The 70520-nt window shown below is 47.2% G+C and overlaps 1 protein-coding gene across 7 annotated transcripts; it reads left to right on the top strand.

The window, feature by feature from the left end:
* Positions 1–19969: 19969 nt before the first annotated feature.
* Positions 19970–58518, top strand: ALG9 (ALG9 alpha-1,2-mannosyltransferase). 7 transcript variants are annotated; one of them, XM_042800467.1, is made up of 18 exons: positions 19970–20589; positions 20751–20874; positions 20976–22214; positions 22864–23002; positions 23192–23326; positions 24226–24296; positions 25207–25295; positions 26307–26442; positions 26812–26899; positions 27034–27139; positions 32319–32441; positions 34355–34509; positions 36715–36844; positions 37415–37562; positions 37883–38012; positions 45744–45874; positions 50585–50663; positions 56263–58518. In XM_042800467.1, exons 3-18 carry the CDS (start codon positions 21673–21675, stop codon positions 56305–56307), a joined length of 2247 nt encoding a protein of 748 aa, XP_042656401.1. In that variant the 5' UTR covers positions 19970–20589; positions 20751–20874; positions 20976–21672; the 3' UTR covers positions 56308–58518. The 7 variants fall into 7 exon arrangements, with proteins under 7 accessions (XP_042656401.1, XP_042656399.1, XP_042656400.1 ...); XM_042800465.1 differs by lacking the exon at positions 50585–50663; XM_042800466.1 differs by lacking the exon at positions 50585–50663 and having other exon boundaries at positions 20754–20874.
* Positions 58519–70520: the final 12002 nt, after the last annotated feature.

A 70520-nucleotide genomic window follows, 5' to 3' on the forward strand; every position in this document is an offset into this window, starting at 1 on the left:
TTTCTTGCTATGTCTCCCAGGAGACACTGACCATTCTGGCAAGCTCTGTACTCTATTTTTAATAAATTAGCCCTCAACTCCATTTGTGTGGATAAATATAGCATCAACCACTCTGCCAAGCCATTTTTCTCTTGGTTAACACATTCATCCAAGCTGCTCTATTTGTCTTTCCTCCACAGACTCATATTCTTCTGGATTCATTTTGTCAAGCAAATTGCACAAGCTGGACTGCCCATTTACCCAGTGCTGTTTGATTACAGGGGTTATTTATGAAACAGCAAGACATATGGCATTAAGCTTCTTAATAATAATAATAATGAGAGAAGGGAAGGGGGAAAGCACTAGAAGAGAGGAGGGAGAAAATGTTTTTTATTACAGACAAAAACTCCTGCCACAGTTGATAAATTCCAGACACTTTTTCCAGTTGCTCTTGTACTGCTGGCATGATGAATGGTGCAGGCATCAGCATGCAGCTCAGCTGCAGGAACGTGGCCACAGGCTGCAAGGAAAGGAGGGAAACTCCAGAGCATACGCACGTGGTGAGGCTGGCTGAGGTGTGCAGGGGCCACTAGCCAGCAGCCACCAGGCAGTTCACTTCTCAGGAGGGAATCACACTGGTTGCAGCGATACACCCAAGCAGACCACAGCCTGCAGCCCTGCCTGTCATCAGCACCATGCCTGGAGTCCCTCACATCACAGGCTCAGAGGAGCCTCAGAGTCAGTGCAAGGGCAGGTGGCATGGCCACCCAGCATCTTGCCAGCCTTCTGTCAGCATTGCTCATCCCAAAGCCCAGCTGTTACAATCAAGTGATTACTGGAGAATCCTGTGTTTGGAAAGCAAGTTATCCTCTAACTCTGTGGTTGCAAAGCAGAGCCTGAAGAAAGAACATAGCATAGATAAGTAAAAGCCTCAAACTACTTATTACTGAGCATTCAAATCTTGTAAAAACTGCACTCAGTCAGAATCTAGGCCAGGTCCTCTCCTTCTCCTACATTGTTCCCATGCTGAATACCATCCATATATGCAGCTAGTTTTTCTACTGCAATCTGTATAATTTCCAGATTGTACTCAGACTGCCCAAGATAGTTAATTTCTGTATAACTAGACTGCCATTGAATCTGTTTCCCCCTCTTCTCTCTGATTTAGTCACTTATTCCGCAAGAAGTCTGGGACCACTCTGTTTACCACAAGTAGAGCCCAGTTAGGTCTCTGAACTCATCCCCCTCTGACCTGGCCATCCTGGCTGTAATGACAGAATACTGCAATTAAATCAAAACTTATTCCAAAGGAAAGTGCTTGATTAAGGGCCTGGGAAACCTTGAAAGCAGAGTCATTCCTGCAAAAGGAAAGTAATTAACTTTTTTAACAAGTGGGCACTGATCTCAAGGTCTAGAGAACAGTCAGCAGCAAACTCACTCCCACAGATACATAGTAGAATCCTGCCACATTACTGGAGACCCCAGGGAAAGTGCTGAAAACTGGACTTGGTACACATTAACCTGCAGAGCTGCTGCATCATCTCATCCTTCTCCCTGGAGGAAGCAGTCTGGGCCATTCCCCTGTTGCAGAGGCACCTTGTGCTTTACCCCCTCACCTCTAAGGTGAGCAAAGCTCCTGGTCATCTCTTCTGACCCTGACCCAGAAAAGGAAAACACACCAAGCTTGCAATCAGAGACAGCATCAGTCTCTGGAGATAATTTCTTAACAGCCCAGACTCCCCTCACTGTCTTACAGGGAAGACCCTGGCAATGGGATAAACAAGCTCAAACACTGAGACTAAAGGCTTTCCCCTGACAGATGCAAATGGCTCTGCAGTATGAGCCTCAGCTTCTGTTTTCTTGTTCATCAGCTGGCATAGACCTGGGGATGCCGGGCAGGCAGAGTTAATCAGGTCTCGTTTGTGATTACAATGAACTCTTGCATTTCATGGCCTGCATTCTAAACCTGCTTTATAATTCCTCAAGGGAGAGGGATTTACACTTTCAATTTTATGTCTAGTTAATTAATGGTCCATTACTGTCAAAAGGATCAGTAGCTAGAAGTTAAATCCTACAGGATTAACAATAAGGAAGGACCAAAGGCTGCAGAAGAAAACATGCCAGACAAAGGGCGCAGGAACAGAGAGGTGTTTGCAGCTCTTCAGCACTGTGACACTAGTGACTGGACACTAGCCGGGTGGCAGCTCTAGAACAAGGTTCACTCCATCACTCCCTGTTGGCTGTTTTCCCTTATATACTGTACCAGGATTTTGCTTCAAGTATCTCCTTGGAGAAAGTTTACCAGCAGGCTGCCAGGAGCAAAGGAATTCAATTAAATTCCCCAGCTTCCAGCAAGCAGAGATCTGAATTGTCAGCCACAGAGAAAGGTCCCACTCTTCACGTTGAGCCAGTTACCAGACCCCCATCCTCCAGCAGCATTCACCACTAAGAGTTCAGCTGGGAGAAATAGGCACCATGCTGGCTCTGCTTATCTCCTCCCTGCCCCCATCTTGCATACTCGAGGCAATCCCAAGTCTGCAGAAGACAGTGTGACCTTACTTGAATATGGTCTGTTAGGGACTCCACTTCTCTACCATTTGAACTGGAGTAATGGTACTCTAATACTGCTGGAAACTAGAAGGGCTGAGAAAGGCAATGCCATAGTACACATACAGTACAAAATAGATTTTGATGGGATCTCCAGAGTCCAAGCTATCTCTCAGACAGGATTCTGCTTGTTCCCAACATAGTTCGTCCTTAGTCTCCCTCAAGGGAAAAGACATAACTTGAGCATGGCATACTGCAATCCCCACCTTCCCAAAACAATTCTCCAGAGCCCTTGCAGGGGGAAGTCAGGTCCTGTTTCCCCCATCCCAGGGCCACTGGTCCATATTGCTGAGTGACCTTGAAAGCTACTGTATTTCTACAATTCCTCAAGTAGAAGGCAAAATTAGAAGGTGTTAACAACACTCCAGCATCATTTTGATGAAGGTCAGCCACTGCATCTCATTAAACTGCATGGGAAATCAGATGTCCAAGATTTTGTTAAGCTCTCACCTACTTTTCATTAATGCCATTCACAGAAGGATCCCAAGCTCTGCTGTAGGTAGAAAATTATGCAACTACCTCTGAAGCAGGGCAACGTCACTACCCCACAGCACAGAGAAGCAGTCCTTGCTGCAGGCAACCAGAGGCTCAGAGCAAAACAGCAGCTTTGACAGGACCAGAATGGGTTTGCCTTGTTCATGTTGAATTCCTCTCCCCTCCTCATCAAGAGGCACTGAAAGGTCTCCACTTCCTTAGCAAGATAAAGGCTTCTGTGAAGTATACACAAGCCTGCCAATAGCCGAAAATGTCTGTCTGCTTCTGATCCCATCCCTTGAGATCCATGGTGTTGCTGCTGTCAGAGCAGAGGTATTAAAGCAGCTACACTGAAAGGTCTGTCAACATTACAGTGCTTGCTGTGCAGGGGTTTATAACCTGTCCATAAAAACTCACTCCAGGCTGAAGCAGGGCAAACAAGGTCTCCATGCCCCTCAAGAACAAAAGTGTTATTTTCTCTTTACTTTGCAAACAAGAAAACAATTTTTTCTGCTGCCTGAAGTCTTTCTGAGCTATAAACGGTGCCAAAGAGACAGTGTTTGGCTAGATGGGGGACAGGAAAATACTGAAGTGATTAAAGAACAGTTACTGATTGTGTTTAGCAAGAGCCTGGAAATTATTTTATATGTCAAGGTAACTTGAGCTCCAGCCAGCACAGTGCAACTCTGAGGTCTACGGCCATCAACGCAGGTTCAGAGTCCTTCCTCAACCTGGTTATACCTACAGAAGAAAGACATATTAGGCCTGGAAAGACAATCCAGGAAAGCCCCCAGTTTTAAGCCCCTTACTCCCTCACCACCAGACACAGGTATGCCAGCAATGTTGCTGGCCCTAGAAAGCTTGGGACTGAAAAGGTAGACTTTAACACTGTTTAGAGACACTACCAGTTTGGCTTTCCACCAGTTCTCTCCCTGCCAGGACTCCCCACTGAAGTTTGCCTTCCTCCTTTAATGCAACCACACAGCTTTGTGGAACCCTTTACATAGACCATACACATCATTGCCAGCATTCAGAAGTTGTACTGTTATTACTTTTAACCATTTCATCTAGTAAGCTTCTAAAAGATCAGCATTTAACTTCTCACCACCACCCCCACCCCCCTTTCTGTACAGCTAGGAATACTCCTCCCCACTGAAATCTGTGCTTCCCCACTAAATCCCTGCCTCAGTAACAGAGGCCTGATAGTATATACACAAAATAGAACTGTATGAGTCATGACAAAATGAGTCCATAAAGCTCACTTTCATCCCTCCCATCTACCCTACCAGGGTAAGCAAGACTAAACCCTGAAAAGCCAAGGATCCTTAAAAAAATATCAAAACACACCCTACCGAGGGACCACAGTCCATAAACAAAACAGAGGACTTTGGGCTTCTACAATGCACTTCTTTCCACATGTAAGAACAGAGCACTGCAAGACTTTAGGATCCAGCCTACTCCATCCTAAAAAGCCTCATAATAGTCAGCAAAAACAGCATCACTGTACTGGTTCCCACAGACTCCAACAAAAGGCAATACTACCCTCTGGTGCTTCCTAGAAGAATAACCAGCCTACCCACTACTCACCAGAGCTAACACAGGGGCTGCAAGCCAGAGACGTTATCATACTGCTTCCCCCACACCCCTCACACACAGGCCAACTTACCTGTATTGTAGAGCTTCATCATCAAGAGAACGATAGCGCCCTAGGCTCCCTAAAATACTACAATAGAAAAAGCCAACCAATCATGCTGACTAGCCCACCTCCTCACCCCAGTAACAGACCATCCTTACCATGGAAGGCCATTGAATATGTGCAGCAAGGTGCAATGGCCCTGGGTTCACTCTCACTTGTGTAGGACAGGGAGCTATTTTCTCTCTCTCCCCCCCTGTTAAAGCTGTTTCTGAATCTTTTCAGCTGGTTTCAGTGTAAATTCCCTCATGTATCTCCACAGAAAAAAGCAATTAATATAGTATTAAGGGGAATGGAGGAAGAAGCTAGCTCTATTAAGCCATCGCTTTACATGAGGAGGACACGTAGAGATTTCAATGCAGTCTTTGTTGGCCCTTCACACTTGAATAATTCATATTTACAAGTCTTTGCTTCATTTGAATGGAGCTTTTTGTGATTTATTTCTAATATGTTTTCAGAAATGTAGCCCTGGCTTGCCAGCACAAGCATGAATTGCATTAAAATGGGCTGTGGTTTGGTTCCCAGCATTTATTTACTATTCTTGTAGTAAACAGCAGATTACATTGTTTGTGATACTTAATAAATCTCCTTTTTGTTAAGCGTGTGTTTGTATGTAAGTAGAGCTTTCCCCTGTGTCTGTGTGCATGCATGATTATAATAACAATGTTTTCCTCTGACAGTACACGTATTTCATCTAATTCTTCTCCTACCCTTCTCATTTTGCCCATCTCTCTGTCCCTGCCTCTGATTGTCACCAACAGAACTTTCCATTTTCCTCTGGTTGAAAATAAGTTGCTCTTTGAGGGTTTTCTGAGTTTACTAATGTGTGGCCTCAGAAATACCTATAAGTACTTCCTTCAAGGTAAGAAATAGCAGGAAACAAAATTAATCTTATTGAATAAGATGCACAGAAACACGCATATGTCCCCTGGGTAGCAGCTGAATAGATTCCAGTGATGTGTATCTTGAGGAATATGTTTTCTTTATTATTTCCTAGCCTTAGTTTAGATTGTGGTCATGATCCTAAACGTTGTTTTTTGGAGTATCTTGCCCAACACATTTTTTGCCTGAAATCTGACCCTCTTCAAAACAGAGATTCACAACATTAAAAAAATCACAACATAAAAAAAAAATCTATCCTATGGAAAGAGTAAAATGACACATTATGTTATGACTGACTCATCACAAACCCCCTCTACTGCACATATAGTAGAGAACTATGTAAATAAACATAGATTATGTTTACGTGTAATTAAGCATAGTAAAAAAAAATATAAATAAAGATAGTAAATACAGTCAAAAGATTGACTTTATCATTTCAATAAAAAGCTGAGAAACTTACTTTTTCAAAAGGTTTCTAAGACAGCATACGAATTTAAATAGCAATTTAATAATCTATTATTTATAAACTTGTTTTATAAACTTTATAATCTCATGTTTTAGAATCTTGTTTCAAGACTTTGAATATCTCAGAGGGCTCGGTTTTAGCAATCTAGGAGAATATTGTGATACTCAGACTGGCCAGTGCTTTGTATCCAGGAATTTCATGGCAACAAAAAGTACAGATTCAGTTGCAGGGAGAGGAAGGATGCAAGCTTAAGAAGCAGAGCTAGAAATAGATAGCATAAATCTTTTTTTCCATTTTTTTTTAATTATCACTGCACAAGAATGGTATAGAAGGGGGGGTTTTGATAGACTGTTTTTTTACTAAAGACCAAGAAGACCACTGGAAAAATAGCAATATCTTCCAGATCATATACGATACACTAACAGTATTTCTCCATGTAAAGAACCTAAAATACTTTGTTTATAATTCAATTCCAGAATGATATAAATGCAAGGGTTAATGGATTTGGTGTGCTGCACCTGTGTGCTGCTAATTGCCCCTCAGGTGCTGTCAGTGAGGGCTCCTGCCCCCAGCACTCCAGGAATGCAGCTGGGATCCCTATAAGTAGTTTCCCAGCAATAGGCAGAGGTTCTGCTTGTTCTGCAGTCTGCTATGAGAGGGCTGAGAGATGCTGGAAGGGTCTTCAATGTGTTTGCGGTTAAGCTTCATGAAAAAAAAAAAAAAAAAAACAAAAACATGACAGATACAGGTATTTGGCTGGAGGTTGGGTATAAATGTTTTTAGAAACAGTAAGAGTTCTGAAAATATTTTCTGCGGTTGTGGGCTTTGTAAATGAGCTTATATTTTACTTAAGTGGTTAGCTAGGGTGAGTAAGACATTCATCATGGCTTTCTCGCTCTGAGTTAACAATTATAATGCTGAGGGAGTGCTAGTGAGGCTGGGTGGTCCTACAAGTGCTGTAATGCCAGTGGGAGGTGTGCCTGGGCAGGAAAGTAAGGTAGCTCACAGAACAGGTACAAGGGAGGGGTGCTTTAGCCTTAACTTAGCCTGGGTGATGTGGTGCCTGCTGTTGTAAAACAGATGGCTTGGTGCATGGGAAAATGTGAGTGATTTAAAAAGACAATAGAGAGCTACTGTTCAAAAGTGGCTTTGGAACCACTTTGTGGAGTCCTACATCTACTCTATAGCTTGGGGGATCTTTGGGGGGCCTTGGGGAAGATGGGGGGGATAACTGAAGGGAGGCTGGTCTGCCCTATAATTTAACATAGTAACAGACCGTGGTGATAAATACTCCCTGTGCTTGGTAAGACTGAGGGGCGACAACGGCTCTGAATTTGTGTGGTATGCTGGTAGCCTGCTCCCTAGACCGTATTTGTTAGGCAATATAAAATGGTCTTGGGGGAGTCTAATCTGTGGTGGGGGGAGGCACTCTGCAGCACTGAGATGGCCCTTGGATGGTTAAGCCTTTGTTAATAGTTTGCTTTGGCCTTTATTTAGGCTAATTGCCACTATGCCTACTCTGGGATAACCACCTGTGTAACTTTCCCTAGAGGTTTGACCCTGGAGACTTGAGTGGGTGTGTGGAGGTTGAGCTGCTTCCCTTCTCAGGGACTCTCTGCTGGGTTTTGGGGCTGTGCTGCCCCTTCCAAGATGTGATGAGCTATAAGGGGCTCTTAGTGCTTGAACAGTGGGTGGGAGGTTGTTCCTGCTCCATGCAGCTTGCCTAGTTAAAGGCCTTTTCAACTGCTGCAGGCACGGGTGTCTCTTGTGGAGCACAAAATTATGCCACAAAAAACCTAGAAAAACAACTGGAGAGAGACAGCTGCTGTGCTAGACCTGGCATCATGTGTTACTGCTGATATCTGGGTATTGCCTGAGATGAAGCTGTCCCCTGCCTTGAGATTGTTCCCTTTCAACAAAACTTCAAGTGCCATTTTAGAATATAGCTGTAGCAGACTGCTGTTTTGCATTGATTAGTACTGGATCCAAATGTTGGTGGATCACTTGGTGATGAAGGCGTTACCCAGACCAATGCACAAACAGATTTTAGTCCTGTTTCCTGGCACATGCAGAGCTGTTTGTGCTGGCTGTGTCATCTGCATGAGCACAGATGATCACTTATCTGGACTAAACTTGCTGGGACAAAGCTTCCTCCTTCAAAAAAAAAAAAAAAAAAGTACTGGAAGACACCTGATCAGCAGGTTGAAATAACACAGATTTAGCATTTCATGTTGGCATAGTGTCTCCAACTCAGTAGCAGGCACCCAAGTCCTGGATGTGAGCTTTGAGTTCCATTAATTGTCAGCTCTTTAATTCAGAGTGCTAAGATCCTCTGGAGAAGATAATTCATGAATTGGCTATGGGGGTCCTGCTTTGCCTTGCTCAGGAGTTCTTCCTGAGGCTCCTGAATATTGGAAAATTAAGTCTTCTGGAGCTGAGATGGCTAGATGGCTTACTGCCTCACCCGTGAGGCTGTAATATAATCCTGGCCTGCCTCTTGCCTGCTGTTCTCAGTCTGTTCTTCAAACCTCTGTGCAATCCCTTTTCCCACCTGCTGTACCAAGAGAGATGATGGAGTAGGGGGACTTGAATGCCACCCTGGTATTCAAAGTACTGTGACTCAATGCTCAAAGCTTTACCTGCTGTAGCTGCCTGAACAAACTGAAGGGTATGGCCTGAGGAAGTTTTATAGTCAGAGATCACTTAGCCCTGGTGCTTCTGCTGACTCAAGGCTGGTGGTGTTTGGCAGTTTTCCTCACCCCTTAAAATGCCTGCAGTAGTTGTCCAGTCCTGTAGGATCCCTGGGGGATTACCCACAGGGTTGCAATCTGACCGAGGACTTTGTTTAAAGGAAAATGTACATTTTCCTGCTAACCACAAGAACCTCTTTGCAGGTGGAAAGATCAGAGATCTCTTTTATAGATCTCTCTAAGAGGAATGCTTAAAAATGTGTAAGAAACTAGCCTTATTTCCTAAACTTTTATAGCTGTTTCTGACCACGTGTTCCAGTGCAAATAACATACTCCCTTTGGAATTATTACTGGCAGAGGAATGATACTGCAGAAGCATTTGTTCTGGGAAAACAGCAGCACAAATGTGGAAAACATTAAAATGGATGTGTTCATGTAAAAATCATCTTAAGTGGACACATATGGTTGAAAAAATAGGGAAATCATATGAAAGTACATAAAGCTTATTTTGAGTTGGTTGTTGTTTTCTTTTTTTTTTTTTTTTTAATAAAGTAAATGAGAGGGCCTCTTGTGTTAAGCTGAGCTCTAGAGTAGCCCATGGGCTGGCTGGAGGGAGGGAGAGGGGCCCCAAGGGGGTCTGGCTAGGAAGGGCAGGTGGGAAGGAGCTGAGAGGTGATGGGGACAGGATCCTGGTGGTGGAAGAGATCACACAGGCGTGATGACAGTCAGGGGCAGAGCAGTGACAGACTATGTGCCACAATGCAGGGGAGCAGGGTGGGATTTGGGTGAGAAGTTGATATGTGCATAGAGCAGTCCTGGGCAGAAGAAACAGAGGGGTGCCCCACATGTTGCTGTGGGGCTGTGAGTGTTCCAAGGGTCACAGAGGGGGTGGCAGGTGCCCTGTGTATCACTGAGGGTTCTGTGAGCATCCCAGGGGTGGCAGAGGGGGTGGTGGGTGCCCCGCATATGTCGCTGAGGGGGCTGTGGGCATTGTGGGAGTTGCAGAAGGGGTGGCAGGAGCCCTGAGTGTTGTTGAGGGGGATGTGAGCATTGTGGGGGTCACAAAGGAGGTGGCAGGTGCCCTGTGTGTCACTGAATAAGCTGAAAGCATCCCAAGGGGCTCAAAGGGGTTGTTGGGTGCCCTATGTGTCACTGAGGGGGCTGTGAGTCACGGGGATCAGAAAGGGGGTGGTAGGTGCACTGAATGTCCCTGAGCGGGCTGCAAGCATCCCAAGGGTCACAAAGGGGTGGTGGGTGCCCTATGTGTTGAGGGGGCTGTGAGCGTTGCGGGGGGCTATAAGGGGGTGCTGGGTGCCCTGCATGTCCCTGAGGGGGCTGTGAGCATCATGGGAGTCACAAAGGGGGCAGTGGGTGCCCTACATGTCGCTGAAGGGACTGTAAGTGTCACAGGGGTCGTGATTTGCCAACAGGGCTGTGAGTGCCCCTTGTGTTACTGAGGGCGCTGCGAGCATCCTGAGAAGTCAGGAGGGTATGGCAACTGCCCTGTGTGTTGCCAAGGGTGCTGTGAGTGTCCCAATTGACATGGGGGGTGGTGGGTGCTGGCAGGTTGATGCTGTGGGCTCTGCAGGTATGTCACTCTCCCCAGCTGGGAGTTTGCCTCCATGGCGAGGTGGAGTGTGCCTTCTTCCCCCACCTTGGAGATGTCAGCTGCTGGAAGGGCAGGTTTGAATGGGTAATGGCTGACCTGCTTCACCCTTCATTGGGATGGACAACAGCCACCCCAGGCCAAAATGTGCGCCTGCAGCCAAGGTGTGCTTTGCCTGGTTTCATAATAGATCTTGGATTCACCCTTTGGGCTGTTGCAGAGGGAGGGAGTTCAGGACAGCTGGCTTGGAGGACAGCAAAGTGTTTCAGTGGAATTTCTGAGGGAAAATCTGAGGTAAATAAGAGGGAACAAAATGAACTTTTATATGAGGGAAAGCTGAATTAACTTAGAAGGGACAGAGGGGACATTTGGGGGGTAAAATTTGAGGTAATCTACAAGGGACAGAATGAACATTTTGAAGGGAAGAGCTGAGGTAAGTTAGGGGGAAGGGAGGTGACATTTTTGACAGAAAACCTAAGGTAATTTAGATGAAACGATGTTTTTCTGGAGGGGTGAATCTGGGGTAATGTAGAGAGGAAAAATGAGCATTTCTGAGGGAGAGTCTGGAACACAGAAGACAGGCAGCATTTTTGACAAAATCTGGGATAATTTAGACTGGACAGAGGTGGCATTTTTAGCTGAAAAGCTGGGATAATTTAGAGGGTACAAAGCATTTTTGTAAGAAAATCTGATATAATGTAGAGGAGATAGAGATGGCATTTTGGAGGGAATGACTGAGAAAGGTCGCGCGCCTGTGTGAGGGGGGGAGCGGGCGTCGCGCGCCGAGGGCGCCAAAGTCGCGCGCCTGTGTGAGGGGGGGGAGCGGGCGTCGCGCGGCTGCGTGAGGGGGGGAGCGGGCGTCGCGCGCCGAGGGCGCCAAAGTCGCGCGCCTGTGTGAGGGGGAGAGCGGGCGTCGCGCGCCTGTGTGAGGGGGAGAGCGGGCGTCGCGCGCCTGTGTGAGGGGGAGAGCGGGCGTCGCGGGGCTGTGTGAGGGGGGGAGCGGTCGCCTGAGGGGAAGGGGAGCGGGACCCGCCTGGGGAGGGGTCGGTGCCGTCGTGGGGAGGGTCCGCGATCGCCTCGGGGTCGGCCGTCGCCGTCGTGGGGAGGGTCCGCGATCGCCTCGGGGCGGGCGGGCGGGCGGGGGTCGTCCATCGCCGTCGCGGGGTTCGCCTTCGGGGAGTCGGCGAGCGCTGAGGGGGGGGCTGGCGCTCAGGTACTGACCCGGGGGGGCGCGGTCAGCCATCGCGTCAGGGGATGCGGAGGGTTCAGCTCCCGCCGGGAGCGGCCAGGAGCCCGGAGCAGCAGGGAGCACCTCGCACTCGTCCCTGCGGGAAGGACCGGATCGACAATTCGGTGAGAAAAGCCGATCCGTGAGTTTTTTTCTGGGGAGGGTGGGGGGTTAGAGTAGAGGGGGTAGGTGTGGGAGGACGGCCGGGGGTCGGGTGGTGCTGTGGAGACCTCCCTCAGGGGCTCGGCGTTCCTCACGTTCCTGACCGCATCCTCCTGCCTTTGCACCAGCTGGTGGAGCAGAGAGGAGGCATCCATCCTGTGGCACTTGGAGGCGAGAGAAGCGGAGAAAGCCCGGGAGACCAGCGGCGGAAGGAGAAAGGCACTCTGGGCAGAGGGACCTCCCTGTCACCGGGGCTGGGGTCACAGAAGAGCAGTGCCAGCGCCTTTGGAGCCCTGGCTGGCGTTACACCGGGCGACCTCCCTGTAACCAGGGCTTGGGTCTTTGCTTTTGCTGGCCTTGTGCCATGTTGCCCCGTGGTTTGGCTGCTTGGAGAGAGGGGCAACCCTGTAAGGAGGGTGAGAGCCACCATCTCCACATGCAGAGAGCAGGGGGAAGCGGGGTTCCAGAAGACATAGTGTTGTGCTGCAGCCGGGACGGCCAGCCCATAACTCGGGAGTAGGTTGAAGCCTTGAGCTCCACGGGGTTTATTGAACCTGCCGAGCCAAGGGGGACCACCCTGTAAGCAGGGCTGTGAGCATCCCCTGCGCTCAACGGGAGGTGCTGGGAGGACCCCCTGTAATCAGGCAGGAGTCCCTGCCCCCAGCCTTTCAGAGGCGTGGGGCTGGGCGTGCCCTTCCCTAGCCTTCTTTCTCTCTGCTCTCAGCCCCAGGAGCGGCTTGGGAGAAAGAGACTTGTGGGGCAAGGCGGGAGGCTGAGGGGAAGAGGCCCTCTCTGGGCATTTGGGATGTACCTGCAAGCGGATCCTGGGTCCTCCCCGGGCAGCCTTTGGCCCTGCCGGGGCAGCCCTGGCACCGAGAAGCCATTTTAGGGCCCTGAGTTGGGCCGCCACCCCGGAAGCAGGGCTGGGGTCTCTGCGGGTTTGTCTCCCTCCAGGTCGCTGGGTACCATGGCAGTGAGAAAGGTGGCTGAGCCCGGGGGGGTACGGGGTGGAGGGGGGAGGGATGGCTGTGGGTTGGGGAGCGGTGTGGGGACCTCCCTCCGGGGGTTGGCTTCACTGTCCTCCGGGTGGAGGAGCTGGTGCTTGACTGTGCCCTCCTTCCAGGCAGCAGCTGCCGGAGAAGAAAGACACGGCACGGTGTGGAACTGCGAGGCAAGAGTGAGCGAGGGGAGGACCGGCGGGCTGAAGAAAGGGAAAGAAGAGGGTGCTCTGGGCAGAGGGACTTCCCTGTCACTGGGGCTGTGGTCACACAAGAGCATTGCCAGCACCTTTAGTAGCCTGGCTGGCTTTGCACCGGGCGACCTCCCTGTAACCAGGGCTTGGGTCTTTGCTTTTGCTGGCCTTTTGCCATATTTCCCCATGGTTTGGCTGCCCGGAGAGAGGGGCAACCCTGTAAGGAGGGTGAGAGCTGCCCTCTCCACACCCGAGGGGGAAATGGAGCTCTGCGGACCCCAAGCCCACCCTGTAAGCAGGGGAGGGCCGTTCCCTCAGCCCCGGCGGCTTTCTGCCTGCTGGCGGCCTGGCCAGCGAGACAGCCCTGTACCCGGGGCATGTGTCATGTGTCACGCCGTTTGCCCCTTGGCATGTTGAGGCTCCTCTGGCCCCCATGCATCCCGGGGGGCAGGTCTCAGGCTCTCCTCTCCTGCTCGGTGGAAGGGATGGCTCCTCAGACATTGGCTGCACAGAGCTTGCTCACTCTTCTGGGAAGTTCTTTTTTTCCCTGGTCTGTGTCCATGTGTGTGTCTGCGTCCGTATGAGTGTGTGAGTGAATGAGCTTGTTTAGGCCCCCCCTTAAAATCGCTGCAGCGCACTTAGCTTAAACTTCCCAGGAGGGAAAGAGGGGCTCTGTGCAGTAACAGGGGGTCCCCTCTGAGCTCACGAGCGGAGGGAGGGTCCAGGCTTACCCCTCCTTTCTAGAGGACAGAGCGAAGCCGCTTAGTCGTAGCGAGGGCGAGGTGACCTGCCTGTAGTCCGGGCCTGGGTCTCTGCCTGTGTGGCCGCCTGTCCTGCTGGCGAGCTGCCGGTGTGACAGCCCTTTAGTGGGGGCGTGTGTCACGAGCCGTGGAGCCCTGTGTCCCCAGGAGCAGCCCGAGCCCCCTGTAAGCAGGGCTGGAGCGGCTGCTTTAGCCAGCCAACAGGAGCGAGCCCTCCCTCGCCCTTTAGAGGGTGCAGGTTGAGGAAGCGCTGTGCCCGAGGGCTCGGTCCCCCTGCCCTCGGTGCCGCATTTGGCTGGGGTGACCTCCCCACAGCTGGGGTCGAGGTCCTAAAGACGCGGTGTTGTGCTGCAGCCAGGACGGCCAGCCTGTAGCTCGGGCGCAGGTCGGAGCCTCGGGCTCTGTGGATTTTGTTGGGAGTGCTGTGCCGAGGGGGACCACCCCGTAAATGGGGCTGTGCGTGTCCCCTGCGCTTCAAGGGACCCCCTGTAAGCAGGCGGGTATCTGGCCCCAGCCTTTCAGAGGCGTGGGGCCAGGATGCATGGGGCTGAGCGTGTGCCCTCCCTGTCCTCGGGGCTGGGGCCCCAGCCCCCCAGTTCTTCACCACGAAGCTCCACTGCCTGGCTGTTGAGTCTCGTTCCTGTTACAGCCGGGGAAGGGTGAGCTCTGTGTCTCCCTGGGTGTCCCCCTGCCTGTAATCAGGCCCCAGGTCTGGGAGCCTTTGTGCTTCGGTGGCAGCCTGGGTGGGCTGACTGCCCCGTTAGTGGGGTGTGGGTCAGGGTGCCCCTGAATGGGAGAAAATAATCCTCCTTGGGCCATTGGGACCGTGGCTGCCCTGTAAGTCAGGGCCCGGCCGGTGCCCAGATTTCCCAGGCACGTTTTAGTCCACGCAGCAGCCCGAGCCCCCTGTAAGCAGGGGTGCAGCCTCTTTGGCCGCTGCTTTGCATGCCCAGCGCCATTTGCCCGGAGTGCCCGCCTCCGAGCCCAGCTCCAGCACCGGCTGGAACTCCGCAGGCGGCAGTGTTAGCGCTCGTGGGAGCACCGGAGCACCAATTTGGTGAGAAAATCCGATCCGTGAGGTTTTTTCTGGGGAGGGTGGGGGGTTAGGGTACAGGGGGTAGGTGTGGGAGGACGGCCGGGGGTCGGGTGGTGCTGTGGAGACCTCCCTCAGGGGCTCGGCGTTCCTCACGTTCCTGACCGCATCCTCCTGCCTTTGCACCAGCTGGTGGAGCAGAGAGGAGGCATCCATCCTGTGGCACTTGGAGGCGAGAGAAGCGGAGAAAGCCCGGGAGACCAGTGGCGGAAGGAGAAAGGCACTCTGGGCACAGGGACCTCCCTGTCACCGGGGCTGGGGTCACAGAAGAGCAGTGCCAGCGCCTTTGGAGCCCTGGCTGGCGTTACACCGGGCGACCTCCCTGTAACCAGGGCTTGGGTCTTTGCTTTTGCTGGCCTTGTGCCATGTTGCCCCGTGGTTTGGCTGCTGGGAGAGAGGGGCAACCCTGTAAGGAGGGTGAGAGCCACCGTCTCCACATGCAGAGAGCAGGGGGAAGCGGGGTTCCAGAAGACATAGTGTTGTGCTGCAGCCGGGACGGCCAGCCCATAACTCGGGAGTAGGTTGAAGCCTTGAGCTCCACGGGGTTTATTGAACCTGCCGAGCCAAGGGGGACCACCCTGTAAGCAGGGCTGTGAGCATCCCCTGCGCTCAACGGGAGGTGCTGGGAGGACCCCCTGTAATCAGGCGGGAGTCCCTGCCCCCAGCCTTTCAGAGGCGTGGGGCTGGGCGTGCCCTTCCCTAGCCTTCTTTCTCTCTGCTCTCAGCCCCAGGAGCGGCTTGGGAGAAAGAGACTTGTGGGGCAAGGCGGGAGGCTGAGGGGAAGAGGCCCTCTCTGGGCATTTGGGATGTACCTGCAAGCGGATCCTGGGTCCTCCCCGGGCAGCCTTTGGCCCTGCCGGGGCAGCCCTGGCACCGAGAAGCCATTTTAGGGCCCTGAGTTGGGCCGCCACCCGGGAAGCAGGGCTGGGGTCTCTGCGGGTTTGTCTCCCTCCAGGTCGCTGGGTACCATGGCAGTGAGAAAGGTGGCTGAGCCCGGGGGGGTACGGGGTGGAGGGGGGAGGGATGGCTGTGGGTTGGGGAGCGGTGTGGGGACCTCCCTCCGGGGGTCGGCTTCACTGTCCTCCGGGTGGAGGAGCTGGTGCTTGACTGCGCCCTCCTTCCAGGCAGCGGCTGCCGGAGAAGAAAGACGGCACGGTGTGGAGCTGCGAGGCAAGAGCGAGTGAGGGGAGGACCGGCGGGCTGAAGAGAGGGAAAGGGGAGGGTGCTCTGGGCAGAGGGACTTCCCTGTCACTGGGGCTGTGGTCACACAAGAGCATTGCCAGCACCTTTAGTAGCCGGGCTGGCTTTGCACCGGGCGACCTCCCTGTAACCAGGGCTTGGGTCTTTGCTTTTGCTGGCCTTTTGCCATATTTCCCCATGGTTTGGCTGCCCGGAGAGAGGGGCAACCCTGTAAGGAGGGTGAGAGCTGCCCTCTCCACACCCGAGGGGGAAATGGAGCTCTGCGGACCCCAAGCCCACCCTGTAAGCAGGGGAGGGCCGTTCCCTCGGCCCCGGCGGCTTTCTGCCTGCTGGCGGCCTGGCCAGCGAGACAGCCCTGTACCCGGGGCATGTGTCATGTGTCACGCCGTTTGCCCCTTGGCCACCCGGGAATCCCCTCGGCATGTTGAGGCCCCTCTGGCCCCCATGCATCCCGGGGGGCAGGTCTCAGGCTCTCCTCTCCTGCTCGGTGGAAGGGATGGCTCCTCAGACATTGGCTGCACAGAGCTTGCTCACTCTTCTGGGAAGTTCTGTTTGTGTGCCGTTGTCTTTGTTGGTGTGGGTGAGTGAATGAGCTTGTCCCTTAGGCTCCCCCTAAAGTCGCTGCAGCTTAGCTTAAACTTCCCAGGAGGGAAAGAGGTGTTCTGTGCAGTAACAGGGGGTCCCCTCTGAGCCCACGAGCGGAGGGAGGGTCCAGGCTTACCCCTCCTTTCTAGAGGACAGAGCGAAGCCGCTTAGTCGTAGCGAGGGCGAGGTGACCTGCCTGTAGTCCGGGCCTGGGTCTCTGCCTGTGTGGCCGCCTGTCCTGCTGGCGAGCTGCCAGCGTGACAGCCCTTTACTGGGGGCGTGTGTCACGAGCCGTGGAGCCCTGTGTCCCCAGGAGCAGCCCGAGCCCCCTGTAAGCAGGGCTGGAGCGGCTGCTTTAGCCAGCCAACAGGAGCGAGCCCTCCCTCGCCCTTTAGAGGGTGCAGGTTGAGGAAGCGCTGTGCCCGAGGGCTCGGTCCCCCTGCCCTCGGTGCCGCATTTGGCTGGGGTGACCTCCCCACAGCTGGGGTCGAGGTCCTAAAGACGCGGTGTTGTGCTGCAGCCAGGACGGCCAGCCTGTAGCTCGGGCGCAGGTCGGAGCCTCGGGCTCTGTGGATTTTGTTGGGAGTGCTGTGCCGAGGGGGACCACCCCATAAATGGGGCTGTGCGTCTCCCCTGCGCTTCAAGGGACCCCCTGTAAGCAAGCGGTGTCCCTGGCCCCAGCCTTTCCGAGGCAAAAATTGGCATGTTGTGTCCTCTTAACATTAAGAGAATTGGAATGGCGTCTAAAAAGGTAGGGACCGGCACTGAGCCAAGTACCTCCTCCCGAGTCCTAAAAACCATCCCAAAAGCGCCAAGGACGCTCTTGTATGGCAGCAGCTCTGGTGACAGGGAGGTGCCTTTGCCCAGGGCGCCCTTCTCCTTTCAGCCTGCTGCTCCTCCTCTCGCTCGCTCTTGCCTTGCAGTTCCGCAGACGATGGATGCCTCTTTTTTGTTTCTTCTCTGGGAGCTGCTGCCTGGAAGGGGGGCGCAGTCAAGCGCTAGTTCCTCTGCCTGGACAGCAGAGGGGAGCTGGCCCCTGGAGGGACCTCCCCGCAGCGTTGTTCGGCCCCTGGCCGTTTTTCCCCCCTCCGCCCTGTACCCCCCTGGGCTCAGCCATCTCAGAGCTGCTTTTTGCTCATGGTGTGGTGCCCCGCTGCCTGGAGGCTTAAAGAGCAGAGGCCCCAGCTCTGCTTCCGGGGAGGTGGCCAAGCTCAGGCAATAAAAGAGCCAGGGCAGCACCTGGGCCCCTCTTGCAGGCATGTCCCCTCAGCTTCCTGCTCTCCCCCTTGCTTCTCCCAAGCTGCTCCTGGTGCTGTGAGCAGAGGGACGGGGGACTGGGGTACGGCAGGGCAGGGCAGCAGATTCAGGGTGGCAAGCACTACTCACAGGCCCTAAATGCCAGCTGCTTCCCAACCAGCTGCTCCGCATTGATGCGGCAGCTTCTCCCAAGTGATGAGGAACCCCCCTCAGTAAGTTCTTCTGCCCAAGTCCCCAAAACCTCCCGGGAAAAGCCCTTGCCAAAGTCACCAGCCACCGCTACCCATTCCCCTGCCTCCATGGCAGAAAGTGCCCAGCACTCTCGATAGTGCTTAGCTGGCAGGTGGTGTCGGGTGGCCATGCCGTTAACGGGGTGTGGGTCAGGGTGCCCCTGAATCGGGGAGAACAGCAGTCCGTGGGCCTTTGGGACCGTGGCTGCCCTGTAAGTCAGGGCCTGGCCGGTGCCCAGATTTCCCAGGCACGTTTTAGTCCACGCAGCAGCCCGAGCCCCCTGTAAGCAGGGGTGCAGCCTCTTTGGCCGCTGCTTTGCATGCCCAGCGCCATTTGCCCGGAGTGCCCGCCTCCGAGCCCAGCTCCAGCACCGGCTGGAACTCCGCAGGCGGCAGTGTTAGCGCTCGTGGGAGCACCGGAGCACCAATTTGGTGAGAAAATCCGATCCGTGAGGTTTTTTCTGGGGAGGGTGGGGGGTTAGGGTACAGGGGGTAGGTGTGGGAGGACGGCCGGGGGTCGGGTGGTGCTGTGGAGACCTCCCTCAGGGGACAGCATCCCTTTTGGTCCACACTGCGTCCTCGTGCCTCTGCAGCAGCTGGTGGAGAAGAGAGAGGCGTCATCCATCCTGTGGCACTGCGGAGCAAGAGCGAGCAAGAGAAGCGGAGAAAGCCCGGGATACAAGCAGTGGAAGGAGAAAGGCACTCTGGGCAGAGGGACCTCCCTGTCACTGGGGCTGTGGTCACACAAGAGCATTGCCAGCACCTTTAGTAGCCAGGCTGGCTTTGCACCGGGCGACCTCCCTGTAACCAGGGCTTGGGTCTTTGCTTTTGCCGGCCTTTTGCCATCTGCTCCATGCTTTGCCAGCCCGGAGAGAGGGGCAACCCTGTAAGGAGGGTGAGAGCTGCCCTCTCCACACCCGAGGGGGAAATGGAGCTCTGCGGACCCCAAGCCCACCCTGTAAGCAGGGGAGGGCCGTTCCCTCAGCCCCGGCGGCTTTCTGCCTGCTGGCGGCCTGGCCAGCGAGACAGCCCTGTACCCGGGGCATGTGTCACGTGTCACGCCGTTTGCCCCTTGGCCACCCGGGAATCCCCTCGGCATGTCGAGGCCCCTCTGGCCCCCATGCATCCCGGGGGGCAGGTCTCAGGCTCTCCTCTCCTGCTCGGTGGAAGGGATGGCTCCCCAGACATTGGCTGCACAGAGCTTGCTCCCTCTTCTGGGAAGTTCTGTTTGTGTGCCGTTGTCTTTGTTGGTGTGGGTGAGTGAATGAGCTTGTCCCTTAGGCCCCCCCTAAAGTCGCTGCAGCTTAGCTTAAACTTCCCAGGAGGGAAAGAGGTGTTCTGTGCAGTAACAGGGGGTCCCCTCTGAGCCCACGAGCGGAGGGAGGGTCCAGGCTTACCCCTCCTTTCTAGAGGACAGAGCGAAGCCGCTTAGTCGTAGCGAGGGCGAGGTGACCTGCCTGTAGTCCGGGCCTGGGTCTCTGCCTGTGTGGCCGCCTGTCCTGCTGGCGAGCTGCCAGCGTGACAGCCCTTTACTGGGGGCGTGTGTCACGAGCCGTGGAGCCCTGTGTCCCCAGGAGCAGCCCGAGCCCCCTGTAAGCAGGGCTGGAGCGGCTGCTTTAGCCAGCCAACAGGAGCGAGCCCTCCCTCGCCCTTTAGAGGGTGCAGGTTGAGGAAGCGCTGTGCCCGAGGGCTCGGTCCCCCTGCCCTCGGTGCCGCATTTGGCTGGGGTGACCTCCCCACAGCTGGGGTCGAGGTCCTAAAGACGCGGTGTTGTGCTGCAGCCAGGACGGCCAGCCTGTAGCTCGGGCGCAGGTCGGAGCCTCGGGCTCTGTGGATTTTGTTGGGAGTGCTGTGCTGAGGGGGACCACCCCGTAAATGGGGCTGTGCGTGTCCCCTGCGCTTCAAGGGACCCCCTGTAAGCAGGCGGGTATCTGGCCCCAGCCTTTCAGAGGCGTGGGGCCAGGATGCATGGGGCTGAGCGTGTGCCCTCCCTGTCCTCGGGGCTGGGGCCCCAGCCCCCCAGTTCTTCACCACGAAGCTCCACTGCCTGGCTGTTGAGTCTCGTTCCTGTTACAGCCGGGGAAGGGTGAGCTCTGTGTCTCCCTGGGTGTCCCCCTGCCTGTAATCAGGCCCCAGGTCTGGGAGCCTTTGTGCTTCGGTGGCAGCCTGGGTGGGCTGACTGCCCCGTTAGTGGGGTGTGGGTCAGGGTGCCCCTGAATGGGAGAAAATAATCCTCCTTGGGCCATTGGGACCGTGGCTGCCCTGTAAGTCAGGGCCCGGCCGGTGCCCAGATTTCCCAGGCACGTTTTAGTCCACGCAGCAGCCCGAGCCCCCTGTAAGCAGGGGTGCAGCCTCTTTGGCCGCTGCTTTGCATGCCCAGCGCCATTTGCCCGGAGTGCCCGCCTCCGAGCCCAGCTCCAGCACCGGCTGGAACTCCGCAGGCGGCAGTGTTAGCGCTCGTGGGAGCACCGGAGCACCAATTTGGTGAGAAAATCCGATCCGTGAGGTTTTTTCTGGGGAGGGTGGGGGGTTAGGGTACAGGGGGTAGGTGTGGGAGGACGGCCGGGGGTCGGGTGGTGCTGTGGAGACCTCCCTCAGGGGACAGCATCCCTTTTGGTGCTGAGCACGTTGTCCTGCCTTTGCAGTAGGTGGTGGAGAAGAAGAAAGAGGAGGCATCCGTCGTGTGGAAGAAACTCGGAGGCAAGAGCGAAAGAGAGGAAGAGTGTTAGCAGGCTTACAAAGGAGCAGGAGAAGGGTGCTCCTGTGAAGGTGATCTCCCTGTCTTATTAGCTATGGTCACCTAAAGCATGACTGCTTCTTTATGGATGCTTTCTGTGCCTCTTGAGCAGCAAGTACTTTTCTCATTTCAGTTCTCCAGTGTTGGAGGGACCATGTATGGGGAGAAAACCCGAGACGACCTCACACCGATGCGATGAAAGTCATTCTCCTTTATTTACCCGAATATCGCCAAGATATACAGAGCCACACGGTCACGCACTCTGTGCTTTACAATCTATTGGCTAAAGGCACTTATCCCGCACCCGGAAGTGCTGTGATAGGTTTGCATCGTTAGTACGTGTATACAAACTAAATCTACTTTTCGGTTAGTGTATCCAGGCATTCAAACAGGAAGGAAGCACTCGCTTGACTTCCTCATTCCTGCCCTTCCAGGTGACCTCAAGGGCAGGATTATCACGTGGCAGTTTTCTGCTCTGAGACCCAGCCTGGATTGTCCAAACCCTGTAGGATCAGTGCGTGTCCCTGATCCCCAATAAATCTTACCACACTCCAGATTTTTAGAAACTGCTCTGATCCTTTGTTAAGATGATCCTGCTTTCCAAAGTTGCCTCAAAACTACTTTTTGTACCTTGATGTTGCTGCACCAGCTGTGGGGATTGAAAGGGCTCTGCAGGCACCCAAAGTGTCTTTTGATGCTGTGTGCATCGCAGGGGAGAAGTACACGAGAGCAAGGGTTTTGAGGTGTTTTCCCCTGTTGTGAATGCTTCTTTTCCACCACCTGCACAGGGAAGGAAGCCGCTGAACCAGAGCCCCTAGACGAACACCTTCATGTTCCTCCTCTCTGCCCCGAAGCAGTTTCTGTCACTGCCCCTTCGCCAACTCTTCAGGGCCGGGGATTACTCAATAAAATGCTTTCTCCAACTCTGTGTTCCTCATTTAGCTCCTTTCCTGCCCAACGCTACCCGGGCAGGGGCCTTGCCACGGTCGCACAGGTGTGTGAAGGAGAACGGCCGTCGCGGGTGGGCGAGAGAATCTTCTTCTGGGCCGCGTGTCTCAGGCCGCGCCGTCCCTGCACGGCGCCTGATCGGCGCTGCCGCCGGCTGCGGGCGCGCTGTCCTCGGGAAGAGCGCGTTGGCGGCCGCCCGCGCACGCGGCGTGGGGGCGAGCGCCCGTGCCCACACCCGGCATGGCGCCGGCGGCTTCGCGACCGCTCTCGTTTCGTCCGCTGGCGCTAGGGAGCGGGCGCTCGGCTTCCCGTACTCGGCATGGCCGCCAAGGGGGCCCGGCAGAGGCCGCGGGCCGGAGGCGGCGGGGAGTTGGCCCGGCCGCGGTCAGAGGCCGCGGGCGCGGAGGAGGCCCGCCTGGAGTAGGTGCCGGAGCGGGCGGCGGGGCCGCGGCGAGCCGGGGCCGCGCTGCGGTGGTCGCCGGGCGGTGCGCGGCTGTCTGGCGGGGGCGGGCTCCGCAACTGTCACTCGGTCGGGATCGCGGCGGGTCCTTCAGGGCCCAGCAGCTCCAGCGCTGGCGGGGCGGTGTCAGTTGTGAGCACCTGCCTGGGTCTTTCCTCGCTGCTGGGGTTTTACGTTTCGAACGTATGCACAGCCCCGAGTGAGACCCGCATCGGGGGGCGGGGTGTGTGCCCAGCGGCGTCGGCGTCCGTTGTGGAAACGGGTCTCCCCGGTCTCCTTTCGGTGGAGCTCCACCCGGGCCTGAAGTAGCTAGTGCGTGGCCTTGCTCTCTGTTTTGGGGAGGGGGGTGTCGTGTCGCGGGGGGCTGTCTTGCAGCCGTGGGTTAAGTACTAAATGTCGTTGCTCATGTGTGGTGAGGGGCAGTGATGGTGCTTCCATGGGAGGGGACTGGCATCCTCCAAGCAGTGAGCGAAAGACTTATTTGTACTCACATAGTGCTTAAACGACAGGGATGCAGGTATGTTTGTCAGTTATTTGCCTAGTGTCACAATGCTAGACTTGATCTTGTTACTGAGTCTTCTTGGTACATATTTGTATTTTCCCTTGGGACCAGATCATCTGGGAGCAAAGCAGGACAAGTTTGGGCCCCTGAAGGATCAACAGCTTTCAGGTGTCTCATCTCAGCTAGGTTCTGTGCAGCTCTCTTAAGCAACATCTCTGATTGTGATGAGACGTTTAACTATTGGGAGCCGGTAAGTGGCTTTCTCTCTTTGGAGATATGTGGGAATCTGTAGCTGGCCTGTGCTAATGTAGATTTATCTAGAACTTTGTGCTAATCTCTGTGTTTCAAAGTGAAATTTTTTACTCAAGAATTCAGAGATAGAAATGCAAAACCATCTAATCTGTGTGATGCATATTTATTTCTTTAATCTTCATTGTAGACACACTACCTCATTTATGGAAAGGGGTTTCAGACATGGGAATACTCTCCAGCCTATGCCATCCGCTCCTATGCTTACCTGTGGCTTCATGCCTTACCAGCCTTGTTCCATGCTAGAGTTCTACAAACCAACAAGGTAAGTCAGATGTATGAAAGCTTCTTTTGTGATGAATAAGCATGCCTTTAGTCTGTATTAAACAGATGCTCTTTTTGTTGTCAGAGGTAAGAGAATTAGTGTTTATAAAACACTACTTTGTTTACAAACACTAACCTCCCTGTGGGGATTCACACGTGTTTATGAGCTGACTCCATGGGATCCAAGGAAAAGTGATTGGGAAGTTGCAGGGAATTGTTGTCAGGCTGTGGTTTGGTTGAGAAGCTGTCCCAGAGGGGCTGGTGGCTCCTTGGCCTTTTGAGTGTGTACAGGCATGGGGACAGTTATCTGGCAGCTGTGGGCCCTCACTCACTCCTGTGAGTTTCACCCTGATGCTTTAGAAGCTCGTGTTATTTTCTATGCCAGCTGTCAACGACTGCTTTGTTTTTTCCAATAAACTATAACAAACAAACAAATATAACAAATACAGTTCCAATAAACTAAACCAATTAAACTATATTAAATATGTTTTTCCAATAAACTGTAACAAATAAATGTTTTGCAAAGGATATTGCAAACTGAAATCACAGAAGTGTTAAAGAAAAAGCACTGAATGTGCATTCTGCCTGGGTATCCATTGTCATACTGGGCATGTTTCTGCGCAACAGAAAACAAAAGAAGGGGGGTAGTTCTGTTAGGTTCAGTGGACTAAGTTCACTTTCTGTGTTGTAAAGGACTTCAGTGTTGGAGGGCTAGGCCTTGAGCTGCTGAGATCTTCAGCATCCCTTGATGAATGATTTGGGTCTGCGACAATAGGCTCATTCACCACTGCCAAACTTGCTATATTCTGTTCAGAACTTTTGTTCTTGGGACCCACTTGTTAGCAATACGTGCATAAGCTTCATTGCAAACCTTGTTCAGACTCTGAGTATGTGTCCTAGGTCCTTATCTTCTATTTCCTCCGATGCTTCCTGGCCTTCCTGAGCTGCATTTGTGAACTCTATTTCTACAAGTGAGTGTTAGAAACTGTCTACAGTGAAAATATTGGAGCAATGTGAGTAACATACTCTGTTATTGCCACAGGAAATACACTCTGAAGCTCATGTGGAGATGTGTCTGGTAAATTGGGCTGCTTCACAGTGAACCTTGAAAATATGTGTTATCATGATAACTCAATGAAATATTGATCAAAATTCCACTGTTAGGACAAAATTGTATTCTCAGGTCTGCCACCCACATCTCCACTCCAGCATTTTGTTGACTACATTCATTTTCTCACTGATACCAGCAAGCAGGGTGGGAGGGTTGTAAACTGAGCTCTGCTGGAGGAGAGACTGGTGCTGTGTTTGCTTATCATAGTGAATTTTAGTGGAATATATTGATTGTTGCTGTCTGTAATGTATCTGCAAGTGGTGCTTAGATACACTAAAAGCAGTAGCCTAGACATACAGTTATCTTGTCTAAGCTGGATTTCTGTTTTTACCTGCTGCCTCTGCATTTGTGGCTTTCAGACTATTACCTTGTATGCCTTTTCTGTTGGCAATAGCCTGGTTTTAAGAACGTGAGTTGTGGCTTTTTGCACGATGGGGTTGTGTGAAGGGTGAACATCTTGTTGATTCATGTTGCTACAACAGTGTGGACTCCCTAAGTTCCTGAGGTTTGCTTGAGCACAACTGACACTGGTAGAAGCCAAGTCTCTTCTAGGCTTTTGTGGTAGTGTAATTTACAGGCATGTGAAAACCCAGGCCAGAACCACTCATACAGCCCTTCAGGTTTCCTTCAGTGGCTGAGTAATGAGAATCACCCACCTTAAAGCTCTTAGGATGCTCCATGGGTTGTTTGTGGTTCTGCATTCATTGGGTACTGTTCTTTTATGTACTAAGGATATTTTTGTGGTGTCTAATTTTCTCTTGCTTCCTTAGAGCTGTGTGTAAGAAGTTTGGGCTACATGTGAGTCGTCTGATGTTGGCCTTCTTAGTACTCAGCACTGGGATGTTTTGCTCATCTGCAGGTAAGTTTGCTTAGCAATGACACTAACAATGACTTTGTCCATAGAAACCAAAGACAGGTACAGAGGTAAGAAAATCCACAGCACTAACGTATCTCTTCAGCAATCGTTTGTTGTATTCAGCTGCTGGTATTCCTCATGGCATGTGTGATGACAGAATAAATGTCAATTCAAATCATGTTCCCTGCATCGCTCTCTTGTATCTTTCCATTTCCAGGGCATGTTTGTTCCTATTGCTGCCTCCAGTCTCTCTGCAATGGGCCATGTTTTTTAAACAGGGTCTTGGCCTACCTTCCTTGAACATACTGTAATCCAAGGAAGCAGGGTCATATTTTGACATTGTCATGTGCCTTTGTGTCTTGTCCTCTCTGGCTGGTTGTACCCATTTGCCTAGCCAACCACTGTAAGACTTACAAAACACCTGCTGTAGGTATTGAGGAAGGTGCAAAGAGAGACATTGAGCAAAGGTTTTCTGTACTTGTGTGCATACAGAAACTTCAAGGGAAATGCAACAACTTACAAATGCTGAGATTTCCTATTTTACCCTTTTTCTTGTTCATGGTCAGTGAAGAAAGGACTTTTCCTTCATTGTTTTTGCAGTGTCATAGGTCTCCTCATTCTTTGCTTACTACTCACCAGTCTCTGCCCAGTTTTTTCAGAGGCTGTACCCAATCAGCTCACATTTTCTGCTGCCACTTGAGTAGGTTTGTTTCCTTTTCTTAGACCTAGCAGAATATAGGGGGTACAGTAAGTGTTACAGGTGGTATCCATGGATGCTGTCAGCCGGTTAACACTGCTAAGTGCCACTGAGGAAAGAGGCCTTCATACTTAAGGGAAGTATTTTTGGTCTTGGAAGAAGAAGAATCCTCTTTTCTTTTGCTTTCACTGAAATGACAGTATCTAGTATAGCATCCGAGCTCCAGTGCAACGAATGAGATTAGCCTTATCTCGGCCTCGTGCAGTTCTCCCGCTGTGGGAAAGCTGTGCTAACCCCTTGCTTTTCTTGCATTGCAGCTTTTCTCCCAAGCAGTTTCTGCATGTACACCACAGTGATTGCTATGACTGGCTGGTATATGGACAAGACCTCTGTAGCAGTCCTGGGAGTGGCTGCTGGAGCCCTTCTGGGCTGGCCCTTCAGTGCAGCTCTTGGGTAAGGAGAGGAGGGCTCAGGAGTTTTGCACTTTGTCAATTGTTTCTTGCCTGGTTGGGGATAATGTAGGGGCTGGAGAGCTGGAGGAAGAAACTAGCAGGTACTGAGCTGCCAACCTAGTCCAGGAGCGTTGCCACAGGCTTTCATAGCCTGATTTCTTTGCTTTTGAAGAACTTAGGTTGGGAAGATTTCCTGACCCTAATGTACTGAGAGTAAAACCTGAGTTGGATGCCTACAATATGGAGTAGAAGCAGAGCCCAGTGATGTGATGGGTCTCTTCCAGCTACTGCTTTGCTTGCCTCGAAGGGTCAGGAAAACCTGTAGTGGGGAGGGACAAAGTCTCCAGTTGATACCTTGTCTCTCTTTCAGGCTTCCTATTGCTTTTGATTTGTTGATACTGAAGCAGAGGTGGAAAAGTTTCCTAAACTGGTGTGTGGTGTCATTGATCCTGTTTTTGGTAAGTGCCTGTAACAGTGCAACGGGGGAATAGATTGGGCTTGCAATAGAAGGGGTGGGTTCCATTCACATGGAGCTTTTGGGCAGTCCAGCCAAAATCTTGTGTCACTTTAAAAAATAGATGCTTTCTTCCAGGTGCCCTTGGTAGTTGTGGACAGCTATTACTATGGGAAGCTGGTAGTTGCACCTCTCAACATTGTCTTATACAATGTCTTCACCTCTCACGGACCTGATCTATATGGTGAGTTTAAGATAACAAGACAGGAAAGGAGTTGGCAGTTTTCTTGCTACTGTCTTGCTACCATGACCCACCAGGTCTTCATTGCCAGTCCTTTTTCTGACAAAGCAGTCTGCAAGCTCGAAAGAGCTGTAGTTCCAGCTGTTTGACACAGGATGTCTCTCTCGAGCTGAGAATCTGCAGGCCATTGTTTGATTTCTCTGTGAGTTAAGCTGCTTTTGTTCACTTTCAAGTTCTGTAAACCGTTGTGAGATGTCTCAGTGTCACAGCCGAGAATTGTTAGTAGCAAACGTGTCTGGATACTGCACGAGTGCAGTGGGCACGAGTGATACATGTGTGTGTTTTTCAGCTTTAATTGAGTTCTTGGCTGTTGTTCCTCACAGTCCGGGTGCAGAACCTTGGGAATGTGGGCAAGAGTGCAGAAACGGGTCCCTGCAGATTTCCTGAGTCCATGCTGTGCCTTGGGAATCTCCGTGATTATTGGCAATGTATGGCTTGCACTATGCTGGCAAGCAGAATCTGAGGTTACCATTATGACATCTAATCTGCAGGCAAATCATTTGCTTGCTAGCAGTCCTCTGGTACTGGCCATTTAGGGTATTGTGTGACCCAAATCTCACCTTGGTGAACCTTGACAGCAATGCTGTATTGTTTATTTGGGAGCTGCCACTGCACTAGATTGTTCATATGTACCTCGAGAGCCAAAGAGCAGAGAAATATTGTATTTCTAGCAGGGCTTCAGAGGGACTGGCAGAAACTTCAGGGAGTTTAGGGTACAGGGTCCCTGCGTCATCTCTGTCATCTGTTTAAGCCCTGTCGAGATATTCTAGGAGGGATTCACTAGTGCTCAGCAGCAAGGCTTTCTATGGCAGTGCCCTGCAGGCCATATTTGTTGCTTCATTTGAGGCACTGTTTTGCATGGTGCTGAGTGGTGATTTGTTACTTGTGCTGTGGCACAGCAGGGCAGCAGCTGCTTTGCCCTGGTTCTTCATCTCTGCAGGAAAGCTCTGAAGTCTGTTGCTATGAATTTGCTGTAAGTAAACTCCAGGCTCTGTCTCTGATAGGTTTTGGCATGGGCTTGTGCCTGACCTTTTCCACACTGGTGCATGAGTTGTTTCCAGAAGCCTCCAGGGAGCAATCTATTCTGAAGTGTTTTATTCATAGTGACATTCATATAACATCCTCAGGCTAGTAAATGAGCCTGCTTGAAATTTCTCTTTAATGCAATGAGGCCAGGATAATGCTGTGTGTTTAGAGAGCTTCAAAACACTTGGAAAAATAACGCTACCAAGGGAGATGAAAGGCTGGCCAATCCCTTTTGGCATTGGAGCTGGGATTTCCCAACTTTCACATGATGGGAGCAGGAGCTGCTGAAGGTTGCAGAGTCATCAACCCATACCATCCTCAATATAAGCACCACAGTATTTTTCCTTTTGTCTGCAGACTGGAGTTCTGGAGAAAATGTTTGATTATTTTGTTTGGTGGGTTTTGGTTTGTTCTTTTTTTTTTTTTTTTTTTGGTCTTTAGCAGTACATTCATTCTTCATAAATACAGTCTATGCAATGAGTATTTCCCTGGGGATATTAGGTTTCCACAACTACGGGGAAGTAGTTTCTAAATGTATATCCCTAGGCTTGATTCTGAGGCTTTGGGATGTTTTTGTGTACGTATGTTCTAAGAATGCACAGTTCATGACAAAAGTTTTGTCCCAATTCCTGTGATCAGAGCCTTAGCTGTGACTTACAGTGTGATGGCACTTTGGGAAGCTTTGTTCAGCTTAGGTGGAATGTGCTGGAGCTGTTTTTATGACACCTTGCTTTGTTGAGTCCTGGTTCTTAAATAGAGTAAAAATAAATGAAATGCAGAAAGCAGACTGTTTATTATACTAGCACTGAATCAGACTTGCTTAGAATGAGGGCTGTGACTCACAATCAAATTATTGTGTCTCAGGTACTGCCTAACAGCTGAGCTACAGTTCTTGTCTGCAGGCAGGCTTGTAGCCTGTGACAAACACAGGGTGGGGCATCTTGGTTTAAGCCTCTTTTACAACTTCTCTGCTTTGTCCTGAGCTGCCCTCACCATTTCTGTGGTCAGGCTGCAGCATGGTAGGTTGTTAAGTTCTATTAACATGTGTGTGAGCTTGATTTCTAGAATTGCTCCCAGAGCCTGTCACAGAGCACAAAGTTCAAACCAGTTTCTGGCTCAGTGTCTGACAGTGCTTCCAGTTGGTTATCCCCATGGAGCCATAGTGCCACGAACTGATTGGGCCACAGTGTTCTTCCCACTGCTTTCATCAGTCTGTCTCCTACAGCCCACATCTGCTCAGCATGTGGGATGCTTGCAGGAAGTTAAATCTTCTGTCATGGTCCGAAGGCAATGCTGTGGAAGTATGTTCCCATCAATACCATGCATGGAGAGTTCTTTAGTGTCCCTGCTTGAAAGAGGTTGTTCTGGGCCAGGATTTCTTGTATGTGGTGGGGTTGTTCTTTTTTTACATTGCAGTTCTTTCTCAGATCACCTTGAGTTCTTGTGGATAACAAAAATAAAAGCATTTTGCCCTGGGAGGCATTGAGACCTAATGCCACTGAATGGATGAGTCATCACAGTGACCAAGTGTGGGAAAAGAGAGACAAAGAGTAGCTGCACAACCAAGCCTATTGCTTTTTGCCTGGTGTCTGTGAATTATTTAGCTTGCTTGTGCAGTTCACTGTTCTCCTCTCTCATTTTTTTTTTCTTTTTTTCCTTGCCCAGAGAAGAAAATCCTTCATTAGAGAAGGAGGGGAGGTTCCAGTACTTTGTTCTTGAGGGCAATTCAATTTCACACTGCAAAAAAATCTGAGAACATAACCTTTTTGTTAAAGCTGTGCTTCAGACCAGCTGATCTCTTTATTATCAGAGTCCCTCAGGACACCTCTGGGCCTTTAAGGCTGTATCTGGATTGTGGTAGAGGTACGCTTCATGAAGTGTCCTTCATTCCTGAGTCCCATGCTACCAAATGAAGAGACCAGACTAGAGAGAACCACAGTTAATTTCCTTTACTTTCCATAGCAGCCAGGGCAGGTAGAAGGGCGACAGCGTGGTTTCTGGGACTATTCTTTAAAGATTTGGAACTTGGCTGTGCTGTGCAGCGTAATTGTAGCCAGAAGACACTGCAGGGTAACAGTTTATATCAGTTCAAGAAGCTTTCTACCTCATCCTGGCATCTTCTATGATAACGAGGCTGTTGTTTATAGCAGTAGGAGTGAGGAACAGGCTATGGAACCCAGTTCCAGTTCTTTTTTATAGAAGGAATGGCCTTAGTGCTCCATGTAAGTAGTTACTAGAAAGGCCTAACCAGTGTTACCCTTGCTGTAAGCCTTTAGAAACCTGTACTATTACCTCAGAAGATAATCTGTGGAGGCAGCAGGGTTGGGAAGAAACCAAAGCCCCCTTTACACACAATTTTTCTAGATGTCCATTTGGAGATTTACAGTGTAATACTTCAGACTGCCTCACGTTTTCTCTTACAGACATATCCCAGTCGGCAGCCCTGAATTCTGGGAAGGGTAGTATGCTTCAGTTCTAAAACGATCTGCTTTCTGCACGTGTTCAAGATCTGTCATGTTGATTACTTAGAATTGCAGTCATTAAATATGGAGAGTCACCAAGAGAGTCTGGAGAAGGAGGAAGGGCTGTTGGCAATACTGCAGTGTTGCCATACAGATAACTGTCATGTCCATCGCTTGACATGATCTTTCCATCTACCGTATCACATATTCAGCCTTTCACAGGCTGAGGATTGTGCTCATATGGGGCTTGCAAGAATCATGAGGTAGGTGGAGGGAGAGAGAAGGTGAATTTCTAATAATTCACTCCCGTACTGCCCCCTACTCCCCAAAATCCAAATCTGTAATTGCTGTTTGCTTTCAGTGTTAATAGCTAAAGGTTTCCTAAATGAACCTTGGTTGCTTGGACTTGGCCTTAGTAACTCCAGTGACATGTTTCTGACATTACTAGTGCAGCTTCCAATCATATTTAGCTATAGGAGCTGCAGAGGTTTTGGGTTTTCCTTGCTGCTTTTCAGTTGTCTGATTAATTTCAACATGGACCCTATTTAAGTGGCTCTGATTGCAGGAAATTGCTGCGGCATGTGACACATGTCACAACAGTGCAGTGATTAAAGCCCCCGCATGTCATTTACTGACTGATTGAGCTAATCACACTGAGAAAGTGGTAAATGTATGGAGAGGAACTGGCATTCCTTATTGTTCAGGACTTGAAGCATCCTGAATTAAGAGTCCAAATAAATGACAGTTGGACTGGGATTTCTTTCAATTTGCAGCCTTTAAAGCTTGTAACCAATACCCAAGTATATCATGTTAGGAGGCAGAGTTGGCTTGCTCCTGTCTGAAGCTACACTGTAAGAACAAATTGAAGTAGGGACATTTTAAATAATGTTGACTCTAAGGAGGTACCAAAACTAGCATCTGGATGAAGTTTAGTGGCAGTCTTTGTTGGGGTGAAGTGTGAATGTGAACTCTTTTCCTTGTTCCTTTTTAGTAAATTTTCTATTTCTGCCAACATCATCACTCCAGAATGATAATGTTTTCTTATTCACATTGTGTGTTTTTGTGTTATTCCTCTGTTACTTCTCTGCAATTAGAAAGAATTAATTTGGAGTAAAATTTCCTAGTTTTACAAGTTAATGCCTCTCTTGCTGTGTAGGCTTTCTTAATGCAAGGGTGAGTTCTGTGTCACAGAACTCTGCTGGGCAAGGCTGACTGTTAGTGGCCTGTGATTCATGAGCAGCCCATGTGGTATTGACTATGACCCAGTGAAAAAAGGAGAAGAATTTCAGAAAAATAATTTCTGAAAAGGAAGACAATGAAGTTTCTTGGGCAGACATGATTGTGAGATACTCTGGTGCCTTTGTATGGCTATTGACTAACTCTTACGCCACTATTATGTCAGCTTTATGGGTGAGGGCTCATTCGATGGGCCTGCATCATCTGTCCAGTTGCAAGACCTTCTGTCCACACCCTTTCCATTCTTTGGTTTCAGTATGTTTGCAATGCAGGGAATGGATGTCTGCTGCTGATTATTTTATTCTGTGTCAGGCAGAGGAGAAACAAGACTACTGTTAAATCTAGGTCTTGTACATGCTTGTATTTAAAAACTCTTGTTTCCTTTTCTCATCCTTTAGGTACAGAGCCCTGGTCCTTTTATTTCATCAATGGCTTTCTGAATTTCAATGTGGCATTTATTCTGGCACTGCTTGTGCTGCCGCTGACTGGTCTCATGGAGTGTCTGCTTCAGAAATTTCATGGTGAGTCCAAGATGGCTGTGAGAGCCAAGCACAGGCAGCCCAGATCTCAGCCTTGTTACTAAAGGGAGAGTTTGCCATCCAAAGAGCAGCTTTCCTTTACTGGAAGTGAAATGAGGTTCAGGAAAAGTCTTCGGAGTAATAAGAAAGTTCCTAGAGCTCATTACTCATACAAGTATTGACCCCACAGTGGAGTTGCTGTGTGGTAAGAACATGCAGTGAGATGCATCTACTTATCTGCTGTCTTCAAAATGGCAGAAGCATGTTTTTCTCTTTAAGGATGATTTTCGTGTTCCCTGCCTCCACCTCAAGAAGAGTGATGTGTTATCGAGGCTGAACTATCCATACCCAGAGTAAGCTTAACAAGTTGTATGGTACATAACCTTCAGCCAGCCATGCAAATGCATTAGAAGTAGCCCCATCAGAAATCTTAAGGGGGATAGAAACTATGTACCCATTGTTGTTTGATCTTGTTTGCAGCTGGAAATGGTAGCCTTTAGAGTTCTTTGGGGAACCTTTTGCTGGCTCTGCCATTGTTACTTTTTTATTCCACTGCCAGAATGTTTTCTGCATTAGCTTGAGAGAACTGAGTTATTATTTCCTTTTTGACTGTTGGGGCTGAGCCTACAAATAGGCATCTTCTGGTCTCTGCTACTGCAGCCTCTGTTGGGATCAAACTTCGACTCTTCTGTGCGCTGTGGAAAGGCACTCTTCAACTTGCAGGGTGGAGACCTGTCAGGACAGTTTTGCTACTCCATGCTTTGGGAACTGCTCCTATAGGTGTGGATATACTGAGAGTAGAGAAAGGAGGAAGCAGAATATTCCCTACTTCATGTTGGGCTTTCTCTTAAGTAAAATGACATCAGTTTAAACACATAACATTTGTCAAGTGACTCTAGAGAGGAAAAAAGTGTTGAGGAAGTGTGAATTCTTCTCTGCCATTTTGCTAAGGAAGATTCATTAAGCGTCAACAGCAGCCTCCAGATTCATCAGTCCAGTTAGCGCTTCACTCTGATTTTTTTGCTGAATATGACAAACAATAACATCGTACTCTTTGCTGAAAATGTATGTTAACGGGTATTTGCTTATATCTGTTCCTTGGATATGATTGACATACTGTTAGAAACCAGTAAAAGCTCAGCAGGAGATCTTGTAAATGCAAGATTTCCTGCTGTTCACTTGGTGTTCTTGTACTTAACAGCAGGAGCAATTTTGCCAAGTGCTTTGTTCTTATTGTCTGTGAAATGCCGCTAGCTTAATTGTTTAACTCTGCTGTTGGGAGTAGCAAGGGGACAGAAAAGGGACTGAAAATTGTCAGGCAGTATAGAACCCTCCTCAGTGTGCCTGAAATTCAGGGTAATTGTTGTTATTTTTGAGTCAGTTATTTCCTCTGTTAAGCAGAAGGTGCCTGAGAGACCTCTCATGCTGTTATTTTTGTAATGACGCGATAAAGGTTTTGGAAACTTCAGTCGCTAAACAACTATTAGCAAGTGGAAGAGTAGGTCCAGAGGAGATCCTTTCGGATCTTTGTATGTGTAGCATAATATGCATCAGGAAATCTAGTACTTCTGACTGTCTGCTTAGATATGTCAATTCTTGATGGATTTTGTCTCTTGCCTGGATTCAGTAATGCAGTCCCTTATTTTCTGCTTTCTGTCTTCTAAAGTCTGTTGAAATTTCTAGTATTGCAGGATTCTACAAAAATTCTCTGATCAAAATACTACACTGACTGTTTGGACATGTTACCTGGATTTTAGCAACGTGGCTGGCTCAGAACATGGTGTGTTTGTGTCTGAAGGCAATGGTTTGGATCTGAATAATGGGCTTTTGAATGTGAGATGATTGTACAAGAGGAGGAATAGGATAACCCCCTCATTCTTACACGATTACCTTACTGAGAGTTTTGTTTCTTTCAGTTCAGAATCTGGGCCGTCCCTACTGGCTGACACTAGCTCCTATGTACATTTGGATCATGATTTTCTTCAGTCAGCCCCACAAAGAAGAGAGGTTTCTCTTTCCCATCTATCCCCTCATCTGTCTCTGCGGTGCTGTGGCTCTGTCTGCTCTTCAGGTAAGTTTTAGTGGAACATGTTTTTAATGAGTTCATACCTTTAGGAAGCATAACTGCTAGCTGACTTGTTTAACATTGCTTCCCAAAGTTTGGGAACTTGTGCAGAATATCTCTGTCTGTGACAGTCTACAGTGATGACACAGTTCAGGGCTGTCCTGTGCATAGCTTCTGATCATCATCTTTAATCTGTTAGCTGGTACAGTTTTCATTTTTGAACAATGTTTTGTGGATATGGAACCAAAATGCACCGCTGTTCTAATAATGAAGTGTGTGTGTGTGTGTGTTGCTGATTTTGCAATTTTAACCATTATCTTCCTGTACAGGTTGATTGAGATGATTATCCCTCTGTAAGATGTGATGTAAAAGCAAAAATATTTGGGATTTCCCTCTTGAGTGTCACACAGAATGAGCTCATCTAATAATCCTGGACTTCAGTGCAGAATGCTTAACAGCCTAGCAAAAAAAGATTAAATTTCATGGCTTTATAAGGTGATCACATTAGGAGCTTGTCTGGGATTGTGTGAAGTAATAAATGGTTGAGAATATTTCCTTGCCACTAATTATTTCATGATGTCTTTGAGTCATTCTCCCATCCCGAGTGGAAATTTCTGGTGAGGAGCAGTTGTGATGTTGTTGTGCCAATGCAACACAACATCCAAGAGATGTCATAAGGATTAGTAACTTGTAGCATTGTGCATCCTTTGACTGCTTTTAAGGAAGCTTTAAGGGGCTGGAATGTGTCTGTGTAGGAAATGCGTTTTGTTGTATCCTAGCAGGAATCCTTCACTAATTTGAAAAGGGAAAAGTCATCTTGTTTAAGTGTTAGGAAATGGCATTGGACATTGGGAAGCGCCAAAAATTTGATGTATAGTAACTATCACTTGAAACACCTCATAGAGTAAAGCACTAACATAGATTGATATAAACCTTCCCAAAGCTCAAAATTATTAATCTTTCCTCTGTTAAAGAGGCACAGGAATGCCGTCACTAGTCCCTGTTAGAGCCTGTTCCTGTTGTTCAGTCTCATTCCGCTATTAGCTCCTTTGTCCTGCTATGCACTGCTGCTGGCTGTTCCTGTCCTGGGCTCCCCACCAGCATGGCCCGAACCCCTCAAATCACTCTCACTCTTCCCCTGGTCAGTTGCTATTCTGACTGTTGATCTCCCATCGCTGCTGATGCTTTGCAGTGCTAAGCTGGAGCACCCCAGAAGAGTTTCGGTCCTTGCATTCATACAGGATCAAGCTCTGTAATGTCAGCAGTTTTATGGCTCTGACTGAGAATTGCTGTGTGCTGTCAGAACATTCATCAGAGGGTAATGGTTTAGGACCTTTGCCAAATATGGCTTTAGGAAAATCTAGTGCATATTTCTGTCCTGCATATTTTAACACTGTTGGATGACATTTTGTCCAGTATCCAGCTAAGAATTTAGATCAGATTGCCCACTAGTAGTACAAGCCTGTCAGAGTCTACTCCTCCAAACCACATGGATCTGACTGTTATGAGAAAGATGCAAACAAGACAAGAGGAACAGAAACCAGATTAGGATAGGAAGTGAATAATCACTCCTGCAGAAAGGCAGAGCAGAAGAGAGGGACTGAGCCAAATATTGGATGTGGTTCCTCCTGGGTATTCCCAGAAAGGCTTTTAAATTAGAAAAACCTGAAGGGCTTTGCTTTTAACAATTTCAGAGTGGTTTGTGTTTAAAAGTGGATGCAGAATGCAGTGTCTGCTCTTTTATCCACTTCAAAGCTGTAGCTTGTGCAGACAGGATAAACAACCGTAGGTCACTCAGTAAATCTGGGTCATGGAACTTCTGTTAGAGAGGAAGTCAGTCCAGCATTGAAAATTAGGTCTGTTTGTGTAGGGAAGTTCTACAGGAGTGTCTGAAAGGGGCACTTGCTGCTGGTTCCTCTGGGAGCAACCAAGCTGGAGCATGGGTAGAAAGCACTTTACAGCTTGACTGGAGACTTTCCTAGGGAAAAGAACTGAAAATATCTTTAAATATCCTAGACTATCAGTTATGAAATGTGACTGAACCATGTGACTTTCTGTGCATTTTTTACGTGTCTGAATGAAAAAATGAGGACCAAAGATCTGGTGGGAGATACAGGCACTGCTGTAAGGTCCTTATGAAAAACAGAATTTTGCTAAACATATTGGAGTTCGAGTAATTTTATATTGCCTTTGTTTTAAATCTTTCCTCAGAAATGTTACCACTTCATATTCCAGCGCTACCGCCTGGAACACTACACAGTCTCCTCCAACTGGCTGGCTCTGGGGACTGTCTTTCTCTTTGGCCTTTTGTCATTGTCACGCTCTGTTGCCTTATTCAGAGGTTGGTATTGTGCCAATGAATGATGATACATGTGGGTGTGTATGTATGTATATGTATCACTAGAATTATATCAGTTAAAAATCTGCTGCCCTTCACCTTCAGCCAGTACAACTATACTGATATAAAACCTGTACTCAGACTTGTATTAAAGCAGATACTTTAACTTTCAGACATATGAACCCGCTTGAAAAAGTATTTTCCTATGTAAAACTTGTAATTAGGTACATGTGTCCTTAATGGAGATGGATTAGATATGGTCCTTAAGTACTTTCTTGAATCAAATCCATGCAGTGAACCTTCCCACTTCATCAATATTTTTTTGCTTGATGGTAGCCATTGACAGTGAGGACAGGAGAATGTGAATAAAGGTGGTAGGGTACAAGCACTTCTAAGAGGAGGGAGAGCTTTGGAATCCAGCCATTTTTTTTTTTAGCATAGACCAATTCATTCATTTAAGAAGTTATCAGTTAAAAAGTTATGTATGAACAATTTTTTTGTAGTCTTTCAAAAGCAGTCATGTAAATATCATGTATTTCTTTAGCCTTATTTACAACTTTCTGCCTTCCATAGGCTACCATGGGCCCCTGGACCTGTACCCAGAATTTCACAGGATTGCTACTGACCCAAGTATTCACACTGTGCCAGAGGGCAGACCGGTTAATGTCTGCGTGGGAAAGGAGTGGCACAGATTTCCAAGCAGTTTTCTCCTGCCAGATAAGTAAGTTGTTTTATATAAAAGGTGTAATTTGGTGAAATTCAGAAGGAGGGGTACTACTTCTAAGAAGTATTTATGGAAGTAACCTTCAAGACCTTGTATCTCAGTTGACACCAGCGTAACCAAACCAAAGGATTCTGAAGTTAGTTGTCAGCAGATTGTTGGCCACAAGCTACTGAAAATCTGTAGTGTGACTGCTCTTCTAGCAGGGCTGTTTACCCTGAGGAATTAAAAGTCCTTGGTTATGCTTTTGGTTTTCTCCACACAAAATGTTACTAGCTCCTGCATTTTCCTGCTGGGCTTTCTGACACTGTTCTTTGCAGTTGGCAGCTCCAGTTCATCCTGTCAGAATTCAGGGGCCAGTTACCAAAACCGTTTGCCAAGGGACCAATGGCCACACGGATCATTCCCACTGACATGAATGACCAAAACAAGGAAGAGCCATCTCGATATGTAAGGATTATATTCCTGTTTTCTTTTTCTTACCTTACTGTATAATTTGTATTAATACGATGCCTACGATTGCATCTCCCCATTTTGTTTCCTGGGGACCATACAAGTTACAGAACAAAAAGGGCTCTCTGCAGCACTTGGAAATTTCCCCATGTATGTGAGTGGTTTTTGTCTGCATTTCATCTGCCTACTTTTTCAGTTAAAGACATAATAATAAAAAAAGAAGTAGTAATAATTCCTAGTTATTGCTATTTTGGGTTTAGTATGTTGTGTTATTGTGATCACAGGGAAGTGAACTGAGGGAGTAGTTTGAAATTCCCCACAGAAAATGTTTATCACTGAGCAGGGATTGAAATTTTCCTTTTTACTTTCCTTTCTTCTTAAATATATATGTATTCATATTTGCAACTGAGAAGGAGGAACTTAATTTGGAACTTCACTGAAACAATTGCATCAGTGATTTCAGTGGGAATCTAAGATAATGTATACTGGTATTATTAATTCGTTACTTTTCCTGGTTGTATTGTGTTACCTAAACAAAAATAGTGCACACATATTCATCTTTTTAAATTATTGTCAGCTGACTTCTTTAAAAATATTTAGCGGATTGAATCTTAACAGTGCACTAGATATGTAGTCATCCTTTGTTTTTTGTCCTAAGCGTTGAATAAGAGGAACTGACAGGAAATGCACAGTCCTTTCTTCATTCCCTCTTACCACCTTGGAGTGTAGCTTTGATATGTCCATCAGTATACAGGAAGCACTCACATGTAATGGACCAGGTCTCTCATTTACATGAGTGGGTCTATCTTGGCTGCAGACAGCAGACGTACGCTTGTTTATGTGGCTCATGACTTTGGCCTGTTAGACATTGTACAAGCACTTATGATCTGCTCACAGAAGTGGATGGGAGGCAGTACTGTAACATAGGAACAAACTACGTGGGTAAAAGCAGGGATCAATCTTCTGGGTTAAAGCTCTCTTATTTTGAGCCTCATTATGTAGTTACTGGAAATGGGAGGGAGGCGTGTTCCCACCTGAGAGAAGCTGTCTGCTGCAGTGCATTTAATTTACGAAATCTTTAACTGTGGCATATTTTTAGCACAGACAGCTGGCTGGTGCACAGCCTGTGACTAATGGAGCAAAACACACTTTTATTTCATGGTTGTTTCTTAATGTCACCCTACAATTTTATTCTTTCGCATGCAAGCAAAAGGGCCTAGGACATTAGAAATTAGCAGCTAAATGTGAATTTTAAATGGGGTTTTAAAACTTTTACTTCTGACCTGCTAATAACACCAAGAGAACAGTATCTTTTCTCAAGTTTAGCGAGCTTATGAGTGCAAGCATACCCAGATTTTAAAAAACAAACCAAAAGTTAGCAAGCACTAGAAAGGACCATCATAGCAAATAAATCTAAATAGCATGAGTCTGGTGGTCATTTAAAGGGGAGAAAACAAATGGTTCAGAAGGATTATCTGAGCCATGGAGAGCTTAAAACCAATTAATGGCTGCAGAAATGGGACTGATCTCTCTGTTTCAAGTGTAAGTATCTATTACTGCTCTGCTTGAAAATTGAAGAGTAAATCTCAGTGTTTCTGTTGCTATGAGACGCTGGGGAAAAGAACGATTTGATATTGTTTTGCAATTCTTCCTTCCTTAATCATGTTGAACAGCACTTAACTTGTACTTATCCTACTGGGGAGATCCATTTGCCTCTGAAACTGCTAAGAAAGAGATAAGGAGTATTATATCTTACAAAGATGTATCCAAGCAGGAAAGTAGATTAGGCCTAAGAGCTGAAATTTAAAAACTCCTGACTTCAGGGGAAGGGCTTGGGTTTTTTTAAACTGCTTTATTTTCACTTCTTTTCCAATTCCCTTTAGCTCTGTTTTGAACCCTAGGAACCACCTGAAGCTCGGTCTCATTTTTGAAATATGCATTTGAGTGATCAGTAAAACGTCTCTGGCTTTGCGCAAAACAATTGAACTTTATCTGTGGTAAACCAGACAGGCTCCTGTTGTGCTCTGTGTGGCCAGGCTAACATCCATCCAGACACCGGTGAGACATATGGCTGCAGCAGTACAGCAGCAGGCTGTGCCCTTAGCTCCATCTCTGTACTATACTGTGCCCACTTCTGTTACTCAGGATGTGATCAAATGTAGTTCTCATCACTTAGCATAGTGGTTGCATCAAATAAAAAGAGTGGGAGGAGGAAAAGAAAAGAAGAACAGAAGAGGATAGGATGTAATTTAGAAATTCTGTGCAGCTATGTTCACTGAGACTGACTTAATTTTACAAAGCAATATTTCAAGGGTATACACCACTGAAGTCTTGTGTAAATCACCAAATAAATGCATAGGTGCTGTGTTGGCCCTCTGACCAGGATGAAATATTATCCTTATCATCAATGTAACTTGTCAGAATGCACTGTGCTCTACTTGGAGTGGTAGAAAGAAAATCTGTCTTTCACCTGGCAGATAATTCATATGCAGTGGAAGTGCCAGCCCTTTTGGGGAGCATTTAGAATGAGATAAGTGAGATCAGTCAGTGCTTGAGGCACTAACTTGTCTTTCTCTGAATGATTCTACATCACTTACAGAAAAACTTGGTTAGTGGTTTGGGAGTCCTTTTGCTAATGAGCCAGAAACTCTCTGAGGGCCTGGAATGTTCTTCACATAGAGTGCAAGAAGTGGATTCAACATCCTCCTCATCTGAGTTTCCCGTGGTGTAATTTCATTTGCCACTCAAGTTATGATGCCACAGAGCCATCTGGTATCCACCTAATTAAATTGTTTTCAGCCTAAATTGTTACAATAAACCCCAAAGGTGCTTCAGAAAAGAGAATTCAGGCATGTCCAAGAAAGTTTGCAATCAAATTTTGTGGGTGAACAAACTGAAATGTGGGATCCCTCAAGGAAGAGTTTGAGGGAGTAAAACAGAATAAGACATAGTCTTCCTGAAGAATCTCATCTGCCTGCATTTAAGATCATGATGGGTATAGGCCTTTGCAAACCTGGCTTAAGGGGCTTTAGCTTTTAATTTGACTAATCCAGATATAGCTACCCTGCCTTTTTCTCTACCTTTTCAATGTGGCAAACTTACGCAGTGAATCTAAGGATATTTGTATCCTTGTTGAAACAGTTGGTCATCACACATTACTGTTTTTTTCTGACTTGATGAGAGGTATGCACTATTGTGCAATCAAGACACAACTGTGTATGTTGTGTTCTGCCATTGTTACAGGGAAAACTGCCATTTGGGAGAGCTGGTCTCCTAAGGAGTGCATATACACCTCTTGTGAAGGTCATGGGCTCTCTGTGTAAAAGTCAGTGAAACCAAATGGACCAGGACTTGTTGCTCCCCAAACCTGATCATGTACCTTCCACCATGCACATAACATTAATGAGTCCTCCTCCTGATTAGGGTCCTTAGTTTTAACCTTCTAGCCCCTGTTGCCCTGACTGTTTGCAAAAAAAAAAAAAAAAAAAAAAAAAAAAAAGGAAAAAAATCTGGAGGGGTCTGTTGTTTTACGAAGGTCTGTGATGATCTGACCTTGCAAGAACTCCCCTGTAGCCTGTGCATTGAAAAGCTTGTGCATGAAAAAAGTGAGACTGTAATCTACATTCTGTTCAGAGCCCCTGAGGGATGAACAAGGACCAAGAGTTTGTGTTGCCAGCTGAGAGACAACTTTTTTGTGCATGCACTGTTGACAGGATCTGATTATGATGCTATGTGAAGCTGCGGCCATGGAGCCTGTTTCCAGACAACAGTTCAGAACAATGATTTGGTTTTGTTGCTGTCTTCATAAAAAAACTCATAACCAGTTTACACAGAGACGTATGATGGATTTTTCTTAGCCTACAGGTCACTTAGCATCCTCATTCATTTATTTCCTGAAAGTGCAGTGGATTGCTCAGTGGAAGGTGTCCTTGTTTATTGTCCTGCTTTGGGCTGGAATAGAGTTAATGTTTCTTTTTGTTAAGTAGAATAGTGCTTGGATTCAGCATTGGGTTTGGAATAAGAATGCTGATAGCACACTGATGTTTTCAGCTTCTGCTGAGATTTCAAGGACTCTCCAACTTCCCATGTCCTGCCTATGCGCAGGTGCACAAGAAGCAGGGAGGGACCACAGCCAGAGCACCAGACCCAAATTGGCCAATGAAATATTCCATATCATGTAACGTTATGCTCACTATATAGAGGTGGGGTGATCCGGAAGGGGCTCTCTCTTGCTTCTGGGATTGCGATTGCAGGATCTTGGTATTTTGGGATCGCTAGCCAGGAGCAGGCTGGGTATTGGTCAGCAGGTGCTGAGCAATTGCATTGTGCATTGCCCGTTTATATTCTCTATTAATGTAATTGTTTTCATTTTAGTACCATTATTAAACTGTTTCTATCTCAACCCACAAGTCTCCCTTTACCCCTCTGATTCCCTCCTCCATTCCCAGGTTGGGGGGGAGTGGGTGAGCGGCTGCGGGGTGTTTGGCTGCTGACCAGGCTCAAACCACGATGTTTATAACTGAGACTGAGAAGGAAGCATGTTAAAAGCATGCACCTATCCTCCTGTTCATGCAGTTGGGAGTTCAAACACAGGCTTGGCAGCAGCAGGGGGTTTGGGAGGAGCTGTCTGGGCTTTTTATTTGTGCTGTACTTCACTGGTGTCTTTTCTCAGAAATTTCAAAATAATGTAATACATTTTAATGTACAATGCTTAATAACGTATCAAAGGCAGAAGTGGGAGTTGTTCATCCCGTTCAGCAGTTGGGAATACTGGAGTGCCACAAGAACAGCTTGTGGACCAACAGAGCCAGAAAAAGCATCCAAGAATTTTGTGCATTCTCAGTTGACAGAAAGAAATACAGGACATAGAACTTTCAGATTAATCTGACTGGAAGTGGCACAAGAGCATGAGATAGTTGCAAGCATCAGTCCTGTTGAATTCTAGTGTCTCTCGGGTAACTACTTCAAGCTGTGCGAGAAAAATCAGCCAGTGCCAGATGTGAGAAAGTGTGACCCTTGGCTGACAAAACCTAGTGTCAGCAAAATACCCAAGTACAGAGGCACTAACTGGTAGAACTTGCTTTGCTCCAGTGGCTGAAAAGCATTATGCCAGAAAAATCTTAGCCTTGCTGCTGTACACTGCATCTGTGAGGGGCTCATTTTTCTGGTGTATTGTAATGATATAGCTACTCCGGTACAATTTAAACATGGCTTTAAGCGTGGGATTATTTCACACTTGAAAACGTGACTTAGATCACTTAAAGGCAATTAGATCTTCTTCAGGAAGACATCAGCCCTCATTTGTAACCTGTCCTCTCCTCTGGATCTCTTATGCTCAATGTAGAGGTTTCTACACACTGTAGCCTGTTGTTGGGCTACCTTGTATGAAACTTATCCCATATCTGATGGTTATTATTAAAAGGAAATTTGTCCTGGTAGGAACTCAAGTCTTCTTTGTAGATGACAGTTCACATTTGTCTTGGCAGAGTTTTTATTCCTCAGCAGCTCAAGTGTACATCTGTAGGCGTACCTGTGAGGAGTGGGGAGAAGAGGACAGGAAGAGGATGGGGGCTGTTAGCCAGAAAGGACGCAGGATATTCATATAAATGAACACTACAGCCTGTTTATATCCAAGAGCACTCTCCCCAGCAGGAAGGAGAAGGTTGCATGATGCAGGTCTCCTGAGGACATTGGCTGCAGCTCATTTAACTGGGAGGTCACACAAATAATTCATTTCTGTGATGCTTCCTCAAATACATTTTCATAATTTGGCAGGGTGTTGCCAAAAATTTTGGTCAAGGCAGAGCAGCTACTTGTGTTATAGGCAGCTGATAAAGGCATGACTATGCTGATACTAAGTGTACATGTTCTGAGAGGTGCAATGTGATGTCCATCTGCTGCAGGTGAGGTAGTGATGTTCATCAGTGCTACAGGACAGGTTGTTCATGCACAAACCCCACCATAATTTGTGCCAGACAAGCTTAGTCTACTGGAACTGCTCATGGTTTACCATGATTCTGCTTAAATCCTACCATGAGATGACAAGACCAGTACCATGAGGCTTGTAGAGTTAACAGGTTGTGGAGCTTGTATGATCCTTGTGAGTAACCCATATTGGTCTCTGTGTGTTCCGAGCCAAATATCCGGGAGTTGTGTGCAACTGATTGTAAAAGCACTTCCAAAGAAGGCATGAAAAATTACATGAGTGAGGGGACTTCTTTAGCAGAAAGTTGGCGGATACACTGTTTCTTACAGGAGGATAAACAGGGGAGAGTGAGGCACTGGCTCCCCTCAGCCTGATCTAGCATGTACTTTGTTGTCTTTCTTGGGCAGTGGGTCAAGCCTTTATTGTGTGAACTTTACTGTACATTCTTTAGGGCCATGACAGCACCTATACAAGGTGTTAATTGACAGTGTCTGTGAATGTTTATACATTACAAACAGTTCACGATCATGACAAATGAATGCTGTGTTGGTATACTTCCTGGCATCCATGTTTAGTATTCCTCTGGTCTACAGAAATATTTCTGTGGATGTGTCTTGACAAAAGGTGCCCTTCTCACTTTCGTGCATGCACTTTGGAGCAGAATTCATGAATTGCTGTTACAGCAATGATAGGAGTAGTTATCCATAGGTCACCAAAAATGACAGGATGTACTGGAAACTGCAAAGTTAAGTCTTTTCAGAGTTTTTATGAATGATTTGCAAGGGGGAAGGAGGGACAGGCAGTAGGCTTATTAAATAACAAATGATGTGGGAGAAAATATGTAATTAGAATTCAAAGTGATTTTGACAAATTGAAGAAAGGATCCGAAAAAAAAAAAAAAGTTGACATTTAGTATGGACAGGGCACTAGACAGAAATAATCAGGTGAATACACGTTGGTTGAAGACCAGCCAGTTAGGCACAAGCCCTTCAGGAAAGGATGCAGGGGTGCAGTGAATCACTGGATGAATATAACTTATATGAGCCATATACAGGGTTACATGCGCAAGAGCATATTCTGCAACTGTTGCGTTGCTGCTCTGCGTTAGAAAGTCCTTCATTAAAGTGTTACAGTCTGATTTGAGCACTGCATTCAGGATAGATGTGACTAACTGAAGACCCACAAGAATGATCAGAGGGGTAGAAAACATGACTATAGAGTAAAATAGGGTCGTAGAGAGGACAAGAGCCATCTTCAGATAACAGAACTGTAGTATGTAAAAACTATCATAAATAAAATGGTGTTTTCCTTGCTCATGATGTAAAACAAGTGAGAACAGACATAAACCGAGACAGAAAAAGATTCAGTGTAGACATCAGGAAACCTTTCTAACAATATAGGGAAGTCTTTTGCCTGGGGAGTCTGTGGAGTCAGCATTGTAAGAAATCTTTAATAGCTGGTTAGACAAATACCATGGAAAACATCAACAGAAATGGTTCTGCTGCCTCAAATTTCCCTCTGTGACTTGACAGTTCCTCGGAAAGAGAGCTTGTGGTACTTCCTCAGAGAAGGACCTGGGACTTCCCTTCTATTACCAGAGCAGTAGTGGTAGCTTGTATTCCCCCATAAAGGTTTTACTTGAAAACATTCAAAATATTTTACCATGTATCCTGCATGAAGCGTTTCACCCGTTGCTAGAAATTTAACCCCCTTCTCATTTAAAAGTAATAGCCTGTATAAATGAACACATACAACCAGAAGCCTACAGGAAATAAACCACGAGAATATCTTTCTTTCTGCAGGTTGATATTTCCAAATGCCACTATCTAGTGGACTTGGATACAGCAGCTGAAACCCCAAGAGAGCCAAGGTATTCCTCCAACAAAGAAGAGTGGGTAACCATTGCCTACAAGCCATTCCTAGATGCTTCCAGGTATGCTTTACACATTTGAGAGGGAGGGAGAAAGGCTGGCAGGTCTGTGAGCTAATTCTGTTCAATTATCCACTTGCAAAAGTACCTATGTACAGGGAGGAAAGATACGTTGGTGAATGCCAGCTTGAAATCCAGTTTCCAGTAAAGGCAGTTTGCTGGCTACAATGGAACCTTTGTCAAACTTATACTTGTGATATTTATTACCTAGGTTGCTTTAGAGAGTGAAGCTAGCTGAGAAGGGTGGTGAGAAGGATTATTTTTAAAAAGAATCCTCCCTGTGTACTTCTTGCTAAAGTAATGGTTTTTTTTTTGTTTTGCTTTCTAAAGAAATTAAGTGTATGTCATCTCTTCCCAACAGACTTTTGAATCTGCTGCCTTGTTTCACCCAAATTCAAGACAGGTGTAAATCAGTCTTAAAGAGCACGAGCTCTTAAAAATTTTATGAAAGCTGGCAAACAGAGAGAGGAGACAGTCTCATTGAGTGAAAAGTCATCAATGTCCCACCTTTATTAGTCATCAGAGAATCCATTCTTCATTAGTTCTGCTGCTCACTGAACAACTTGCTTGTGTGTCTGAACAGGTATTTCTGTGAGAAGCAGAGATTGAAATTGCTCTCCTCCAGGCTAACAGGAGTTGGAATCAGGGTTGTCAAACTGGGAATCTTGTTAATACAGTCCTGCAAAACCCCTCAGCTATAAGGGGACGGTTATTTAGTCTTTTAAAGCTCTGGTCATATAGCTGTCATAACAGGACAGAGAGGCTGGCTGGAAAAATCTCTGTAAAAAACTAACACAGAGTTCAGTGCCCTTCTGTTCTCTATGTGAGACCTTATTACTTCCTAGTAATAGGACCCTCTAGGGAGGGGGTCTGGTAAAAGCAGTTGAACAGTGAGAAGGAGTGATAATGTTAGAATGACTCCCCGGAGTGCTCTAATGTTCCCAGCTTGCTGACACAAACAAGTTTTCTTGGCAAGGTCTTTCATGAACTATGTTTTCCAAGAGACCTGCTGTTACATTCGGGCAGGACTTTAGGAAGGGGGAATGAGATGGCCAATGAGGCAATAGAAGCATCTGCGTAAGCATTATGCAAAAGACTCCTTGTGCAGAGCATATGCCCCTGAATGTGCATTTCTGCTTTGAAGACACATTCCTGTGTTTTTAAGGATGGTTTATCGTGATATCTTCTGCTGAACAGCCAAGTTTTGATTGTTTGGACCTGATCTAAAGTCCTTGAAGTCAATCAGAGTCACTGAGTCAGGTCCAAATGAGTCTTTAAGACACCTTGGGTTAACCATGACGATGTAATTTGCTAGGAGTGCTTTCAGTGGTAGTAGCTGTCTGCTGCAGAGATGCTAGCCTGCCCAATGAAATCCAAGTGAGTTATTCTGATATGGCTGTACATCTCACAGACTTCTCCAGAATGTCTTGGATTCTTCATGGCTTCTTTCCACTTTTGCTCATTTTTCCTATACTAAACTGATGTTTGATAGAGAAGGATTTGGTCTGTCTCGGGGGGGCTTTTTGGATTATTGCACTTTCAGCCCCCACCCATAGCCTCTGAGCTTTTGATTAAAGCTCACAAGAGACACAGCACTGCTCTCTCTTCTGAACCCATTTCGTATTCCCTTAGAGACTGTGCCCTGGTGAATACAAACTGGTATCTGTCAGGAAGCACCAGCACAGGGTATCTGCTCCTTTCGTGAGAGAGAGTTGAGTCTGCAGCTGTAGGCCTTGCCACAGGATGGGCACAGGTGTTTCAGATCCTCCACTTTCACCCAGGCTTTTTTGTTCATTCCTAACTTGGCTGGGGATTTTTTCTGTAAGGTATATGTACATCTAATACCATCTCAATCCTGACCCTACTGCAGCCTGTAATGCTAACTGGAATCAGTGCAAGGGGTTAAGCTAGAGTCAGATGCATAGCTAAGTACTGAGCTGAGTCCTTGTCACCTTCCTCACTGCTTTAATGCTGTTTCTGTATGAGTCTCTGTGACATTTTTCTTTCCCTTATTAGGGGAAATTGATAAGATTAAGGAATTTCCCTATTTACAGATGCAGATCCGCTGCATCCTGCTACACATAAATATCTGGCTGGCTTCTCAGGAATTTGGCTGAATACATAGGTAGTTGTGGTGTTGCAGCTCTATGCTTCTAGGGAAAATGCTGTCAAAGTACTTCCTGCCAGACTGAGGCTGGTAACTTATTCCTAAGCTTGGCAGTGAAAACCTGTGCAATCATTTTGATTTGATACATATATGAGACTGTGTATTGCATTTAGATCATCCAAACTCCAGCTAGATTCCCAAGCTGTATGTTTCTTGTTGGCTAAGTATCTTGGCAAGCCTGCAGCCAAAGTCCGGTAACTCAGTACAGGGATGATGATTTCTGTGTGTGGTCCTTCATGTCTGGCTTGTGAAGGGAGAGTGCATGTGGCTGTTACCACTGCAAGCAATGGCGTGGCTTGTTGTACCAAAGGTGGCATCTCACCATGGAGCAGTAGCTTGTTATGAGAAGCTCGGGGGCACAGGGAGGTCCTGAAACTTCAGAGCATACTGACCCTGGTAATGATGAGACATAAAGGCAGAATATTGGGGGAGGGGAAAGGGGAGCATACTCCCTGGCTAAGCGATCACCAAGACCTTAGAACAGATCATCTAAAGGTGATGGGGAGGGAAGGGGATCTTTCTGGCTGCTGTGTCCTCGTAACAAAAGATGCTGTTGCATTAGTGGGAGACTGGAATAGAAGAGGGTTTGCAGAGCATGTCCCAAGAAGAGATCAGACAGTCAGATCCTTAGCCTTGCTGGTGTCACCGGTCAGCCTCCTCCACTCCTGTTCTTGTGATGCATGGAAGTTCTTTATGTTGTTCCTTGTCAATGCCTCACAGCTGGAGCAGAGGAGAGGTGTGGTGTCTCACCAGTGGAGGAGGATGGGTTGCCATAGCAGCAGGTCTGATTTCCATCCCTGCTGTTAGTACCTCCAGAGCTCCCACAGTTTGGAGTGCTGGGCTCAGTCCCTTCAGTATACCTTCAGCAGTTGGCAGGTGAGGCAGCTCCAGTGCACAGTACTGGTAAAGGTCTGGAAGGGCATGTGCTGACCTGGGGGGTATCACTGATGCTGAGGGATGCGAGAACCAGCAGTGTTTCCCCATCATGCCAATCTGCTTGTATGACAGATTCTGTGTTCCCGCTGAAGGAGTACAGAAAGCCAGGAACCATGGCCTGCCTAGCAGGGCAAATGCGTAGCAGTGGGCACAGCTTCCCAAGACAACTCCTGATACAGTGAAGATCAGAAAGAACAAGCCATGCAATGTCTGATCTGCCCTGTTTTTAGTCAGTGTGTCATTTAAAGGTATCACATTTAAAACTGGATACTACAGATAAGGACAAGGGCCCTTTTGCCTGCCCATCCACTATAGCACGAGCCAGAGAAATTTTAGACAGGCTCTTTTTGGATTTCCTGTTTCATAATTTTTGTCAGGTACTTTTAATTTCTCTGTAATTTGGCCCTTGGAGAAGAGGCAGCGTGGATGTGTGATGAAGGGGCTCTGCTGGAACTTGGTGATCCTGTGACTGTCTGTCCAGGTCTCTTAAACCCTCCCTGTGCTTTAGTTTCCCATTTGGACCAAAAATTTATTAGCTCCCCACTTATCTCCAGGTGATTGTTGGCAATGAATGAAAGAGGAGCATCAACTTCATAATAATAGTGGCAGGTAAATACCTTTGCATTGTTTTGCATCAGAGTATTGGAATTTTGCTGCAACATCCATATAAGGGTTTCCCATGGCAAATGTTCATAATCGGTCTGTTGAGCTCCTTGCTCTGAATGCGTCATAGCATTTCTAAAATGAGACAGTGTGGTTTGCTTTGTTTTTTTTCCCTGAGTGTGACTGAGCTTAACTTGCATGAAATAATGGGGCTCAAGCAATTCTCGTAAGTGGAAAGGACACAAGTTTTGCAGTAGATTGGCAGCTGACAGATGAGTTAGCTAGTGGCAATTGCAGATCTGCCTAACAACTGAATGAGATGCGAGGGTCTGTCTCACCATGCAGACCCAGGCATTGGCTATTGTCCTTTTGTTGAGACTGGAAAACCTCATTTTCAAAGCAAGTACTACTGGTGTGTCTTTCTGTCTGTGGCTGCAGGAGTCTCCCTTGCTGCTAGTCAGCCCTTGCTTGCTTGCTTCTGTCCTTACCCCAGTCTGTAAAGTACCAAGTCTGCTAGAGTGGGCATTGCAGAGCCTCAGAGGGAGGACACTGAGAGTTGCTACTCCATTCAGCTGGAAGGTTCTCTGAGGGCATCAGTGAGGCCCCAAGACTGTTTCAGGGATGCAACAAATACTTCTATAGTCCAGAAGGTTGTTGGCAGGCCTGATAGTGGAGAAGGTATGGAAATTCCAGCAAAAACACTTCTGTGGTTTTGTTTTAGTTTGAGACAACAAATCTAGGCAGCGCTGTCTCTCTTAGAGTTGAGAAATTGATCATTCTAGGAAATTTAGCTGCAGGAGAGCATCAGTAACACAGTTGTAACAGCATGTTAGGTGCTAGAAATTGCTAAGCTGGAAGGATCCCAGCGCTAGTAGACCTGTGGGGAGAGTTCTTCCCAGGGTCAGACACACAGGTCTGTGGGTAGAGTCAGTGAAGATAAATCAAGAACTCCTCTAATGATCCAGGCTGCTCACATTTCTGAGCATGTACCTTCCTCCCCTCCCCAGCTCAGCAGAACGACGCATCTCTCAAATCCAGAACCTGCTTCCACACAATGATTGGGAAATGTCCCCTGCTACCTATGAAGTAAGTGTAAAAACACTGTGAAAATGCAGATTTCTTTGTAAAAGAGAAGGAGGAACAGAAGAAATATCACTTTGAAGTGAGCTGTGAGGGAAGCTGCCAGTGTAGATTTTGGGTCTGCGGCTCAGTGGCTGCAGAGCAAGGAATGTTTGGGAAAAAAACCCATCAGACACCTCCCCGCCCAAAACCAAACTCGAGCTCTTGTTCTTTGAAAATAAATGACCCCAGCAGTTCAATTCACTCCTGCTGAACTGGAGGCTTCTGGGACTCCCTGCTAGTCTCACATTGACGTCAGCAAGTGCAAATGTAAATCTCAGCTGGCTCTGATAAATGGTGCTGCTAATTGAATTAGAGAGCACTCCAAGCCACCAGCTAATTATGCTCCTCAGGAAGCTGCTTTGCCAAGGTCCATTTAATTCTATATTGGCTGAGCACTCCGAATCTGGCACAGAAAAGGGGAAATACATTACAGCTCCCCACTGAGGAGCACATATTTTCCAGCTCTTTAGGCTGAGCTGTCTGCTTGCTCCAAACGCTTGGGTTTTCCATAAAAAAAAAATATTCTTACTGCAAAATTAATGATTCGGTCACCTTGTTCTAGCATATCATTAACCTGGTTTGATAAGAGACTCTGTCTCGTTCCCTTTAATGGTGCTTTCCTCCATGTTACATGAAATGTTTTTCCTACTTTTGTTTTACAAGCAGCTAAATTACTTCTTAGGTGCATGGTTGGTACAAAATTTAACACCTAGGAGTGCAAACGTTAATGAGTTTTGAGAGAGCTTTGATCATGAGCTTCTTATGTTATGCCTGTAGCTAGAAGGTACTAAGTCCTGCCTGCATGGCAGAGATTCAACTTCCTCCTGCCTCTTCTTTCAGCCATTCCCTTCTCTTCTTCCTTCTCATGAATTCTGCTGTCATTGGGGTAAGAAGTTCTGGTTACAAAATGCAGTTAGGAAGAATCTCCCACCCCTACATGTATCTAACTGCATCCATTCCATGTCAGTCTTTGAGCTTGGGAGGGGGGGCTCGAACATCTTCACTGACCAGTCCTTGCTTCCATTCCAGAAGAGCGTCCACTGGCATTAGTAGAACAGGACTGTTGAGTTTCTTTCTCCTCAAGTCCACTAGGTAACTGACAGAAATACACTTAGCACCAGATGGCACTGTGGTTCCAGCTCTTCTGGGCCTACTGGTAACTGTGCATCTCTATCCCAACTGAGAGCTGTTCTGGGTGCTGCAGCAGTTGCTCCCCTAGAAACCAAAAACTGGAAAAGAATTCAGACTTCCCCTGCAATGTGGGATACCTCCCATGTCTGGAGCACAGCAAGAGCTGGGCAGAATTTGCCTGTTGCCTGGCTCCAGCCTGGAGCCCACCACTGAAAGAGCCTTGCGGCATCAGTGTTCCAGCAGCATTGCACTAGACCCTTGGCTACACAACTTGGAGTGATTGTGGCCCTGATCTTGCTACCAACATGCTGCTTGAGAGCTCTGTGCTGATTAAGGCTACACACACTCACAGTCTCTGGGGGACAAATTTAGAAGCAAATGCAAATAGAACATTGTATATATTCACTGTCATCTGTCATCCCAACCCCTTCCATGTGCCATCTGTTGTCTGAGGTTGCTGAGCCTGACGAAGCGAGGTGACAGGAGGTAAAGGTTCCCTGTCTGATTTTAAAGCTCTGTCATGACCTCCTGAGCTGTAGGTGCATCAGCAGACACAGTTCTCTCATGGCTGCTGCTGTGAGCAGGCATCCAGGGCTTTGCTACTGTGTAGTTACCAGAGGAAGACAGAACAGCCTTGTGCTTGTGTCCAGTCTGTCTCTTTTCAGTGAGAAAGTTGCTGCTGAACAAATACAAAGGCTGATGTTATAGATGTGAAGCAGGTTTGTTGGTGCTACCATTTACCATGCCATATTCAGGGTTTCATGTTTTTATATCTGAGATGTGATTCTCTGAGCACATAAATGTTATTGTTTTAAGATGCCTCTAATTTTCTGTTGCCTTTTTTTTAACCTGTGTCCTTAGACTGTGTAACTGGAACCAGTGTAAACTGTTCCCTTTTCACCTTTGTAAGTCCTGTTAGTGAAGAGTCATTTTGCTACGGCACCAGCAGCCTGACTAGCTAACACCTGGTGGAAACCAAGGACTCCTTGTGGACTTGACAGTATGAGTAACATATCACCTTGATTAGCAGGGTGAACTTTTGGGGTCTCCTCTGACTAAATGAGATTTACAGCTCTCCATTCTTGGAGCACATGCTTCTTGTTTTGGGGGAGGAGTACAGGAATGTAGATCAGCTGTGGCCTTTATACACAAATTCACTGTATTGTTATTTGTCATGAGTGCCTTGGCGTTGTGTATGACATCCACTGGTGGGAAGAAAAGCCATATTCTGCTTTGCATTTCTTGTTATTTTCCACCCTTGATATTTTTTTCCATCAGTCATTCCTGCCTCTTCTTTTTTGATTATTTTGGGTATTTTCTCCTCCCATTTCACTTCTGATATAAACTGTGAAACAGTGAACACTGACATGTAAACTGCTGCTAATAAGGGCTGAAGTTGCTAGCAAAGTCAAGAGCGTGTGGAAGGCTTTCATTGCTCAGAGTTGTTGTTTGAGGCTGTCTGCCAACTCAGGATGGTTACACTGAGCTGGCTTATTTGGGAGATTTTTGCTACTACCCGCTCCTGAAATATCCTTTTGTTTTAGAAAGCAAAGCTGAATCCTGCACATTCTGAACATATGCTATAAAGACCAGGTGAGCATAACCATGTGAGCTGCATTGGGCGTGTATTTCAGAATACCAACAAGTACAGGGTACAGGGAGTGTTTCTCACAGAAGGTACAAAGCAGAGGGAGTACAGACGGGACAGTAGTGTTTCTGCAGAGCTGTGAGAGGCACCACCACTGAGGGTGAACACAGGCACTTAGTTCTATTGCTCCAGCAGTCAGACCTACCATTACTGGGTGCCCACTGTGTTGCACAGTGCTGACCTGGGCAGGCTGTCACTATGTAGATGCATCCAGGTCAAGGGGAGGATGCGGCCTGGGTGCTGTTTTCAGAGTGCTGTCAGCTCTACATGTGGACTGAGCATCTGAAAGCATTTTCAGTTCTACAGACTGTATACTCGGGACCTCAGCCATCAGCAGAAGGTGCTGCCTTCCTCCCTGTCCCTGAGCTAAACCGCACAAGGCTAATTCAACAAATTTCTTCATCTTAACCCAAGCACACACTCTGAGCTCTGGGGAATTGTGCTAGTTTCTGTCGCTTTCTTACACTGTAGCAGCAGGCTGGTACACTACCTTATTTTTCATTTTCCTTGTTTTAAACAGCATCCCAAGCAGCTTGAACACAGTTGATTTTTCTTGGTTTTCTTCCTTTTTCTTTGCTAAAGGGAATTGAAATGAAAGCACACTATTCCCAGAGAGCAGTCATGGTAGCAATGGTGAGTTGTCAGGCTCAGAGAAGGAGATGCCAGAATAAGTTCAGCAATGACATGATGTGCATTAGCCACAAGAGATGGAGGAGGAAAATCAAGCACTTGTTTTCAAAAGGATGCCTTGCTTCTAGTGACTGGAGGGAGGGCTGACCTCCAATTTCCAGGCTCAAGGAAATGACAGCTGCAAAAAATGTTCCGTGTTCAGAATACACCAAAATTACCATCTTCTGTCTGGTTATTTGCTACTAAGGGATTCTGCTTTGAACATGCTCCGGATTCCAGCACCTCAGGAATTCACAAAGAGCAACCATTTCCAGTGATTCTTTTATTTAGGAACTTTGCTGGGTGGTATACAATTTTTAAAGGGCCTACGTATTATCACTGAGCTTTTTGTTCTTTGAACTGAAGCAATCAGCATTTTTGTATCCTAGAGCACAAGCTGAGCGCTTGGCAAAAAGCAGGCTCAGGAGATGCTGGATGTTGAAAGAAGGCAGAGTCTCACGGAATCGGGACTTGTAAATTTTAGGAATTCAGATTTCCTTAGTCTCTCTGAGGGTACGCAATACTTTCTGCCTCAGTTTCCTCTCTCCAGTGTGGAAATAATACTGCTTTGTCTGTCACTTTGTCTGTCTAAAGAGGGAACATTTCAACTGAAAAATGCCTTGCTTTGTGCTTGTATGGCGTTTCATGTAACAGGACCCTGCTGCTGAGTGGTGCTATGCCAATGCAAGTAGATATCACCAGTCTTTTCCTGGTCAGTCTTTTACTCCAAGTTGCAGGAGATCAGGAGCTGCTTGTTCTCAGATGAATTACAGTAAGGCTGTCTAAGAACCCTGGGAGCCTCTGGGGAGATGTAGTTCACAGTGGCAGTTCCTGCCATTGTTTTTTAGACTGCATCTTTGAAAGATATCCAGTGCTGCCTTAAAATAAGCAAACAAAACACAATTGGTCTTTCTTCTGAAAAAGTGACTTGAATTGGATGTCTGAAACCTTGGCTGTGTTAGCAGCAAAGCTGTGTGAATTGCAGTGACCGGAAAGTAGGTGCATAATCTGTACTATCCCTGACCACCTAGCATGCTGCAAATCAAATTAGCAGCAGCAGCAGCAGCAGCACTCATTTCCAAGCTTTATGTGGATGGAGTTAGACTTAACGTCTGTCAAGGGTTGACAGTTTAACAAGTTGATCTTAAGCAGACAAAGAGATAGGCTTCAGTGCTGAGGAAACAAGACTCTGCCTCAGCCCTCATTTCAGTAAGTTGCTCAAGTATTTGAAGCTTCTAATAATGTTTAGTGCTGCTGCTGAAGGACATTATATTTGTCCACATTTAAACCTGGATTTTACTATTAGTTTGCTCAATAAGAGAATGCAAGCATTTAAAATGTACTCAGCTAGCACAGCTCCAGCAATTAGCAACCAAAGAAAAGGTCCTAATTTGATGCAGCCATTAAACCCTCCATGCTTGAGTACTCCATTGGTCCAATTGTTGCAAACTGCTGTCACATGCCAGCTCCTAGCACTAGCAGGGCACGGAGGAAATGTTGGCAGCCTGCAGAAAACTGCCATGTAGGCTTTAGAGCAATCCATCCCTCTTTAATTCAGTACCCTCAGCAGAAGAGCAAAACTTCGAAATGCCAGTGCCCATCAAAGCTGCTGTCTGCCCTTCAGACGTGTGGAGGAATAGGCGGCCAGAAAGACTGGATAGAAGAGGAGATGGCAGGAGTGAAATGCAGCCTTGCTATCTTTTACCTTGATAGCATGCCCTGAGGAACGGGAGGCCTGCCTGTCTGTGTGATACCAAAGGCCCACAGAGCTGTACTGTCTGCTGTTTGCACAGTGATAACTGGTATCTAAGTTTCTTTCAATTAATTACAACACCTTCCTGCCCTCTCTCCCTCTTAATCCTACTGGAATGGATAGTGAGCATGCTGAAGAGCTGGGCAGGCTGCTGCTCTTAAACTGGTGATGCTGGCATAAACCAGGTTTGGTCCCACTGACGAGGAGAAAACGGGACTGGGCTTCATATGCCTGAACCATTAGCATTCTTCATGCCACTGACTCACCAGCTCAAATCTTTTGCAAAGCCTCATTTGTATTGTTTTGAACATACTGGCAAATGAGCGCTTTAAGGATGATTTGTTTTTCCTTTCTGATTTCAGGTCCTCAAAGCTGCTGCGTGCATTCTACGTCCCTCTCCTCTCTGAACAGTACACATGGTATGCAAACTATACTATTCTGAAATCCCGGAGGTCGAAGCAAACCAGGAAAAAAATGGGAGGCTAGCAACACACCTGGGCAACAAAACCAAAAGCATCTGCTGACACTCTTGGACAGCTGCCTAAGCCATCTTCAGTTCCCTTTTTGAAAGATTGTGCTTGTAAGATTCACTAATAAAGACTTCTCATGAAGTGATTTTGCTCTGCAAGCTTCCAGCTGTAAAAAGGGTGCATCATCTGCTTTCAGTTCTCGGTGTCAGGTCTCTGCTCTGCCTACACAGAACATATTGGTAAGAAACCATTTGAAAATCCAGCAGCCACCTACGAATGTATTATTCCTGCTGCTCCCTGTGTTATTATCTATTATACCAGAAAAGAGAAAAATGGAAAATAAGAAGGAATGACAGTGAGGTTCTGCTCCAGGCTGCAATCTGGCACTGGGAAGATCCAGCTCAGCTTCCCTCTTTCTCTCTCCCGTGCTCCCTCTTGCACTGTCCTCATCTACTTACATAGTGTTCTCCTTCTCCTAGGACATTTTTTCAGGTAACAACGTCTGGAAATACTGTGTTTCTTTTAAAGAAAAAGGAAGGGGAAAAGAGGAAAACATCTGAGAGACAATTAACTGAAATGCACTGAATCTCAAGGAATGAAGTATCATGCACCACAGAGAAACACCCTAAGTTGCTTTGTCCAGAAGACTCTTTCAAGGATAAACCTGTGCTTTTGGGAGAAAAAAACCCAAACTTGGGAGTTGAGCCAATTATCTGTTTTTATGGGGTCAGTGGTGTTATCTGTGAAACCAAGGGTTTGTTTGCTATTTATAATAGGTTTTTTTAAGACACCTGTAGCATCCTGTGAATTCTAGACTACATCTTAAAATTTCTGTAAACATCCAGAGAGGAGAAGAAGGATTAATTATTTTATTTGCAGTTCTGTTTCCCAGAATAGACGGTATGTCATCCATTGGTCCAATATACTTCAGAGCAGCGCTGTATTTACTATATCTCAATTTTTAAAACATGCAGTATCACAAGCTAGATGAAGGGAGTTGTTTTCACTGACATTCTTGGAACATTGTGGGGATAGGATGGCATGAGATAGAGCAGAGAGGAAGCTGCTTTTGCAAAAAGGCTGCACAAACTCCAAGCCCCACTGTGACTGTGATTAGGTTGGTCTGTGTGTGCAGTGACAGAGTGCCAGAGCAGGTGGATCAGGAAGCAGATTGGTATGTTTAGAACCTGTTGGGAACCAAACAGAAGAGCAGATGCCTCTGAGGATATATGTGTTGGTCCAGGTGCAGAATGCAGTGCTAGGTAGGTCTCTTGGCCAGTCTGCAGGTTAACAGCTGAACAGGATGAGAAGGGCAGCCTGTACCAATGGGGCTGTGATCTAACATGATACTGCTGGCACAAAGCAGGAGGAACTGAATGAGGAGCGAGGCATGGGCTGAATCATAAGAGCAACTTTAGAAACATAGGGAAAGGTGTTCTGAATCCCCTGCATTTCATTAAGGAGGAGTTTTTTTAACAACATTGTGCTTTATTGAAAGCACAACTTATAAAGTGCAAAACACAGTAAGAGCAAACAGTGCTCTGCTCTGTTGTCTGGATGATTACAGCATGGAGAATGCAGTTCTCTTCCATTGCATCCCCACTGTATGGAGGAGCACTTTGAAGCTGAGACTCTAAATTCAAACTTTGAAGGCTTAGGGGGCCGTCTGTGGTGTCTATGTCTTGGCTTTCTTCAGGTATGGATTTCATCTAGTGCAAGTATCACCTTTCATAAGGTCAAATGTGAAGCTTCAAGATTTTCAAACAAGCAACTGGTGTCTTAGGTGAGTTGGTCTGGAAGGTCAGAGTCACATTGCAGATCAATGTTGTAGTGTCTGAACCACCATTGTTGTGTCTGTGTTCATAGTGTTCCCCTACCTCCCTTCAGCCAGCTCTAACCCTCAGAAAAGTTTACATGTGTTGAACAGGGCTCTACAGACCCAGTAAATGAAAACCAAAACTCTTGCCCATCTTGTTGCCTCTCCCCTTGCTAATTCCTGACCTTAAATCAAACAAAGAAACAAATTCAGTTAATGAACGAATTGCACCTCTTTCTGGTGCTGTTTGTATGATTGTTCCATGTTGTCATAGCCCTTAACCTTGTGTTTAATGTGAAAAGACAGTACAGTAAATATTTGTTTTAAATGACTGTGGCTGCTCCACCTTCCTCTCTGGTCTGATTCCTGTTTTGGGGTGGTGGTGGGAGACTGATAACTGGACAATAATTAGGATTTACCAGTGTCTTCCAGAGCAATGTGGCAGATGTTTGGTTCCTGGTAGTAAATGCAGGTGCAGCTACAGGTAGTGGACAGCTTTACATTCCAGAGTTTCAAATCAAGGCAGGGACTCCATTTTGCTGCTTACCACGCAAACAGGTGGAGTCAGTCCTGCCACCTGGAGAATCTGCATGCTAAAGAGACGAAGGAGAGAAAGGGAGGGTTGTTACTCTGATGACAAGAGTAGATCACATTTTATTGCTGACTTCAGGGGGAAGTTGGGAGTCTCAGTGCTGCAAGAATCTCCACCCAACAACTCATTTAAGGTCACACATGAAGTCTGCCTACAAGCTGTTTCACATCTAGTGTCTTTGGCACAGAACCAGCCTTGCAGAAGGTAAAGGAGCCAGGGCCTCTCTCTTCCTTTAGGCCTTGCTAATGCAGAATTGTTGTTCTGGATAGTACTACCAGGCAGCCAGAATGTAGCATAAAGGCAGTGTATCAATCCCAGCTGTGACCACTGGGAACGAGAAGGTGAAGTTGCTGCTAATGATGTTTCTGTCATAAAGACTGAGCCATAGGTGAGATTTGTGATAGGAAATGCTAAAGTTCCCCTCATCTTTTCATAATTTACAATCAATCAGGACTGTTGCACTCTGTGCAGTGCTGAGATTAAGCAGAAAAAACATCAATAATGAGAAGATCACTACTAAATAAACAGACTTGGTGGGGAGAGCAGTACAAGTCCAAGGAGTATATGCATTGGGGCCTGAGGAAGAGACTGCAAGAATTGCCTACCTGGCCCCAGGTTTAGCTGGATGAAAGATCTTGCTTTTCAAATGCAAATGTGGATGGAAAGAGGTTTGCGCCAAAAGGTGGAGCTGCAAAACATTTTTAAAGCCTTTTTGTATTTTGCTTTTCTAGTTTTGTTAGTAGCAAGCTTGATGGAGGGGCTTCTGACTTTTTTCCCTTTTCTTTTTGCTTTGACCCTGATTAAAGCAAATGTATGATCTCATTGTGAAGAGGCAGGTTTGGGACAGCTAATTTATGATCTCTATTTAAAAAAACTTGTGGTCTGTGAGCTTGTGGGTAAAGAGTTGGACCACAAATTGCTGATCTGCCTCAGCTGGATTCCCTGACTGGAGTTGCCTTGGGCAGAGAGGTGTTGTGACCAAACCTGTTGGGTAGCACATCAGGATTGTGTAGGCAATCCACTTTTGTCTCTGTTCTGTCTTTGGAGGAAGGGCTCTTTGTAATACTCTGGCTGGTTCTGGAAAAGAAGGTATCTGGATGGATTTCTGCAGCACTGCTAGTGTCTGACCTGACATACCGCCAGAAGCTGGTTTCTTCACAGAACCACAGATGGGCACAACCTTGCTGTCATGTGTATGGCTACATCAGGTGCTTTGAACGAAGCTGGGAGATCAGATAGCTCAGAAATAGGCTGAGGGAAATCACGATTTCCACAGAACTTTTCTTTCCTGCTTGTCTGCTGCAGCAGGATTTAAGGTCCATTTCAGTTTTGCTCCCGCTTTATCTGTCTGTTCCTGGGGCTTAGCTGCAACCTGCTCCAAAGACAGGCATATGTGTCAGCTGGTCCTGGGCTCTAGGGCACATCAGAAGAGGGCACTTCCGGACTCAAACATGTTTCCAAGGATGTTCAAGGCGAATTTGCTCTTTTTTGAAAGGAAAACAAGGACACTGAATCTTCACGGAGGTGATACTTAAGCTTTCCTTGACTCAGGGTTTTTTTCCTGTTCAAAGTTTCTCGTTTTCTTTCTGCCGGAAAATTATTTGAAATAATGTACTCTCTTAGAAGCTGGCAGCTGAGTGTGTGTGAGGTAGAGTTGAGGTGTGTGGAGCAGATACCTTGGACATGAGTAACAGTGCATAAAATGTTGAGGGCTGCATGTAGGCTGGGAAGGCTTCAGGCTGTCTCAGCTGAGAATGCCACTGGCCAGCTTTGAGGTGTGACTGGCAGATCTGCACGGGAGCTCGTTGTTCTAGGACAGACTTATGGTATGTTGGCAACTGGTCTGTCATATCAAAGCGCAGCTGCTGTTTGACAACTCTTCTCACCATAGGAATGAGGAAACACTTTCATTTGCCATGTTGCATGGCATAAAGGAGATTTCTGTAAAGTATGGTGGGGAGATGTTATTTCCAAAGCGGACATTGCATCCTCCAAGTGATACTGAAGGGACCGGGCCAAAGTTTGGCACCTGGGACAGTGGTGGTCAGTGTCAAGTAACAACTGTTGTTTCCTCTCTCCTATTCCCTTCCCTTTTTTTCTAGTGAGCTTAATGCTTAGACAGTTCTTGGTTGTAGCCTTACTGGTAAGAGCTTTTTCCTTGCTACTTGTACTAACCTCAGAAGCATGGACTACCTTAGTATTTGAGTCCACTTGACATCCAACAAAAGGTATGGAGTTACTAGGTTGTGTGTTTATTTTGTTGCTGTAAGAAGGGCTTAAAGTAGCAGTGGAGAGAGGCCCTGGTGGTAAAATTCCATGGTTTTGAGTTCCTAGTTCTGCAGGCACTGATGGAGGAAAGAGCTGTGAATTCCTCCTCCAGCATCTATCAGAACCTGAGCATCATCCCAGCCTGGCCAAGATTCAACACATGTGCTTGTGAATAACTGCACATGTGTCTATCTGCTTGGCCTGGAGAGGTACTAATGAGGCCCCATCTGTCTCCTTTGCATCTGCTAAGCATCAAAAAAAAGGTCAGACTGGATGTGCAGGCTGAGAGATCATCATAGCTTAGAAGGACTCTTGATCAGTGCCTTCCTGCCTAGCTCTTCATCCAGAGGGTAATTGCTGTGCGAGACTAGAGAACTGCAACCAGGACTGGAGAGGTGCATTTTGTTGTGGGATCAGTGAAGAGGCAGGGTTTGAGGCTGGATGCAGAGATGTACTCCCTGGTCTCCCCTAGACGAGTGCATGTGATTGGGTACCTGACTAGAGACTAGACTAGAGAGCCAGGAGCCTGCAATACTGCCGCTCGCTGGTTGTGTAACTCCATGAATCCTGCTTGGGAGGTGAATTACTGGGTAAGTATCCAAACATGATTGGCAAAACAGACTTCAGACAGCTTTTTCTAGAAAAGGGCAAGCTTCTCACTGTTCCACCCACCACTGAGAAGGCTGGTCTGGCCTTCTCTGGTTTCTAATAGTCTCCAGGACATAGTTGTAGCTCTTGTCCTGCCTGGAGCGAGCAAAGAGGCATTCTCTGGGAAGTTTCCTCTGTCCTGTGTTGAAATGGGCTGGTTGGAAAGACTATGGGTCTAGGAGAGTAGAGAGGTGATCACTACAATTGCTCTGCCTCAGGACATGCTCTCCAGGTGCTGCCCAGTGCTGTAGAGCCTAGCCCTGTTTTCTTCCTCATACTAAGAGGGAGGCTGTTTTGACCTTTCCTGTTTTTAATCCTCCCCTCCTACTTGTCTGGGGAAGCTCTACTTTCAACACATTGTGTCTGAGTAAGCAAGAAACAACAACAGGACCACTGGATGCATGTTTTGTGGTGAATTCATAAGCAGTTGTCCATACTACCAGGTCTAGTTTGAGACCAGCCCAGTGATCAAGGCATAGTAGTGGCAGTCTGCAGATTTGGGTTTTGACCTTGATTTTGGAGACAGGTAGCTTTCCACATCCCTGGTACTCTTTCTACCGCTGCAGAATCTTTGAGGCAGTTGCAGTCCTTGCTTGCACTGCACCATGGGTTCCTAGACTCTGCTCAGTGTTGCTGCAGGTGTAAGAAACCAAAGGGTCAAATCAAGAGGTGCAATTATGGGTCTCCTTGGCTTCATACTTTGCTGTTTCAAAACAGTGAGTGGGTGGCTGGCTTTCCCTGGGAGGAGGCTTTTATACTTCTATACAGCCTGGTTTGCTCCAGCACTTCTGCTGGCTCTAACTGCACCTCTGAAGAGACAGAACCTGCTGGTACCCTGTTGGCTTGAACCCACTGCAGCTGGATTCAGGCCCTCCTCTAACTCACAACTTATCGGGAATGTGCTCTGGGGACAGACAGGACCTTTCCAGCAGCTTTATGCAATGCTGTCTGAATCACGCAATAAACAAGTTCAAACCCTATTATTAGACTTTGGAAACTGCTGCCTTAGAGACAGATTTGCTTATAAATATCTATTATTTTCTCCCTGGCTCTTCACTAGGGAAGCTGGCAAGAAAAAGGGATCTCTACTTCACCAGAATCTGCCTGCCCCTGCTGTTGCTGTTGCTTTTTCCCACCTGAGCTCATCCTCCTTGCCCTTCCAGCCTCCCAAGTTCTAGCTGTGCTAATGAGACATCCGCTCCAATGTCAGCAGGGTGGCAAATGCCAGCTATTTTGGAGGGGACCAGGAAAACACAAGTAATAAGCAACTGGCGCACTTGCCATAGTCACCACAGTGTGTAGGTATGTAGATCAGCTCCTTTGGTGGCTAAACAAAAGTACTGGGTCCAACAGCACCCTGCATGACTGTGAGAAAGCCCCAATGCCTCATGAAACACGGATGACAGCACTTCCTTTCTCTGCCTTGTTTGAGGAGGGACATATTTAAGGCTTGCCAAAAGTCAGTGGAAATGCCAACTTCAACAAGCTTTGCAGCAGGCCTCTGGAATGCATTGTCTGCCTTGTAACATGTAAATACATCTGGCCTAACAGGACTGCTGTCACATTCAAGGCTGTTAGCTTTCCCATCCAAATGAAATAGCAGTCTTCTCCCCATGCCAAATCCACCCAGCACAGATTCCCCCCAACCCTCCCACCTGCCTGTGCTGCTGCTTTCTCTGCCTCTTTCGGCTGTTCAGCATGAGTATTTTTAGCTGTAGGGTGCTTTATCTTCCCTTGAAAAGCTGATCTTGTATTTTGTGCACTCAGTATTTGCTCCAGGGAATTGAGTTCAGTTTCTGTCAGAACCCAGGGCTCCTCTTCTTACCTGCACTTCTTAGGTAATACCTCTGCTGTACATAAAAGCCCCAAAGCTGCTCAGTCTGTACCCTGTGTCATTCTTTGTATAAACTGAGGCAGACAGAGAATAGCCAGGGCATGCTGTAGGCTTGGAGAAGGGATAAAGAAGGTATTTTTAAAAAGATTAAAGAAATGGCCAGGTCCCCTCCCGTGGCTGTTGCTGTTAAGGGTGTGGAGAGGGCTGGTGTGGGAGCTAAAATCTCAAAAACATTTCTCATTCTTTCTCTAGGTGTCTGCCTTGAAGCTCTGCATTACCTCTTGTAGCTAAGCCTGGCAAAACAGGTCAGTCTTCCAGGTCAGGCAGTAGGCACTGCAGTGCAAATGCAGAGCTTGTCATGTCGACATGCTTCCAACACCCTGTGGCTTGCTTTGCAAACAGCTGGAGCCAGTGACTGGTGCTGCATCCCTAGTGCAGTGAGGAGTTGCAAGGGAAGAGACAGTATTGCATGTCTCCAGTTGGCCACCTGTGCATCTGTTTGTGGGGGCCCTCTTTCCAGATATCTTCTGTTTACAGATACCTCTTTGTCAGGAGAGTGTTCAGATAACTTGCAGCTTCTCTCCTCTGATACAGGGATGGATGCAGAGGGCAATGGGTAGTGTCTTTAAGGAGATAGGATGTTAGGATCACTCTGCAAGCGACACCAGGGAGATTTAGAGTGAAGTGTGTACAGCTCTCTGGCCTAAGCCAGTTATACTGGGTACCAAGCAGAAACTAATGGTTTCTGTGAAGGAGAGTGATGCAGGGCTATAAATCTCTTCCTCAGGCTTGCTGGTGAATTACAGGGAGTGGCAGAGCAAAGGGGGTGGCAGCGGTGAAAGAGCAAAGGGAGAATGGGTATAAGGTGTAGCACTGGGAAGTTTTTCAACCAGGTATGTACAGTGAGGGTGGTGTAAGACGTAAGACTGTTGGGGAGACTTAAGAGGACAAGAGGTGAAACCACGTGGAAGCAGAGATGTGCTCATGTGAAGAAATTATGTTGTTTGAGACATATTGTGGTTTAATCCCAGCCGGCAACTAAGCACCATGCAGCCACTCTCTAACTCCTCTCCTCCCCTCCCCCAGTGGGATGGGGAGGAGAATTAAAAAAAAAAAAGTAAAACTTGTGGGTTGAAATAAGAACAATTTAATATTTATAATAAAATAACATAATAATAATAGTAATGAAAAGGAAGATAACAAAAAGACAGAGAAATAAACCCCCCCAAAGAGACAAGTGATACGCAGTGTAATTGCTCACCATCCACTGACCGATGCTCAGCCAGTCCCTGAGCAGTGATCTGCTCCTCCCAGCCAACTTCCCCCAGTTTATATACTGAGCACGATGTCCTATGGTATGGAACATGTCTTTGGTTAGCTGGGGTCAGTTGTCCTGGCCATGCTCCCTCCCAGATTCTTGTGCAAGTCCTCGCTGGCAGAGCAAGGGAAACTGAAAAATCCTTGACTTAGGATAAGCACTACTTAGCAACATCAGTGTGTTATCAACATTATTCTCATACTAAATTGAGAACACAGCACTGTACCAGCTACTAGGGAGAAAATTAACTCTATCCCAACCCAAACCAGGACAGGCATCTGAGGGGAATATTTGGACAACCTGCCCCACAGAAAGCATGTTTGTTTCCTGTCAGCTTCCAAGCATTTCTGTGATACTTCAGCTTTTCTTGCTTTCCTTTCAGCATCCTCTTCAGGCTGGTGGTCAGTGGTGGCAGCTCTGGGAGATGGGGAACAGCAGTTCGCAAATGGAGTGCTTTAATCTCCTTCAGTTCTGTTAAGCTGGTCTGCCTTTGGAGGCTGTGGCCAACAGATAAGGAAGTTCCTCATATAAGGAAGTGGGATCACAGCTAACAGCTGGAAGTCTCTGTTTTAAGCCCCCCCATTCCTCCCTTCCAGCCCTAAGGTACTGGGTGCCTGATGAGAACCTTGCCGAGTTTCACCCCACTATAGCGGCGAAACGCTTCTCCAGCCACTTCCTCTGGCCCCCAGGAGAGGGCATCGTGCTCCACGAAAGTGGGAGTGATGGGGTCTTCAGGGCTCCCTGCTGGGCTGAAAGTCTTGGGGATGGGATGGGGAATTGGGGGTTTTGCTACAGGTAAGACCTTGGGTTTCAGGACTGCAACCTTGCAGTTGTGCTGACCTTGCTGGGATCCTACTGGGGTGGGAGGTCAGTGGCTGATGCCTGAGTGTTTCCTCTCTATAGGGGCAAATTATAATAGAGCTCTCTGCCCCTGTGTTCTGATGGCCTGTTCCCAGCCTCCAGCACCTTTGTGGCCTGTGGAGACATCACAGGAGGGTTCAAGATGCTCCTGGGAGGGGTTCAGCTGGAAGGTGGGCCCTGGTGCTGTGAGGAGGCAGGGTCAGTGCTTCAGCTTTCCCGAACACACTATTCCTCCTCACTGTTTCAGTAGCTTCTGTATAGTCCTTTCCTTGTGATGGTCCTGTCTGTGAGACCCTGGGGTTGTAATACAGCTAGTTTGTGTGTGTGTATGTGTGTGTGTGTCTGAGCATCCCACTAAACAGTCACTCAGGTCTCCTGGTCCGTCACAGGAATGCATCTTTGGCCTTAGTCATTCACGGTAAGTACTGTGCTGTCTGTTGCATGGGGCAGTCTGAACCCAGCCTACACCTGGCATGCATGAGGCTAGAGGGTTGCAGATTTTTCACCTTCAAATTCTGGGTGCTGGGCTGAGTGAGAGCAGAGTGCCCTGCCTGAAGTCCTGCAGTCGGTAGAAAAGTTTTGAGCATACATGTGTGTGTTGAAATCCTGTGCAAGTTGGTCTGTGGCCAGGCTGGGAGAGCCCCCTGCAGTGCCTGTGGAGTGTGTGGGGTGCTTTCCAGATTTCTACAGACATTTAAAGCTACACACGATTGATAATACAACCAGGCAGGGTGGGAGACGGAGGTGCTGACCAGGCAGGAAGTGAGGAAGCTTGATGTGACCCCACCATGCTGTGAGTTTCCCTTTCCCTTGCTCAGGGATTTCTGATGGTCTGTTTGCTACTGTGCACAAGAAATGAGAAGCTGAACCACAGCCTTCTGGCAAAGCAAATCCCTTCCCATTCTTAAAGCAACTCAGAAACTTTCCTGCCTAATTGGGATTTTTTTTCTGGACCTCATTTTTTCTGGAGAGTTGACAGATAATCTACGTCTGTGAGCTAAACTAATGATTAATTCCTTTCAGTTAGATTCCTTGTGTCTGTCTTACAGAATTTGCTAACAAATATATTATTTTTCTGGTGGTCCAAACTAAATAATTGTCCTAATGTGGGAGCTGGTGCAGAATCCAAACCTATAGTTGTCTTTCCCAGAAACAGCAAGCCTGGAGATGGGAGTCATTGTGAAGGAATAGATGCAATCCTCATTTACTTTTTTGGCCACCAACAGGTGAGAGGGAATAATAGTAATTTAGGGAAGAAATGGGTGGTCTGATTTCTACATTTTGTGAGAAGGTATAACTGCTGACTGTGGGACCTTTTCTCTTTTTTTTTTTTTTTTTTTTTTGACTTCATAAAAACTCCCTGGAATTTTGGCCACAGCATATATTCCATGGTATTCAGGCAGGGAGGTATTTTCTCCTAAACACAGGGAAAGAAAAGATTACAGGGTGCTTGACAACAGACTCGAGGTTAATGGGACTGCCTCTTAAATGTCAGTTATGGTCTAACATGCTTGCTGCATTAATGATTTACAGGGATAGCAGTGTGTACATGTCTGAGCTTTCATTGTGAGAACGGCTGTGATGTCTGTGAGAGTCAGGTGACTCTAGAGCTGTGTTACAACTCCCGAAAGCCTTCTTTTTACTTTGGCTGTCTGGCAGTCACCACATACGGCTCTCCGATTACACTAGTAAAGGACTGTGAATGAGAAGCACTGTGAATTTTAGTGGGTTTAACTGGTTAGTTCACAGATGCATTTCTGTGGACTTTGTACCTAACAGTGGGGTGATGAAAACTGTTGATGTGCTTTTGTGCTTGGTCTTCATGCCCTAAATAGCTTTGGCCTGTTCTCCATCAGCAGACTGAAATGTGATGGCACTTGGACAGCAACTACTGCTAAGGAAAGCTGGTGCAGGCAAAAGCTGAGTCATTCAACCTCTTGATGAAAGAGGGCAGACCACTGTCCAACATCTTCCTAAGAGGAGCTGGGTTTAGTTTCCTGCTGTGCTGGAGCACTTGCTATTTCTGGCCATCTGTTCTAACTTCATGGCCATCCTCCTCACCTGGGACAGGGAGGTGTGCAGAGAACTCAGCCCTGCTTACCCTTAGTGTCATGTGAATTCCTTGTATGTTTTTAGCTTACTCTCTAGAGGCTGCAGACAGGCTCTGGCATTCCTTTGTTCACAGAGCCATTCTGCAGATCAGCCATCCAGTAGCACCTTCTAGAAATCTTTGCTGAGAAACTTGTAGTGTTTTGTAAGCCCAGTGTGCTAGATAGCTTGTGAGGGATCCTCCTCTGTGCCAGAACTGCCCTCACCAAAAAGGAGGATGAGCTGGCTTTTTCCAGTTAACCAGTCAATATTTACTCTTCCAGGCAAGCTGTTAAAATGCTGTTGCTCTGTTGTTTTGGTATTTGTTTCTCCTGTCTTGCTGGAATATTGCCCCAGAGTCTCCCACACTGGCAGCTCTTGTTTGTGTAGCAATGACATGTGGGCGTTCATAGAAGACAAGGTTGTGGGAGCCTTCCAGTGATTGCCAGGTCATGTTTTAATTTTCTGTTCTGAGTGTGGAGCGTGTTTCAGCCCATCTGCTTCAAGAAAGGCTGGAGTTTGGGAAGAGAAAGCCACAGATCATTTGTTCAATCCCAGGATGAAATCTTGCTTCCACTAAAATCCATGAGAAAACTCCTGTTGACTTCACTGGAGTTTATTTGCATCCTCTGTTATCAGGACAAGGGCATCTCAGGTCTGGTTTTGGCAATTCTCACCTCCCTGGTATCCTCTCTGCCTTTTTGTGCTGTATCCCTGCATCCTGGGTCTGCAGCCCTAGTGTTCCCCTGCACCTCCAAGGCAGCACCCTGAAGTGATGACTGAACACATAATAAAATGTGAGACATTAATCACTCTGGAGAGAATGAGAGGTCAGCCTGTGCCAGGGGCATCAGGAAAGCCCTGTCTCCTCTGTCCTTCAGTACAGTGATGCTGGAGTGCAGGTGACTTGTCCCTCAGGCCTTTTGCAGTTCAGTTTTTCAGTTCAGCCAAGGCAAGAATTATGAAAACAGTTCCACCTTAGACTGATAGAAATTAAGCTGGCACTCCCATTGCCCTTGCCCTAAGAATTATAACATAGTTTTGATCTGTAGTCTTAGCATGATTTTGTATTTGCTAAATGGAAGGATACATGGCACTGAAAGGATGTACAACTTGCATATGGTGATAAATCTCAACCTAAAGCTCTGTGCCACAGATCCATAATTCTCCCAAGCTGACCTGTTCTTGGCAGGATACTGGGGCGTTCCTCTTCTAAATCCCAGGTCACACATTTTTAAATTACATTTATGAAAGCTGTTTGTGTGTTAACACTCTCATACAGAAAGGGAAGGAGTCTTCGGACTTTCAGATAACCATAAGTCTTCCTGGTATAGAAAGGGAGCAGAGGTGCCCTAAATTAAGAAAAACTCTTTTAAATATGTCTGAACAGATCAGTGCAGACTGATTTCCACTCTGACACTGTGTTTCTGGCAGTTGGCATATAAACCAGCTCCCATACAGAAAGCATGGACTTTTTGTGTGTGCACCACTTGGATATAGCTTGTGCGTAACATTAGCTGGAGCTTTGTCTCTGCAAGTCCTTGGTCTAGCAGTCCTCTCTGTTTATTTTCAATTATTGTGACAATTTCCTTATTACTGCAGTTTCCTATAAACCCCCAGCATTTTTTTAAGAGAGGAGCTACATTTGCTGCCCTACCTTTCAGTGCACTTGCTGTTACCTTTCTGGTTCACTAACAAGAAGTTTGAAGATCTTCACTGTGCAAATTATTTAGTTTGTCAAAGTTATTTGGCTCCAGTAAGAAACTTCTTTTCCCCTAGTAGGGGAGGGCAGCATGGTCCTTAATTGCATTCTGCAATTTAGCCAAGAGAAATCTATCTTTATTCCCTCAGAGCTGAAGCCAAAAGAAATACCCACCACTGATCCCTCATGCTTTGCAATTCCTCACTGAGTGAGCCTGTGTTCAAGTGCTTGTGTCTCCTGAGATTTATAACCACTGAGGTAGTTAGCTTGATGGAAAAGATTTAAAGCTCTTGTGTGCAGGAAAGCTTCACATTGGTTTGAAGGGTGATTTGCACTAGTTTATCTCTGTTTAAAAGTCCACATAGACAAGATTGGAAAGAGTTCTAATGAGAGAGGAACTGGACAGTTCTCGAAACCGTGTCTCACTGATGTGCATTATATTTGTGTTGGTGGCTAGATACAAACCCCTGGCTTGTGATTAGAGGCACTAAACTCACTCATGTCTAGATTTTAAAATACAATTTTCCTCCTATGATACTGGTTGTAAGTCCACACCATCACCTCCCATCTGTCTGGATGTACAGGAGCAGTGGCATTCTTCCTTGTGATTGAGCATGAAAGCCTGTCCTGAGATGGTTCTGCCTCCCTGATCATTGCAGCTCCAGTGGACTCCCCATAAAGTCCTCTACAAAGTCACTTCAGTGCATCAGTCACTTCCAATTCTGTCCTCCAGACTCCACAATGTCCTAAGGTCAAAAAACCTGTCCAGTGTTGTACTAACCAGCAGGGCTCCTTGTCCTTTGGCCTGTCTCATTGTCTGGGCCTCAGGACAACTGTGCCTTAGTTCTGTATCTGTGCAGGGCTAACAGTTCTGGGATGGCCCTGCCTCAAAACTGTGAAAATCATTTGTAAAACAGATATTCCCTTGCTGGTACCTTTTGGTGAAAATGTAGCTGGATTCATCTCTCTTGTTGGTAATTGCTCAATTAATACCAATTTTATTTTGGTTGGCTTCCGTTCTCC

The sequence above is a fragment of the Tyto alba genome, unplaced genomic scaffold (assembly GCF_018691265.1).
Source record: "Tyto alba isolate M040663 unplaced genomic scaffold, T.alba_DEE_v4.0 Super-Scaffold_32, whole genome shotgun sequence".
Taxonomy (NCBI): Eukaryota; Metazoa; Chordata; class Aves; order Strigiformes; family Tytonidae; genus Tyto; species Tyto alba.

Excerpts from the sequence above, each read along its gene's own strand:
- ALG9 (XM_042800467.1), top strand. The coding sequence starts at position 21,673 with ATGTTCCTCCTCTCTGCCCCGAAGCAGTTTCTGTCACTGCCCCTTCGC. Across the intron at positions 23,327-24,225 it reads GAGTTCTACAAACCAACAAG|GTCCTTATCTTCTATTTCCT; the intron begins GTAAGTCAGATG and ends TATGTGTCCTAG. Across the intron at positions 24,297-25,206 it reads TGTGAACTCTATTTCTACAA|AGCTGTGTGTAAGAAGTTTG; the intron begins GTGAGTGTTAGA and ends TTGCTTCCTTAG.